Source organism: Medicago sativa, chromosome 6, assembly GCF_051527215.1.
Source record: "Medicago sativa cultivar Bolivia chromosome 6, Bolivia_mono, whole genome shotgun sequence".
Lineage (NCBI taxonomy): Eukaryota > Viridiplantae > Streptophyta > Magnoliopsida > Fabales > Fabaceae > Medicago > Medicago sativa.
In genome coordinates, this window is record NC_140754.1 from 38,252,897 (window position 1) to 38,319,237 (window position 66,341).

Here is a 66,341-nt window from a genome sequence, read left to right on the forward strand (position 1 = left end):
CCCCTGTTATGTGATTGTAACTGAACTTGTTTATTATTGATGAGTTTGCTTGTTTTATTGACTTTTTCCAGTTTTGTAACAAATGTTTGTTCAAGTGGTATTCCAAAAGTTCAAAAGGAGGAGTGACTTGTGATTCAAAGGCGAAGTGTACAACAGTTAAAGATAGGTAGTCACAACTCCTAGAAATCTAACACTGTAAGGTTCATGGGCAATTTTTATTTTTCCAATTTACTTATATAGAGTGTTACATGCATCTACATTTCTAGAACTTGCATTGTTTCTCTACTGTCGATTGATCTTTGTCATATACACACTGAGGCAAATGTGCTTGGTCATGTGAGCCTTTTGAAGCCTACCCTGATTTTAATTGTTATATTTTATCCTTTTTAAAGCCAAATTGAGCCGGTAGGTTTAGATCTTTTTGTTCGGTGACAAACTGCATTACAAGCTTAGAGACTTTTAGGATTTATCCCAAATTGTTATATCTAAGTTAGGCATTGTAGAATGTTTCTAAATAATAAGTTTGGGGTTGCTATTGGAATTTGCAACCAACTAAGTTTGGGGTGGGGGTACTAGAGAACAAAGAAAGAACATTATCATGAACAATATGTCAAATGAGAACATTATCATGAACAATATGCCAAATGGTGTATGGTGTATTCAAAAAAAAATGAAAAAGGGACAAAACATTAAAAATCCGAGTAACTTCAAACTCGATTGTCCCAATTGTTACAAGTATTCTCTAGTACCTTCACAAGAATTGTTGTTCCAAAAGGTGAATGATGGATTGATTTTGTGCTTTAACTTCTGTAGAAATGCCTAACTCTAAATTTTGTGTAGGCTACTTATCCAAATATTATCCCACCTTCACCTAAGCCCCGTTATAACCCTTTAAGACCTCAAAGTGTGTTGTGATATTGATTTTGATTGAAGTTTAGAAACTTTTCAAGCGTATGGTAATATGTAGATTTGCATGTCGACTGTGTGTGAACCCTATTCATTTTGTTGAGTGGAGTTGTGAATTGGTGGATGCGTACAAGTCAAACTAGCTCATCTTTAGCTAGTACGGAGTTGAACTTTTGGGTACTAGCGCTTGATCATGTAATTGTTATTTTACTGTCGATTGTCAATATTGCAAGTAGATTCCTTGAGGACAAGCAATGGTTCAAGTTTGGGGTTGTGATGACAGTCCGTCATTTCACATTTTTAGAGTCTTTTTATGATATTTTAGAGTTCACAAGAAAAGCATGAAAAGTTGAAGATTTTGAAGAAAGTAATTTTCTGAAGAATATTGGAGTTCATAGTTATTTTGAGCATGATAAAGTGCGAAAAACAGGAAAAATTGAAGATGCTGAAAAAACGCCAAAAACTTGTCACGATTTGGCAAAACGTGACACGATTTTACCAAACCAGAAAAACATGCTCTCGGCGTTGGTGCAAAACGTGTCATGATTGCAAAAACATGACACGATTTCTTCAGCTGTTTGTAAAAACGTGTCACGATTTACTTAAAACGTGACACGATTTTGGGTGAATTTCTGAGCCTATTTAAGCTGAAGTCTATTCTGAAGACAAGGGTTACGAATTGGAGGGAGCAAAGTGCGATTTTGAGACCTAAAGACGGCTAGGAGGGCGAATTCTTCAACCTTCTATCAGTTCATGTATGTTTTGATTCCATTATTGATTATGCTATTTGTAATCTCGATTATGAGTAGCTAAATCTCTTAGAGGTTAGGTCTGAGATGATTCTTCGTAACCCTAATTGAACCATGTTGTTGTGAAACTCTATTTATTGTGAATGACAATCTAGTTTTTATTCAATTCAATTATTCTTAATGCTTTTTATATATTGACACCATATAAACATGATTTCGTGAGAACGAATGACTACTGACCATAGCTTTCGACTTAGACCTAATTGAATTGTTCTAATAAACATGGTTAGTCTAGGAATGGATAATCGTTTGTTAGTGATATTAGGTTAACGTGCTTAAACCTTCAAAGATTATTAGACCACCTAAGGGATTAGTGGTTGTAGTTTGAGAAGAGGGTCCTAACTCAAGGGATTGATTAAGACTATTTTGTTAACTATAGTGGAACTAGAAAATCATTCATAAGAATAGGTGCAGTATACCAATTAGGGGAACATAGATGATTCGAAAGACCTGATCTCATCTCTCTCTCCTTATCTTTTCCAAAACTATCTTTATTTTCTGTTTATTTAATTTTATGCAATCAAAACTACTGCCTCAGGAACTAAAATAATTTACACATCCTAGATATTAACCTTACTGCTAAATTTAGATTAACACAGTCTCTGTGGATACAAACTTATAAATTTTATTACTTCAATAGTTTTAGTACACTTGCTAAATATATATCATGCCTCTTATGTCATTAATGTTGTGTTTGTTTGTCCCCTTTTGAATTGCAATCGTTTTTACTAAAAACACTTAGACAAAAACACACTCTACTCACTTCACAACCTACTCTTTCTGTTTGTGACTTACTCTCTACGAAAAATTTCATCTTCTTCAATCAAAAACCCTAGAACCCTAAATCTCTCTTCAACATCAATGGTATCTTCAAGTGCAGTACCAGAAACGACCATGCAAGAAGCACCTGCATATGAAATCAAGGGAAGAACCATGTCATTAGAAGAATGGGAACTTAACGTTCAAGTTGAGAACCCTGTGGACTTTACATCTCTTGCACATCATGGTTGCAACATTAGAAAATACTATGAGGCTCAGGACCTCATTAACTACTTCGACATGCTGAATGGTCCAACCTACATGAATCTGATAAGGCACTTCTGGGTTAGAGCACATGTCTACGATCATCAAGCTGCTAAGTTAGAAGAACAAGAGAAAGTCCTAATTGACCCTACTCTGGAAGGTAAAACAAGATAGGAAATGGGTTTGGAACCCTTCACTTGCACAGAAATTAGATCAAGCAACATGGGTATCCCTGTCTTTATCTCAGAAAGTGTGATTGCTTATACGATAAGGAGGGCATCTGAAGGAAGATTCATAAGTGGCTTGGACAACAACAAAACAAGTCCATGGAATGATGTGGTGAACAGGACAATGTTCAACAGAAAGAAGAAAGGAAAGCATTGTGAGTTGAGCATGGAACATAAGTTGCTCCTGAAGATCCAAAATGAAAATCTTCTACTAAAAGGTGGTGGTGGAGATCAACCTTCACTGGATCACAGAGTGTTTTTGCACTTCTTCATGACCAGTGAGAAGGCAAATGTGCTTAAGTACATCTTCAGGTACATGATTAAGACTCTAAGGGAAAGTCAAACAATCAAGAGAAGTTGGATTCCCTATGGAAGACTCATTTCAGAAATCCTTCATCAAGGAGGGATTTTGAGTGCACTAAGTGAAACAAAGATCTTCACTGATAAACAGCTTGGCACAGTGACAGGCAAGATAATCAATGGGAGCATTCTGAGGCACCTGAAGCTAATCAGTAAAAAGGATTACAAGAAACTGGACACAGATTTGAAGGAATCTGATGTTGTATCCAACCTGATGGAAGATTTTCCCCCTATCTGCATGCAAGATCCTCTGGATGTAAGAGTTCACTTCATCCTTAAGCACTTTGCGACAACTGGATAAACCATCAGGATGGAAGATGTTCCAGAAACTATGTATGGTGGTGCTTTTCATGTTGCTTCTAAGAAGAAAAGGAAGTTAACCAAGGACGAATATCTTTCAGAAGCTGATGATGATGTTGAGGAAGCTTCTGAACCTCAGAAGAAGAAAGCAAAGAAAGCCAAAGTTACTCCTAAAGTAAAAGCAACTGGTTCTGGTGTGCCATCCATTCAAGAAGAAATTCAGGACCTTGATGCTGAAGTTCTGAACAAGAGAACTAGAAGTGGTAAATTAGTTGGTTCTTCTCAATCACAACCTCAACCTTCTCTGTAAATTCCTAAGAAGAAAAGGAAGCATGTGGTCAGGAAACTGAAGGTATCTCCTTATGTGATGGAAGAAGAAGAAGAAGCTTAAGCTAGTTTGGTCACAAAAGAAGTAAGGAGGAAGAAAGCTGCAGATGCTGATGCCTTACAAAAAGCACAGGAAATTGCTAAGAAGATTGATGTTCATGCTGAAACTCTATTGAAGAAATCAACAGTTGAAGATGTTCATCAGTTGAAGATGCTCATCAGGTGATTGAGCTAACTGAAGATTTTCAACAACTGGTGGGGACTAGTTATCTGCTTAATGCAAGTGAAGAAGCTCAGCAGAAGGAAGATAGACGTTCAGAAGCTACTCCTTCAGAAGCTGCAAGAGGTAATATTGATTCTCTTAACTCTGCTAATACAATAGAAATAGAATCTAGCTCAACCTCAACCTCTTCAGACATAGATAATATTCCCTTGACTAGAGTCTATGAAAATCTACATAAAGCTCTATCCCCATCACCATCCACCAAACACTAGAAAAAGCCTGCAAATGAGAAATTTGTGCCTGTGTATCCACAAGTACTGCAAATTATAGGTGAGATGGCTTAAATGAGAATAGATGTTTGTTACCTACTGATCACCCTTTTCAACCATCTTTCATTCAGCCTCTTCAATCTATCCCTGTTGAACCAGCAGTACCTGGGTCTGTCAATCATGACTCTTCATCATCTCATCCCAAACCAACTACCCAAACTTCAGAACCATCTGTTTTGGATGAAATGGTTAATCACTTCTCAGGTGAATTACTAGGTTTTGAGCCGAATCTAGAAAGAGCCTTTGAAGTAGCTTCTGGTGAAGTTACTTTAGATTGCCCCCAACAACAAGCACCAAGCTTACAAATGGCCTCATCTGTCCCTGAACAATTTGTTCCTGAACAGCCTGTTCCTGAACAAGTCCTTCCTGATCAACATGAGTCTCAAACTTCTATTGAATGGATCACTGAACCTGACTTCATGATCTTAGAGTCTATTCTTGATCAACCTTCTGACACCAACATTCAATCTGCTGAACCTAACCTATCTTCTGAAAACTCTACAAATGACTAACCTTCATCTTCTAACCAAGCTATTCAAACTTGTACTCTTGCCAGAACTACAAATGTCCCTTCTCCACCCACCATGTTTCTAGATTTTATTATATTAGTAGATGTGTGTGAGAATATCTTTCAGGAGCTGAACAAGTTAGTTCAAGCAAGAAAGAACTTGGTTCATGAAGAAAGCTATGAAAAGCAGTGGAGGAGATTGTGAGAAAGAGTTGATTTTGTCTTGTCTGAACTTCAGAGATCATCTCTTGATGCTCAAGACATTGCTCAGAACAACCTCCAAGATTGGCCAAGAGGGGTTGTCAACAACTTACAAGAAGTAAGTGTCAGTAGAACACAAGTGAAAACTTCACTGTGTATAACAGGCAGGAATGTTTCTGATGTCATTCCTTCCTATGTTCATCCTAAAGAGCTGGATCTAACTTGGTTAAACCAGATAAACTTCAAGACAGCTTCTACAGGTTTGGAATTGGTGCAAAAGAACTCTGAATTGGAGAGAGAAAACAAGCAGTTGAAGAAAGAGCTTCTTGAACAGAAATTACTACTGCTTGAGTACAAAACATCCACAGAAGCTAAGCTGGAAGAAGCAAGAATAAGAGAAGAAAACTTGATCAAAAGCAATGAAGCTTTCAAAGAGGAAATGAAACAGCAAGCAGAGTCTACAAACAAGATGCTTAAAGAGATGATGGAAATGTTCCAAAAACAAGCCAAACCTTAGTTGCACACCTTAGCTTGTTTATTTTCTATGTCTGTATTTTTGCATGTTTCTGCTTTTGACCTATGTTTTTGCTTCTGAACTACTTTTATGCTTCTGAATCATATTTTGTGTAACGCCCTCCTTTTATTTAATTATTTTTATCCAGTTAGAATTTATTTATGTGATTTAATTATTTATAAGAGGTGTTAGTATTTTATTACGTGGCATATTTCTATTATTTATTAGAATATGAGAATTATTAGTGTAAGTAGAATTGGGGGTTAGAATAGAAAGGAGATTAAGTTGTTGGGCCCAAATAGATTTAGAAAGAATAGAAAGGTTATAAATAGAGGAAGCTAGGTTGAAAGAATAGTTGACAACGTACGTTCAAGTTTTGGAGAAAATAGGAGAAAATCCAAGAGAAGAAGAGAAGAAGAGAGAGCTGCGATTTCTGCAAAATTAAGGTAAGGGTGAGACTATCTTGCTTTAATATTAAGTTGTAAATCATTAGATTACATCTAACAAAGTTGGGGAGAGTTTGTGAGATTAAGAGGATTAGGGTTTGAGTGAAGAATTGAGGATTAATGGATGAAAATTGTTAGATTGATGTAGAAACAGTGAACAGTCCTTAGATAATCCGTAGAATGATTATTGGAATAGTTTTGAGGTTTAAAACATATGATTAGATGAGAAGTCGGTGAGTTTAAGAATTAGGGTTTATGAGCGATTTTGATGATTAGATGATGAAGAACCGTAGAATTGATGAGAGAATCATGAACAAACCTTAGATATCCTATAGGAATGTTATTATAGAAGTAGTTTGATGGTTAGAAACATGAGAATGGATGAAAAGTTGAGATTCTGAGAAAAAGTGATTTTAAGTGTTTTTGAGAAATAAGTGATTCTAGGATAAGCTGTTTTGGAGATTTAAAAATATGATTTTTCAGTAAAATATGATAGGATTTTTCGAATAGAACGCGTAGGCGAAAACGGAATCGGATTCGGAGTAACGGTTAGGTTTTTACGGACGAAACGGTGAAACCAAAAAAATGGGACTGCACAGAGCTGCGTCGCAAGTGGGCTACTGCCTTCCCACGCTTGGGCACAGTTTTCCACGCCTGAGCGCAGCAAGGCAGCCCCTCATGGGTGACTGCTTGTTGTGCTTTCGTTGCGTGCTATCAGAACTTCGTTTGTTGCGTTCTTGTGTCTTTTTCACCCATTTCTGTGTTGAATTAGCTCTCGGTATAAACATGAAAGTTGTAGATAATTGAGTTAGCTTTCTAATGGCTTTGGAGTGACTAGAAAATTATGTGTAGATTTTGAGTTTTGATGAAAATAGTCCAAGTGGGTCTTCAAAAAACTTTAAGAAAACTTAGTATAACTAATCCCAAGTTAGTCCAAAAACTTATGGTTGGTTTCCCAACTTCAACTTAAGTATTAGGGATTTAGTTGAGGTGTTTTATGAGTATTTGACTTATGTCTCATTGATCAAACTTGATTTGCTTTTGAAGAATGTTTTGGACTTTGATATGAATGTAATTGATTAATGTATATGTGGTTATTGTTGTTGATATGTTGGAATACATTATGTGAGTATTGTATGATACATAATATTATGATGTTTAATGATGTTAAGTTGATATGATTCATTTCTTATTGATGATATGATATTCTAGCACTGTTATATGCTGCAATTGTAGCTATTTGTTGCTGCTGAATCTTAGTGAAGATGTATAAGTCGGTCTAAGTTGTCATGATTTAAGAAGTTATCTATTTTAATGGAATTGTATAAGATGTTCACATTGTTGTCCAAGTTGTAGGAAGATTGTGTCGTTGCATAGTCAGTGATGGGGGTTTAATGCCCGACAGGTTCTTTATGACCTTAGCGATGGGGGCTTAATGCCCGACAGGTTCTTTATGACCTTAGCGATGGGGGCTTAATGCCCGACAGGTCCAAATACGACCTTAGCGAAGGGGGCTTAATGCCCTGGTGGTACCACATGCATATTGAAGTTGTCTAAGTTGTTGTTGAAGTTGTCTAAGTTGTTGTTGAAGATGTTGTTGCATTGTAGAGTCGTCATAACTTATATTTGATGATGATTTAATGATGATGTTTGTTTAAGAAGTTGATTACGAACTTAATTATGAAGTTGTTTTCGATAAATGATATGCTTGATAATGATACTTATGTGAAATACATGATGATGCTTATGATTATATTTGGTGTTAGATGTTGATGCTTATGATCATTATATGTGTTGATGTTTGTAATTAATATTTGATGATGTATGCTGATGTTTATGAATTAGTAATTGATGTTATATGATGATGTTTACGTCTATAATTAAGATGATATAAGATGAAGTGTATAACTAATGTAGGAGATTAATGATGCTAGTTAATGGAGTATAAGATATGTTAATGATGTTTAAGTAGTTGAATGTACTTTATATGATTTATATGTTTAATATTATTGTTTGAGAAATCTCACCCCTTTGCTTGAAATTGTTGCTCTTCGTATGGGTAACTTGCAGGTAATAAAGACTAGAAGTGTTCGTGAGTGGACTCCTCACTTGTGTCTAGGTGCTCAGATACGTAACGGGATGGGACTTACTTTCATATCTATTCCTTACGTGTCTTTTATGAACTTTTTATGAATAAGTATTGAACCAAATTATGAGATTTTCTGATAAGGCCTGCGTGCCAAAACTTTATTCATGTCGAACTATTTCCGCTGCGTATTTCCAGACTTTTATGATGTTGAACCTGGAAGGATATTTATTAATATCTATTTTATGACTTTAAAGTAGTATGTGACATTCCGTTTATGATTTAAATACTCTGATTTAATATGAAATTTTTATGTTGGGAAAACGGGGTGTTACATTTTGCGCTTTTGAACTCTGTGTTTAATAGAATATCTCATTGTTTTTCTCATCTCTTTCTTTTTGTCTTTTTTTTATACTTTTTGTTGATGACAAAAGGGGGAGTAGATGTATAGTATTTAGAAACTCTGAGCCCCATTAATTTAATTTTAATCAAGTTAAATTAATAGAACCTTCTTCTCATCTCTTAGTCTATTTAATGTGAGATAATTCTGAGTGTTATTACATTTTTAATGATGAATTTAATTAACATGAATAGAACTCAGTGGGAGCTTACAAACCTCACCTTAAAGTACTATTGGACTCAGGGGGAGCTTACAAACCTCATACCCTTAAAGTCAACTTGTTAATTAGGTTAACAACAATTGGACATTTTAAATACTAATGTTTGTCATCATCAAAAAGGGGGAGATTGTTGGAACAAAATGTGTTTAACACTACCCTTTAGAGTTTTGAAGATAACAAGGTATTAAAAATTGTCAATTGGATATGCTAATATTTATTCAAGTTTACAGGACCATATACAAAAATTTTGTGTCGACTTAAGGCTTAGGTACTGGAAGAACAAATGAGAGCAATGGAATCAACAAGAAGGAAGTTTTATTCATCTGAAGAAAAGTGCTCCTGAAGTCATAGTGCTCCTGAAGTGATGACGTCATCAGAAGCAAGTTCATCAGAAGCAATATCACCAGAAGCTGAAGTTCATTAGAAGATGAGAGACTTAAAGCTTGAAAGGCTCAAAGGATTTAATCACGCCTAGCATTGCAGAAGACTAGGAGAGTGTATCAACGGCTATTTTGAAAGGATTTGAAGGCATTGGATGCTTGTTCTTTGAAGAGCGTTGACAAAGTACAATTGTACGAAGTGTAAAACCACTACCTCCACTACTCTGTTTTGTCTCTGCTACAGGACAAGAAAAACAGCTATGCCTGCAACAATGTTCCTTCAGACTTGGAATGGATTTGAAGTTGATCCTTCATAGGACAATAACCAAATCAGGGAAAAGATCATTGGTGATTGATCAAAGCTTCAAACGACTCTTTTTTGATGTGTTGGAAATTTCACAACGTCTCTTTCACACCTCTATATAAAGGAGTGAAGACTTAGAGAATGGTAAGGACTCTACAACAATTTACAAGTGCCAAAACTTTGTCAAAATTGCTCTGCATCAAAAGTTCACTTAGAATTTCTTTTTCAAAGTTCATATCTTAGAAATTCTAGAGTCATAAGAGTCTGTATCTGATTTGTATTGTGAACACCACTGATTGTATATCAAGTGTTCACCCTCAAACAATTTTCTTTGTAATTCTGTTTGAGTAGAAGTCTCTTGCAGTTGTGCTTGAGCATAGGAAGTCTCTTGATTGTGTTCAGGAGCATAGGAAATCTCTTGTAGTTGTGCTTGAGTAGTTTGAAGTCTCTTGCTAGTTTTAGCAGTGAGCATTTGTAATCAGATATTACATTTTAGTGAACTCCACTTGGAAGTGCAAGGGGGAAATGACTACTTCCGGTTTGTGGAAGGAACTTGTATAATTTGCTTTGTGTCTTTCTTCTCTCTCTCTCTCTCTCTCTCTCTCTCTCTCTCTCTCTCTCTCTCTCTCTCTCTCTCTCTCTCTCTGTGTGTGTGTTTTTATCCACTGCATTTAGATCCTGAACATTACTTCAGAAGTGGAATTATATTTTCTTCTGATCAATAGTTTCAGCTTAGGAGAAAACGAAGAAAAAGCTAACACAATTCAACCCCCCTTCTTGTATTTTTCTCACCTTCACATGTGACACTTAAAGCACTTATACCTTGACTTTTTACCTCTCTTTGAGCTTCCCTAGTTACCTCTACCTTCACTGTTTTAATCCGCTCTCAAGTCCTTGGACTTGGTCAACTCCTTGGTTCTCAAAGCCACTTGAACTTCTTCCAAGGTGACAATGGCTTCTTTATCATAGAGCATGGTATCATTGAAGGATTCAAATGATCTTGGTAGAACACACAACAAGATTATAGCTTTATCTTCGTCCTTAAGATTCACCTCAATGAGCTCTAAATCATCAAGGATTTTGTTGAACTATGTTACGGTCTTTGATTGCACCATCTTAAATGAGTAGAATTGTTGCTTTAGAAAATGCCTATGAGATAAAGGCTTAGTCATATACAATGACTCCAAATTTGACCACATCCATCTGGCAGTAGGTTTCTTCGTGACATCACTCAAAACTTCATCCCCGAAGCACAAGACAATGGCACTCGTAGCTTTGTCCACCATCTTGGTATTCTCCGCTTATAACATGGTTGCAGGTAACGCATCTTCACCCTTCAAAGCTTTCTCACAATTTTTTTGTATCATAACCGCTTGCATCTTCACCTTCCATAACCCAAAATCGTTACTTTCGGTGAACTTCTCAATATCCCACTTTGAACCCATGGTACTCACTTAACCAATTCACTCATTTTCCCCATGGTGGGCGCCAATTGTTGTGAATTCGGACTCAAAAATCACCAATAAAATTATGATGTGTGGAGCAAAGGAAAACAGTAACCGCAAGCAACAACAATAACAAAACTGAGATCTAATCTAGTAATCAAAGTGAAAAACACAAAACCACAAGCAAAAGATAAAGAGAGAAGAGAAACAAACACACTAAGAAATGTTTACCCAGTTCCGTCGAACTTGACCTACTTTGGGGGAGAGATTGATGTCTCCAATCAACTATCAATAAGTCTTACAAATAGATACAAAAGGGTTACAAGAAATTAGCTTCAACAAGCTCACAAAGAACAAACCCTAATTTATACCATTTTCCAATCTCACCAAATAACAAGACACTAAATGGATTTCTAGTGTAGTTGGATGCAAGAATCTTCAAGAAGGAGGAAGGCATTCCGATGGTTGAAGAGGTTGGGTGGAAACTTGTAGAGCTACATGGTGTAGTGGGAAGCAAGGAAAATAGCAGCAATGGTGGTTGATGGTTAAATTGACATCATCACAAATTTGGAGTCAAGGTAGAGAATTGTCAGAGGTAACTTAAAACCAGGTTCTAGAGAAAACGTGCCACATTTGGATGTAACGTGCCACGACAAATATTCACCTATTCCTCTCTTGCCATCTTATGCCAATCTTCGCCTATTCCTCTCTTGCATCTCTTCTCCAACATAGGGTAATAAAAAATACATAACTCTTGCATGTTTCGGAGGTGCTGAAAATTTTCTGGCAATGAACTTAACTTTAGAAACCCATTGATGTATAATACTTGAAGAGAAGTCATGTTACCCAACCAGTCCGGCAAGGATGTTAGAGAAGGAAAATCCATCAGATACACATATTGCACTGAGGGGATGCCTTCTAAGCCTTCTAGTATGTTCTCATTACCCCCATGGACACCCAGTTCAAGAAGGGAAGTTAGACAGTTCATGATATGTGGAAAAACAAACTGTGGAGAGTAAATGATATCAAGTGTTTCAAGACAAGTTAGGTGTTTCATATCGTCATACAAGGATTTAAACTACAAAGTTCGAAGAGAACTCAAACCTTGCAACAAGTGCTCCGAAATTGACTCAATTTCACTACAACCGTCAATTTCAAGAGATTCTAAAGCACTAAGAGTGCCGACTTCAACAGATAATTCCGTGAGTCTGGAGAAGCTTGATATGCAAAGTAACTTAAGATTGTTACCAACAATTCCCCGGGAAGAAGAAGCAACATCTTCACTGCAATTGTGGTAAAAAAAAGGATTTCAATAATTCTTCATTTCCTCCACAAACAGAAAGTGACTCAACAGATGGAAAGGACTGCAATGCAAGTTTGGTGATACTTCTTATATCCAAATTCAATAGTTGTGGTAACATCCCTACTCCTTCAACTTCCAACACCTTATCTAAATTTGGTAAGTCACACAAAGTCAACTTTTTTAATGACGTAAAAGCCTTCTCATTCGCAGGATCATGCAATTCATCATCAATGTACTTTATATTTTTCATTCCAGATACAAAAAGTAGTTAAACATGGTAATTTACCAAATGGAGGAAGCTGCCTGCTGTTTTTACAGTCAAACATGATAATACTAACTTAGCATTATCACCCCATGACAAATATAAGTGATTTAAGTCCTTCTTGCCAATCAAATTAGCTTTTATTGCATCCTCTTCATTGGACATATTATGAAGACCTCTGATGTGTAGCTTGCCTCATAACTGTAAGTTGTGTAGCTCTGCTAAACCATACCCAATTTTCAGATAAGTGGTTAGTGTTTTCAGATAACTTAACTCCCCAATTCTAAAAGGAGTTGTTATCAATGATGGGCAACCTTTCATAATAAGATGTCAAAGGTCCTGCAATTTAGTCAATTATTTGGGAAAACTGGAGAAATAATTGCAATCTTCAAGTTTAAGTGTTTGCAATTTCGGCAGTCTACAAACAGACGCAGGCAAGGTTGTGATATTACTTTGATAAAGTTCCAAGTACCGCAAATGCATTAAACTCTTCAATGCAGAGAGACGACAAGACCTTGTACGTAAAGCTCAGACAGGAGTGATCAATGGCAACGCATATGAATCCATACCAATGTAGTGTGATTCAAAGTCAAGAAAGGTTCACAAGAATTTAATTTTTTTTAAGGGATTCAAATCTACTTTTGAAGGGAAGCAACTTATATGGTGAGCTCTAGTTGATAGATTAGTCAAGCCTGAAGCCACACATTCTTCTCCCATAATAGACTGAGCTAAATCATGGATTAAATCATGCATTTTGAATGTAATGTTACCTACAAAATCTGATTTGACTTCTTGAAAGAATGACCTTCGGTTTAATTCATTCCATACCTCATTACCAACATGCTCCATCTGTAAGTTTCCTCTAGATGTAACAAGTCCATTAGCCATCCAAAGTCGAATGTTATTTTCCTTCACCATTTCAAAATCCTTAGGAAAAACAACACAAAAAGTAAAACATGGCCTCAAGGACAATTTCAAATTAAAGTAGCTTAGTCTCAAAGCAGACATGATAGGGTTGTCCTCAGATAAATTCCAAATTTCACTTTCCTTTATAGAAAGCCATTGATGTTCCTCGCTTTTAAAGCCCAAAAGACTTCCCAATACTTTAGCAGCAAGAGGTGAACCCACACATGCTTTAAAAGAAACTCAATAATCTGCTCTTTATCTTTACCTCTTCCATATACCACAGCTTCAGCGATGACAGATGTAGTTTGCCGCCACTCCTCATCTTCTGGTTGGCGCTCCATGACCCCTACATGTAATCCGAACTTGATCCTGTCTTCAGCAATAATATCAATCTTTTTAGCAAACCTCTTTCATCCTCTTTGCAATGCCACGACGAGCCAAAATCTTCTTAGGATGGAAACGAGTGATCCACTTGTTGTCTCTGTGTGGTTTTGATGTTATTGAACATTCATCCAATATATCATCAAGAACATAAGCAGCATCAGCCAGTTTCTGCAACCAATCTTTCACAGCATGACTTGTTATTTGCTTCTTTTCAGCATCTTTGAGGACAACACGGATTGAAGTGAGATTTCCAGATAGCCTTTGGGTTAATTCTCCAACACCCAAAAAGGATGCAAGCTCCTCTCGAACAAAAGATCTGAGGTTCTCAATCAATATTCCAAGTAAAGTGTCAACCATTTTGCAGGTATGAGAACATAAATGAATCAATGTTTGGATTGGATATGAATGTTTTCTTTGCAGATGGCTATACTAATCAAATTTGGCTCCTCGAAACTATAGCAATTAGTACTCCCTCCGTTTCATAATGAGTTTCGCTTTAGCCATAATAATTTGTTTCAAAATGAATGCCACTTTCAGTTTTCAATGCAATAATAACTTTTTCTTTTCAATTGTACCCTCCAATTAATACTCTACACACTACTTCCAAAATATTACTTTTAAAACTAACCAATAGTTAATAAGGATAATTTGGTAAAATAACCATTCTCATTGTAATACTAATAACAAGTTGTGAAGGTGCCTGACAGTGAGTGAGGAAAAGAACAAAATTGGGAATCTATTCACATGAAACACCATGTGCGTTTATGTGTTCAATGGATAGAAAAATTGTTTAAATTGTTTATTTTCAAATGAATCCTTTAATTATTGGTAATTGCTCTCGTTATTTTCAAAGGTTAGCTCCTCTAAACCATGATAGTTAGTATAATATTATGATCACTGTAATAATGGGCGAGGCATTGTCACTTTAATTGTTAAATGTATCAAAATTGCAAACACGTGTCACTTTTCATTGGTAATTTTATAGACTAAATTTGATCGATGGAAAACACATTTCAATATTAAATTATTACCTAAAAACAAATTTGAATAGAAAACGACTAAGAAATGATACATGAGTTTGCAGTTTCGATACATTCAGACACCAATGTGACAACAAGTTACACTTTAAAAATCTAAATGGTGCTTTCCCATATAATAATAATTTAACATTTCAAATTGATAATGTGCACACTTTCCTCTCACATCAAACAATGGGTAATCATAATCATAGTGCTTGCTATAAATATGTGTTGTTCTTGAAGGTTTTCATGAAAAATGGGTCAAATGGTGATTTTTGTTGAAATGATATTTTGGTTCAAGTTTTATATGGATTTGAGTGTCTTTTCATATTTAGAAACGTTTAAACAAACTTTGGGACCAAATTTGAGCTTAGGGGATTCAAAATTGAGATTTTGGGGTGAAAAAAGGAGTTTTCCCGAGAGCTACCTGTCGTAACTCGCCATGGTGAGTGGATTTACTCGCCGGGGCGAGTTGCCCTCTGACAGCATGCCCTGTTTCGCGTTCTTGCATCTTTTTCACACATTTCTGTTTTGAATTGGCTTTTGGTGCACATATGAAAGTTTTAGATAATTTTGTTAGCTTTCCAGTGGCTTTGGTTTGACTTGAAAATGATTTTTAGATTTTGAGTTATGATGAAAACACTCCAAGTAGGTCTTGAAGAAATTTTAAGGAAACTTAGCATAACTATTTCCATGTCAACCCCAAACCTTATGTTTTGTTTCCGAACTCCAAAAATTGTGTACTATGAGTTCAATTAAGGTGTTTAAGAGTATTTAACCTATGTTGTGATGAATCTAACTTGGTTTTGTTTTGAAAATGAATTGGTTTTGCATTATGAGTAAAATGATACGAACTTTGCAAAACTTTGAGATTTGAGTGAGTTGGCCTATGAAACGTTGATGTATACACTACTGCACTCATATATGATTTGTGTATATACTTAGTTGAGGTTTCCCAACTTGTTTGTTTTGTTTGTCGGATAACTTGGAAAATGGTAAAGTGATACAAACTTGTCGTAACCTTGTGTTTTTGATGATTTTGTCGTAGTTGGCCGGTGAAACACACATGTATATTCAACTACACTCATATGTGATCTAAGTGTATACATGGTCGAGGCCCTAGAGTTTATTTACTTGGTTTGGTTCATTTGTCTCAATTATTTTAAAGTTGTAAAATGAGAGACGAACTTTGACGAAAATAATCTTTAAGACCAAATACTTGGAAAATCTTTTGTGGATAGTTTGATATGATTATATGAAGATATGTGAATGATTTCTAGGTGTTGAATATGATGGTTATCATAATGTGTTGTATTATCTCCATTAATTGAATTGTGAGAAATTGTATGAAGTTGTTGAACTATATGATATAGTTGATGTTGATTAATACATATATGTTAATTGATGGTGATATTGTTGGTGAATACATATATGTTGATTGATGGTGATATTGTTGGTGAATGCATATACGTTGATTGATGGTGATATTGTTGGTGAATTCATATATGTTAAACATAGTTGATGTTGAGTAATACATATATGTTAATTATGATGATGGTGATGTTGATGTTTGTTGATAATTATGATGATGATTATGTTGATGGTAATGTGGTGATGACTCTTATTTGAATTGTGACTTGTTGATTGTGTGGACGTAAATACTTGATAATGCAATTGTTGTTGGAGTTGATCAATGTAAATGGAGGTGATCTCTTACATTATGGTTGTTGAATACATATGAGGTGATTTTGCATTGTCGAGTCTTTGCTTGTATGTCCATGCATCATAGTCATATTGAGTCTTAGGATGTTTACATCCAGTGGTTTCAATGGTTTAGGATATTTATATCCAGTGGTGAGATTTGAATACTTTGTATTCAATGGATATGATGTTTTTCTTGCATCATGAGGTGACGACCGTTGTTGTTGGTGATAGTACCGCATGCATCTAGAAGAGTCTAAAACATTGCATGCATTTGAATGGTGGATGGATTGTGTCGTGATTGAAATAAGTGCATTGGTTAAATTTGTTGAATGTTGTAATTATGTGGATTGGTGTATATGTACATTGGTGAACCTTGACGATGGTTGTGAATGATTGAATTATATTCTAATTGCATGTCTTACTTGATCGTGCTTATACACTTGGTGATTCTGTTTGATGATAATTATTTTGGTGATAGTTGTAACACCCTGTTTTCCCAACGTAAAAATTTCATAACAATTATCAGAGTTTTTCATCACAAAACGGAATGTCACATTTCTTAAAAATCATAAATGAAATAAATTAATATTTATCCTTCAAAATTCAATCAACAATTAATTAATACTTTGGAGCGGAATTATTCATCATCTAAAATAGTTTTTGGCACCAAGGCCTCATCGTAAAGGTCTCATAAATAGTCTAAATATAATAATAAGTTCAATTTCAACAACTTCATTATAAATTCTCATAAGACAATACGTAAGGAATAGAAAACAATGTCAAAACTTCCATCCCGTTACGTATCAGAGCACCTAAAGACACACTTGTTAGGAGTCCACTCACGACCACGCCTAATCTTGATTACCTGCAAGTTACCCATACAAAGAGCAACATTTTCAAGCAGAAGGGGTGAGATTTCTCAAACAATAATATTAAGTATATAAATCATAAACTACATTTAACAACGTAAACATCATATAATTCAACAATTATAATTAAATAATTAGATATCATCAATTCATCTTAGCAATATATCATCACATAACAGTCATAATCATCGTCACATAACATCATCCAAATATTTCATCTTTAGATACTTCGTTAAAACATCACAACTTACAACTTGACTCGACAATGCATCTAGACTCGACTATGCAACTCTTATCGTCTTAACCATCTTGAATCAACTCAACTCGATTATGCAACTCTTATCATCTTAAATCATCTTGATATGCAAATGCATGTGGTACCATTTTAGGGCATAAGCCCTCATCGTCGTAGTTGAGCATATATATACTCCTAGGGCATGAGCCCTCATCGTCGTGGTTGAGCAAAAATTCCATCGTCGTGGTTGAGCAAAAGCTCCATCGTCGTGGTTGAGCAAAAGCTCCAAGGCATCAAGCCCCCAACATAATTGAGCAAAAGCTCCAGGGCATCAAGCCCTCAACATAATTGAGCAAAAGCTCCGGGGCATCAAGCCCTCAACATAATTGAGCAAAAGCGCCAGGGCATAAGCCCTCATCTTTAAATGAGTATGCATCGACTCAACATCTTACGTCTTAGAACTTCATGAACATTTATAACTCCTTGACTTAGACCGACACTTACATCTTAAATAAGACTCAACAGTATGTAAATAAATTCATATCATATCAGCATCACAACATAACATCAACAAATAATAATCAACAACATCTTAAACATCGCATCAACATAAGCATCATAATTAACACATATAGTGCATAAATAACAATATCACATCTTTATATAACACATCTTCAGATAATTCACAGATTTACACTTCATTAAATAATTCATTCAGCACACATGATCAAATAATTCACAATTACAACTAGTCAAATAATTCATCAAATTACACTTCGTTAACTAACTCATCAATTATACCTCATCAAATAATTCATCAAAATCATATAAATAATTATAACGACACACCCAATAATTGAACGAATAGGTATCTCCCTAGAAGTCACCCAAATCTTTTCTCTCGCCTAACTATTATGCTACAAGGCTTTGGTTTCTATCTCCGGGACATAAAAACAAAGAAAATGAAGGTTTTCCAATGATGGTGAAGGTGCCAAATACATATAATATCATGACTATCAATTTGGTCAAATTAAATCAATTAGTTTTCCGGAAAGAAATTAAAGTTGCCTGGAACTAATAATCTCTTAGTTCAAATTTAATCCATGCTGGAAAAGTTAAACACGTCTTTAGCAAGATAATTGAATTCAATCATGTTTATAATTGTTTCTTTAAAAAAAATGGAACATAATCTAATTGTTCCATGGCCTTATAGCTAGCGACATAACAAAACGAATTAGACCGATTCACCCTAATTGGCTCACACATATAAGAAGTTGTGATTCACGCTACTAATTTGTCCCACAAAACAGTATTGAGCATATATTCATCTAGGAGCACATCAGGTATTAAAATAAAAGTGGCAATCAAATATTGGTACTTAATTAGTCAAAAACATCAAAGTATATTTACACACAGACTACTACACGTTTGATGAAATCACGAGTACAAGATGTGTCAATTATCGCAATGAATATCTCTTAATATAAATAAACATCCAGCAATTATATATGTAGTAGCGATTCTAAAATTCATAGTCACGTAAGAGTATATACAGTTCATATATAAAACTAAAGGCTTATTTGATCCATTGGTCCCCTTATTAATTTCCATTTTTCATTTTGGTCCCATAATTAATAAAACGTACGTTTTGGTCCCTCATTTTTTCCTCCGTTTGCCAAATAAATCCTAACTGTTAAGTTTAACCTCAAATGTCTACGACAGACCAACATTATATATAGTCCACCATAGACCCTATTAATTTCTTTAATTTAAACCATTCAATTTATTTTTCAAAAAGAGGAGCGGTTGATCATGAAGGTCCATATTATATGCTACAGTATACCATCAATAGCTACTATTTTCCCCATTTCTTCATCTTCTTCCTTCATCAACGTATAATCTTCATCATCAATCTTTCCTTTCCTTCATCTTCTTCCTTCTATCTTTAAACCCAATAAAATAATAAAAACATTAAAACTCAAAAAACAAGATCATCTCTTCTTCTCCTAGACTAATCTAATCACCACACCACAATCATAACCAACAACAACAATTCTTTAACTAAAAAAATCCTTAAATCCATAAAAGAACATATGCTTTGTGAGTAAGCATTTTACGTTGTGGAGCAATTAATCATATTAAAACTTTTTTTACTGTTTCAGCCACACTTAAAAGGAACCAGTCACTTACAAAAGATGAAATTGATATTATTGGAATTCAAAGAAGAAGATAGAGGAAGAACACCTTACAGCAATTTCCAATTTATAAAATAAAAAAAAAAAAAAAAAATCCTTAAATCCATTAAAACTGAGCCTCGCAGCATAGATCAGCCGAGGAAGCAACTGCAGCTACAACAAACTTACTTGGGTCTTACAGCAAACTAGAGGTTGATTGTTCCTGAAACTAAATTAGAGGTTGATTGTTCCTGAAACTAAATAAAAATTTCTAAATATAAAACCCAGAGATTCAATGAATAAAAAATTATTTAGATCTAAACCACACAAAATTAATTCTGCTCTAAACCCCCCCAGAAATCCAAAAACATAAACTTCTCAAAATTATGAAAACAATTCCAATCTAAACGACAAAAGAAATTGGGGTTATCGAATTTTTTGTTCAGATGCAAATTCAAATCTAATTCAGATCCGAAATTGGGGTGATGGATTTGGGATGAGATCTTCGAAGGAGAGAGAAACGAAATGTTGAAACAAAACCGAGTTTGTGTTGTGTTTTGAGTTTGTTTTGTTACTGAGAGGATGTAACAGAACTGATCTGGATGGAGTTGAGGAAGGAAGAAGGAAGGAAGAACAAAATGATAGCGACATGTTTATTTTATAATTTTGTGATATAATTGATTCTGGATTTTTTTCTTTATTTTCTGGATTTTTTTTTTATGAATGTTGATGAAGATGAAGAAGAAGTTGGAGGGAAGAAGATGAAGAAATGAGAAAAAATTAAGTGTTGTTGATTCACGGAATATACAGTAGACATGCATAATCTAACGATCCTCTTTTAATAAAGAAGATCAAAAGGTTTAAATTAAAGAAGTGAAGGATTGTCAGTAACAAAACTTTTATTGTTTTGACAGAAAGGATATTTATTTGGCAAACGGAGGAAAAAGTGAGGGACCAAAACGTACCTTTTATTAATTGTGGGACCAAAATGAAAACTTGAAATTAATTAAAGGACCATTGGATCAAATAAGCCAAAACTAAATAATTCATTCTCATAAAATCTCTAATTTGAAAGAACTAGGTTTCATCAAAGTAAATAATACCTCATAAAAGAACATGAATCCATTAAAAGAACATGAAAAACAATGAAAAACAAAACTCTTCACTATCCATATGTTCATAAAACCCTTACGGTGAATATAGACTCCCCCCTTAAATCTATTCAACGTTTTTTTTTATCACCCTAATTCTCATAATCTTACAAAACTCATCCTAAAACACGTTAGATGCAATCTAATGATCTACAGATTTAATATTAGTGAAAGATAGTCTCACTCTTACCTTAACAATCGATGCAGACTCTTCTCTCTTCTCTTTGTCTTCTCTCATAGTTCTCCTCTTTTCCAAAAAGCGGTTAAACATAAAAACTCTTTCTAACCTAAGCTTCCTTATTTATAGTACTAAATACTCTTCCTAAATATGTTTAGGCCCAATAACTCTATCTTCTTTCTATTTTAACCCCCAAATCTACTTACTCTAATAATTCTCATATTCTAATAAATAATAGAATAAAGCCATTTAATAAAATACCAACACCTCACATATTTAAAATAAATCACATAAATAGATTCTAACTTAATAAAAATAATTAAATATCAAAGTGGGCGTAACAATAGTGATGAGGTGAGAAATATATATGTGTATATATATGATGTGGTGATTCCTTTGATAATGATGATAAGCCTATGTCGATGACTTGAATAGAGATTGAATATGCTTGATATGCTATGTTAGTAATGGGATAGATGGAGGTGCATGGAATGAGGGGAATAATAATCATGTGATGTTAGTATTCTAGGAGGGATGGGTATGTATTTGTGTTATGCATGAAATCCTTGAATGCTTATGTTTGTTTATGTTGATTATGATTAATATGAAGCTAACCCCAGTGGTCTGTGGTGGACCGCCTACCTATTTGTATGAATGGGTAGACGGCGAGCAAGATTAGTTTTGCTGCTTGCTTGGTGAGTGCTTGAGGATAGCGGAGCTACCTCGTCTATCTGTTTTTGGAGTCTTAGCTTAGGGCTCTGATTAGGATGTCGTCTTGTCTTTTATTTTGACGTTGGTTTATGTTGTTGAGATTTTACCCTTATGTCGGGATTTTGAGATTTTATGTATTGATATATTTGAAGTTTATAACATGTATACTTGGAGATGTTTGATATGTATATCCGCTGCGTAGTTGCTTGAATTTTTATGCATGTTATATTTTTGGAGAACTTTTGTAGACGTGACATCTATTTCTTGAATAATTGCATTATTCGCGTGTTTTATCGCTTTAATAGAAATAGGGCGTTACATAGATTATCTTTGAACGATTCAAAAGATTTTGGTAGAGCACACGACAAGAGTATAACTTTATCTTCATCCTCAAGTTACACCTCAATATTCTCCAAATCATTAAGGATTTTGTTGAACTCCGTAAGTTGCTCCATGATGGCCTTTGACTCTACCATCTTGAATGAGTAGAGTTGTTGCTTTAGTAATTGTCGATGAGCCAAAGACTTTGTCATGTACAAATACTCTAACTTTGACCACATTGATACCGCGGTTGGTTCCTTTGCTACTTCTCTCAAAACTTTATTCCTGAGGCACAAGACAATGGCACTCCTGGCCTTGTCCACCATCTCGGTCTTCTCCGCTCGTGACATGGTGACCGGTAACGAACCTTCACCCCTCAAAGCTTTCTCATACTTCTGTTTATTAACCCGCTTCCATCTTTACCTTCCATAACCCAAAATTGTTATCTCCGGTAAACTTCTCAATATCCCACTTTGAACTTGTGGTACTTGATTATCCTTTGACCCCTGCCCCATGGTGGGCGCCAATTGTTGTGAATTCGATGAGAAAACACACCAATAACAAACTTGATGTGTGGAGCAAGTGATAATCAGGCAACCAAAACAAAGTGTATGGAATTAAACACAAGCCAAAAGTGGAAAACAACGAGAAAGAAAGGAAGAGAGAACACAAAAGAATTTGTTGACCCAGTTCGGTCCAAATTGACCTAGTCTGGGGGAGAGAGAAGCCCTCCGTTTCACTATAATGATGAGTAACCTTACAAAAGAGATATCAATGGGTTACAAGAATAAGTCTCCCGCCTAATTCTGCCCAAAGCCTCAATCTCTTCCCATAACCAAAAGACTCAATCCTAATAGTGTTTCTCAAGGTGAATCAACCCTCAAACCCTAGTGTTTGTTCCAAAGAGACAAACTCTATACAAACCCTAGTTTTGTTGTTGCCTTTCTAAACCGTTGTTTCAGCCCCTTTATCTCAAGATTTACATTGATACAATGTCTATATTTATAGTAAAAACATCCCTCATAAATTGGAACCAAATTAGACCCATAAAAATACGTTTTATTTTTATTCTTTTGCGCGAAATCGTACTTCGATTTTGCCAGATTGTGCTCCGAATTTTTACGAATGGGAAGTGTCAATTCTGGTCCAAAAATCGTACTCCGATTTTTCAAATCATGCTCCGATTTTGACGTTCAACAAACTTCAATTTCTCCAATTTTGAATCACTTTCACAATATAGGATTTAAGTCACTTATATTACTTAGCATTACAATACATTGCCCATTGACCAGGGGGTAGATTTACTCTGTTTTTGTGAGCAGGGAAGCCACAGAGACAATTGCTCATAATTGGATGGAGTGCATTTGCGAACAAAAAAAAAACCAGTTCTCTTTTCCAAGACCAGTTGGGTATCTCCCTCGCCCTTATAAGGTTAGCTCAATGTAATTTTCTCATTTTATTAACATCGGGTCTGTTATAGTTTGTGTCTTTTGATACTTGTCAGGCACCTCACTCACGTAGAGAAAGTAATTACTCTATCAATAGTGAAACAAGTGAGGGCAGGGAAGAAGAGGAAAGAAAGATGACAGATACATGTGACGGTTAGGGCAGAAGAGGAAAGAAAGATGATAGGTACATCTACTACAGCTGTACTGTTAGTTACTTAATGTTAACTGATTCGAGAATTTATATTTTTATATAGAATAATTTCTAAAATTCTGTTAGTTATTGCCTTTCATACCTAGTTCTAGATAAAAAGTAGTCAATAAGAATGTGAACTTTTTTTTTTATTTTTTTTTATGAATCAAAAGCGAAGGAAGGCATCAGGAGATAGTTAGACGTCCCAAGTAGGTTGGCACCCCAAGGATATCCCCATCCTCTGCCACCTTGTTCAAATATTTTATTTAAAAAAGGGAAAACTGTACAAGAGGGGGGACAAAACCAAAATCCTCGGAGAATGTCAACTTATGAAAACAGCGTAGAAAATATATATTGTAGCAGCAGTCTGTGCTAGCTAGAGCTAAGAGTATAATCCATCGTCTGAATTAACTTCACCCTGTTTTTAATGTTGTTACATCTAATTAAAAAGTGGATCTCTATAGGCACCTCGCTTTTGGTTCATTAAGGGTCCCTTCAAAGCTTATGATCCCTCACCTCATGTTGAATAATTCTTTTTTGGGATTCTTCATTCATAGGTCAATAGCAAAGGCAATTATTGGTTGTATTAGTGCATTTCTCAGTGTTATGACAAACCAGCCCATGTAAAATGGCTTTATAATTTAACATCCATACTTTATAATTTCTCAGAAAAAGGCTTATCAGTGGGATCTATATCTCATTTTTAGTTGAATATTAATGCTACTCTATTGCAAGGGAAATTTTGCTCCGACTATAGTTATGCTGGAATCTTTTGTTTATCATCCAAGTCTCAAGGTTTGCATAATTTGGGTCTTCAACGTGCTTATTTTTTGAATGATCAACATGTTGTCCAGTTGTCTTCGTTTCTTGGTGATTTGATGTCCATAAACCTTAGTGGTTGTGAAAACATCACAAAATCATCTTTGTTTGTATTTGCTAGGAGTTGTCCTTTACTTTGTGAGATTATAATGGAAGGAATTGGGAGTGAGATTGTAGAGAATTCAGATTCTTCGATGGATTTTGGTGTATACCCTCAATATTCAGTTGCTTGATTTGAATTCTTGTCAATGCGTCTCAGATGGTATTTGTCAAGTTTTAAGGAGATGTTGTAAGATTAGATATTTGAACTTATACTTCTGTAAAGAAGTGAAGCTACTTGGAATCAACTTTGTAGTTCCCAATTTGGAGGTGTTAAACTTGTCTCATACAAAGGTTGACGATCAAACACTCTACGTGATTTCAAAGAATTGTTGTGGGCTTTTGCAACTATTAGTTGAACTTTGTGAAAATGTCACAAAGGAGGGAGTGAAACATGTCGTAGAAAACTTCACAAAACTCAAAGAGCATGGATATCTTCTTTACTAGTATTCTGAAAACGTTGTGCTGCAAGTTTGAACTCCGTAAGTTGTTTTTTTAAATGTCAACTTACAAATGTGCATCTACTAATTAGACTGTGTTATATATTTATACAGCGTACAATGTAATGCAAACCTTTGTGTGCAGTGTTCTTAAATGGCAGCATCATGGCAGAATGGCTGATTTTTAGAAACAGAAATAGGAAGTTCGTGAAGGAACGCCGGTGCCTGCAATGGTTGCGCCATAGGCTGCAATGACTTGTTTTTAAGGAGGAATTTGACCTTCTTCCATCATTAACACCTGGGGTGTTATATCCCATTTTAAATTGTTTTCTTTTTCTTTGCTTTGCCTTGAATTTTATAACTAGGATAACTCATCAGCGGCATGAGTTTACATTTTACTCTGTTCTTATTTTTCTTGAGTTTTACATATTTCATATAAACTTTTGATATCCGACTTTATGTTATTTTCTTTTGGAGAAAACTTACAATCATTGGCCTACATATACTTTTGGTTCATGATTTTGCCATGCTTTTCTGAGTGATTTACCATTTCTTTGTATCTAAAAGTATCTTTTATGCCAGCTTGGGATAAATCCTTACATTTTAGTTTTAAATTGATATGATACTTAACACCTTAATTAATCAAATTACTATTCGTGATCGACTCATGAGAAACATTGAGAAGGTTTAAAGAAATTAAAAAGAAAGATTGAATGAGAGTGGAATCGAATTGCGTTGGTTTCTGTTTGGGATGAACCTAGGAATTTTGTTTCAATTTGTTATGACTTGTGTTATTAGATCAGTTTTAGAGTTAAACTAGAGAGGAAATCGAACTGTTGTGAATGTCTTGTGTGAAAATTTAGTTGCAGTTACAACTGAAATGTAAGGATTTTGAGAAAGATGTTCATCGTCCCAACCAGTCTTGATAAATCTTACCATCATTTAAACCAAGTAGTACTAGCACTGCAATGAACTAAGTAGTCCAAAACCATAGGTTTTATACACCATTTGGTTTTTTACATTTGCATTTGTTGTCATATGCCACGAATTTTTATAACTTTTGTTATTATTTTTGTGTAGTCTGAACTTCTTAACTAATTTATATAAAGAATGAGATGGCAAACATCTGCTGGATCTGTGAATCTCTACCATTAGAATAATAGGTTTGCTGGTTTTAAAATTGTGATGCCTTGAATGTATAAATAAGTTATGTGATGTATCATGCCATGTAAATTTGTTGCTGATCTTTCTTATTTTACTCTTGGCTTATTCATGTAGAGGAAATATGCCGATTGACATTCCTACACTGAAAATCATGTCCTGGAATTAAATTATCCGTTCAAAGTACACAATCAAATCTATTAATATTCACCTCTGTCGAACCTTTGATACTGCAGCAAAACGAGTTATGTTTCTGTGCCAAGCGGAGCAGCATAGCGGTTCGTGCTTCTCTGCTTTTATGGAGTATTTGGAAGAATCGAAACAATTTGGTATAGAATAATGGTGGCAAAAAACCTTTACATATCGGACAGCAAGCTTTTAACTTGTGGCAGCAGTGGTTTATTAGAGGTGGTGAAGATTGCATCCAATAGAGGTTTTGATCGAGTTGTGTTTGAAAGTGACTCTCAAATCCTAGTGAATGCTATTTACTTGAATGTCGTCCCAATTAAATTTTGAGGTCAAGTTTGTTAGGAGACAAGCGAATATAGCTGCTCATACCTTGCGAGGGCGGCCATTTATTGGCCTAGTCACAGTAGTTTTGAGTTCATTCCTCCTTGTATCGAGAACATTTTGTTTAATGAAATGAATTAAGTTTGTTTTGGTAAAAAAAAAAACCTTCACCTCTGTCATAATATGACTATCTAAAAACACGCCTCAATAAAAGTCACACACTAGAATTTCATAACTCTATTTTCACAAATTTCTATTCTAAGAAAATTCTTCTCCAAATGACACTTGGCAGAATTTCACACCTCTAGTTTTACGATTATTGTCAGACGTCTGTGTAATCTTAATCAAGGTCTTTACCAGTTATGAGACGTTTACATGAACAATCCACTAGGCTTCGAGATAAAATGGAATATTAAACATGGTTTGTAAACTTTAAAAATCCCTAGGACTTAGTTTGATGGATTCGCTAAGGCTAGTAAATATCATGGTATTCACAAGACAAGCTGATCCTACATATGTATCGCTTGTAATATTTGTATATCTTTGTAGTAAATGGATTTAACGCTGTCAATGTTTACACGCACTCATATAATGAGGTCGTTATTGACTGTCCGTTCAAGATCGCACGGCTCAGAAAAAGTAGAATTAATTTATATTTTATAATCCAATAATACCGATCTTAACTTAAGTTCGGCCGATTTTGATCGGACGGCCACAAACATGTGACTACGTGAATGTGACAGCTCATCAACTATAGTCAATCCATGTCCCTCTTTGTAAAGAACAATTTGGATGTAGATTGGAGAAAAGATCTTTCCCCCATATGTAAGTAATTGTTTGATCGAACTAGGTAAACAAATATCGGTGTAGTGTCCCTCTACTTTCTACTCGCTTTATCTTTGTTATTTGGTTCGATTGTGGTTTTGCTTTACACTTGGTTGCTAGATTAGATCTAGATTTCTTATTGTTTCTCGAAAATGTTTTGGTTATTTGTTGACACTAATACTTGCTCTACAAATATAAATTAATTGATGTGATTTTGAGTCAACGAGTTCACAACACATCGTGCCAATTTAGTCAACAAAATAAATAAATGCACATACGTGTTTACTTTTTTTTGGGGACTAATTTGGTCCGATGGAAATTGCGAGGGACCAAATTGGATCTTCACCTCTTTCTTGTTTCAATGATATTAATTTATGGCAAAATGTTCAGTCATTTATAGCTACCTCGTTATCCTTATTACTCACATTTCCCTATTCTTTAGACACCAGAACATGTTCGCTCTGGGATTCTACACCTCTATTTTTCTGGGGTCATTATCACAGTAGAAGAGAATGGCAATCTTGTGATACTAGATACACACAAAAAGGTTGTTTGATCCATATATGTTTCTTTCTCAAATGTAACATCCAACATCCTAGTAATACAGCAATTCACACATCCTAGCGATCCATATAACGTACTCTCTAAAAATGTGTTTTTATAAGTATATAAGTTGAGATACTTAGTGCAGAATCATTGACAACAAACCTGCTTGCGTACGCGTTGTGCAAAATATCTTTGCTAGTAGAAATTGAAAAATTCATCGAATAACAACGATTTTAGCGATGAAACTCAAAAGAAAGTTGTATCATAGAGATTGAATACAAACATTTACAAGGCTGCAGAATTAAAATATTTCATAGACACAGTTTCACTATGTTTCGAGAGCTTGGATCTCTCCCATTCAAATAACCACTCATATTTTATATTTTTTAAGATTCAGTTTTTTATTGGAAGAAATCAAAGGATGTATTTTGTTGTTCTAGATAAAGCAACAACGCATCGGTTGATAAATATTATTGTAGCAATGATAGTTAGCTGCCGCTGTAAAGAGTGAACAACATTTTTCAACTGTCGGTAAAAAATATATTTTCAGGCATGGGAGATCAATCTTTAAGTGAGAATAGCAACTTTCGAGTTTGTATTTCCAGCAAATTACACCAAATTTTAATGAATGTTTTTAAGATTACTTATTAATAAATTCAACAAACTTTAATGATCTAATGGGTTGAGAGTGTAATATTTGAATTAAATTCATCTTTATTTTCCCTCTTAATTTTATAGGAATATACTAGTAGGTTCCAAGTAGAATGAAACCAAGAGTCCAATAGAAAATTTTAATGTGCTTATATAAATCATAATACAATGTTCAAGTGGGGTTAGCTATATGGATAAAACAATGTTCTATCATATGTCAAATGATTCATATCCCTATCCAACTCAATCATAATACAACTCCAAATCAATTCAAGTTCAATATCTGCAAAAGAAAATCCCAATTAATTTAGCATGATTCTAATAAACAATAAAATAAATTATTTTTTTATGAAATTTTTTTTCTAAGATCCCATATAAAAGATACATCTTTTGAAATAATATTTTATTGTTATGAAATTAAACTTCAATTTATGAATGTATCATATAATATCCCATATATGTAGGACACACTCTGAATAGATAGTTGAAGTTTCAAATTCGTAAGAAAATAACTGAACCATACATCAATTTGGCCATGTCATGTGGAAAAACTAACTGTGGACAGAAAATGATTTGAAGTGTCTCAAGACAAGTTAGGTGTCTCATTCCATCAGACAGGGATTTAAATCTAGCGCATGCATCAACAGACAAAGTTCGAAGAGAACTCAATCCTTGCAACAAGTGCTCTGATAATGACTCCATTTCATCACAATGTTTAATTGTAAGAGATTCTAAAGCACTAAGTCTACTGAGTTCAACAGGTAATTCTCCGAGTTTGGCAAATTTCGACATAGAAAGTGACTTAAGATTGTTACCAGAAATTCCTCGTGAAGAGGAAGCTACATCTTCACTGCAATTGTTGTAACAAAAGGACTTCAATAATTCTTCATTTCCTCCACTAACAGAGAGTGACTCCATAGATGGAAGGGACTGCAATGCAAGTTTAGGGACATCTGTTATATCTAACTTCAAAAGTTGTGGTAGCATCTCCGCTCCTTCGACTTCCATCACCCTCTCTAAATTTGGTAAGTCGCACAAAGTCAACTTTTTCAATGACGTAAAAGCCTTCTCAGTCGCAGGTTCATATAAGTCATCATCAATGTACTTAAGTCTTTCATTCCAGATACATAAAGATAAGTTAAACGAGTCCATCTTTGCTCCATTTAGATATGCTCCATTTACCCCATTTACCTTCATGGATGTGTGACATGTGGAAAACACAATATCAAAGGTTGAGATTAAAAGATTAAAGAAAGACATTTATGTACTGAAAAAAAAAAACCTACGCGCTTCCGATTCTTTCTCTCTCTCTCTCTCTCTAAAGCAATACGACGTTCCTCCTTCTTGCTTCTGGTCGGCACTCCATAGCAGATGTATTGATTCAACACCACCTCATATTGCTTGATTCATTTGTAAAACTTATTCAATTATTAAATCAAGTGATGGTAAATTTTTCAATACTACCTCGTATTGCTTGAATAACCACTTGATTCAACACTACCTCCTTCTTGATTTATTTACCATCACTTGATTTATTTGTAAAATTCGACACTACCTCTCCATGGTCTCTCCCTCTCCTTTTCTTTTCTAATTCAATTTTCAATTTTAAGACCTCTGTTGATATCAATCTGGATTGTTTTGTTTTTTCCTGTTGATATTTGTTAATACCTCTGTTGAGAAGGAGAAAGAGAGGCAGCGGCCATGTTGTTTTCATTTTGGATTGTTTTGTTTTCAATTAATTAGAACATATTGGTATCACAAGCTTGTTTTTTCCTCTACGGAGATGGCGGCGCCAGTGAGAAGGAGAAGGAGAGGCAGCGGCCATGTTGTTTCAGAAGAAGAAGAAGAAGAAGCCTGGTGAGGGGAAGGGGACGTGAAGGAGAAAGTGAACAGTATAGGCCAGGGATTTTGTTTTATTACCTATCTTTCCCTTTTTAATTGCAACCATTGGATATTCTTTTAACACGTGTCACACATCCGTGAAGGTAAATGGGTTAAATGGAGCATATCTAAATGGAGCAAAGATGGACTCAAGTTAAACATGGTAATTTACCAAATGGAGGAAGCTGCCTGCAGTTTTTACAGTCATAGAGAATAATATGAACTAAACCTTTTAGAATAGAAGTATTCTCATCCAAGGCGGAAATTGTGTTCCTGTATAACCCTGAACCCCAAAACTCTTATGACCTGAACGAGGCTCAAGTGCTTCTAGTACTCTCTCAGCATCAACACTACTAACCGGTGAATTAGTATAATCACCCCATGACAAACACTACTAGAAAACTGTCGTTTAGAGACCAATTCAGAGACCGAAATAAATTGGTCACAGTAGAGACCGATATAACAACCAATTATTTTAAACAAGTAACCAAAATGAAGTTGGTCTCTAAATCGGTGGCAAAATATAATTTTTTTTTTTGAAGGACGGTGGCAAAATATAATTAGCGACTAATTTAAAAACTGAATTTTAGCCTATCGAAATATAAGCCTCTTTACTCTCTTTTTATTTCTCAATATTTAAAAGATAAATTATTTATGATATTCAGCCACTGAATTATCAGTCACAAAAAAGAATTTAAATTTTTAGTTTTTTATTTATTATTTATGATTATTATACCAATACATAAGTTGTAACTTACTAACATTCATTTGAGCATTCATTTGAGCGGGTGTGCAGAAAAAATTCCCCGCTTTCACGATTTCACCAAAAATGAAACCCAAAAATTCCCCCCATGAATTTCCCTCTTCTTCTTTTCATCAAAAATTAAACCCTAAATTTCCCCCTTTCATCTTTTTCCCTCTTTTAACTTGAAGCCAAAAGAATATTAACCCTAAACCCAAAAACAAAATTTCCCCCTTTTCATTGAAATCAAAACTCATCATGAATGAAATTGAACCCTAATAGTGAAGTTCTAGCTGTTCCTATTCTTGTTTTAATCTCACCATGTTGTTGTTCTCATCTCACCTTGTTTTTGTTACTGTACTCGCTGTGTTGTTGATGTTCTCGCCGTGTTGTTGTTGTTTCAAATCGAATCCAACTTGTTCTTCTTCTCATCTCACCAGGTTTGTTCATCTTCTTCTCATGTTAGTTTACTTTCATTCAATCACATGATTTCATATTCTTGTCCTGTTTCTGTTCATTTATTTATATTCTCTATTTTGAAATTGTTGTTCCTGTTCATGTTTTGAATCACTCGATTCAAACAGTACCCACTAAATTGTTTAGTGAAAAAACCACTTAAAAGGAACATGACAGTTTTCTAATGGAGGAAAAACTACTTGATTCTAACCATCGATATTGGTAACCATACCACCCACTAGGAGTCATTAGTTAATTGGAAAATCTCAAAACTCACATTGTAAAGTGATATTGGTAACCATACGTATCAGTTTCATAAAAATGATTAGACACAATATATTTTATTACAAAATAATATGGGTTGTTTTTTATTCCCATCCTCTGATTCAAACTCTACCAACTCACAAATGGGTTGTTTTTTATACTCTTATTATGGGTCGTATTTTATCTAATTCCTTTTAACGTTTTTAATCTTGTTTTTCTTGTGTTTCAATTTCTTTGAATCCAAAATCGAACACAGCAGTGAAGAAAGGCAAATGACGCGACGAAGAATCATTAGCGACTTTGTTGTTTTCCAGTCTCGACGGTCCGGTGATCTACACTCTTGGGTGTCTTCAGGTTTGTTCATTTTTTATTAGAACCTATATGGGTGCGTTTTGATTCTCTAAATATGATTTTCTTGAATTTTATGTGTATAGTTAAGTTGGTTGTTTCAAAATGGACACTATTTTTGCTGCATTATGGTCTTTTTTTCACGGAGTAGCTGATGTCCTTTGTTGTTGTGTATGACTGTTATGTTGTGAGGGGTCTGTTCTTTATTTTAGTGTCATTTGCTGTTGTATTTGATTGGTATGGTGTGAGGGATCTGTTTTTGGTTTTAATGTCCTTTTTTAATGTCATTTGCTATTGTATTTGATTGGTATGGTGTGAGGGGTCTATTATGGTGTGAGGGTCTGATGTTGGTTTTAATGTCTGTTTTTCACGGAGTAGCTGATGTCCTTTGTTGTTGTGTTTGATTGTTGATGACTGTTTTTTTTAGACAAAAAGTGCCGGCATCCCACCTAATCATGTGGAATTGTTTCGACGCACACACCAGCATAGAAAAGATAAGACGTGGGTTGATAAAAGATCAGAACATGTGGATGTCAACTCTCAACTTTAGTTTCTTTAGTGCTTATTATGTTGGTTTTATTATGTTTCTAGTTAGGTTGACATATCAATTAATCTTATCTTTTTGTTAACAGAGAGAATTTACACGGAAGTGGGATGCTTTGACACAAGAAGCATCTTCGCAAGGAATGCCTCCACCAAATCAGCTAGAGGTGTTGTCTGATGTTGCAGGAGTAAAGAATGGACAAATATATGGTCTTGGAATGGATTCCTCTATGCTAGCAGGACGTCCACATTATTTGGTTCAGATCTGGATTATGTTCTTAGATTTTCATTTCTGACATTTTCAACAAGGTTAACATGCAATTTTGTAAAAAGTTTTTTAGATTTTGAATCGTAAGTGTATTGAATTTTTGAAATCGAATAATTTTGATACCGAGATTTGTAATTTCACAACGTTTTTAGCTTAAGTATGTCTTAATTTATTTATTTTATTTATTATATAAATGATTAATTTTCATTTCTAACAAGTTTATGAGCTTAATTAACATCGGTATTTGCGTAAAGTTTCATTATATGTTTTTTAGGTTTCGTATTGGATCATTTTGAATTTTTGAAAGGGAATGACTTCATTTAGGGATTTCTTTACTGAGATCGCTAATTTCAAAATTTTGTTTGATTAATTAAGTATTAATAGTAGAGGAGGGATTATTTATTAGTGTTGTGTAATTTGGCAGATTGAGATAGAGGAATTGAAGAATCAAAAGGGGAATGATTCTTCAGCTTCTAATGATGGAGTTGAGAAGCTTAAGAAAGATTATCTTCAGAAGTTGAATTTACTTGAAGATCAGGTAAACATTAGTTTGCATTATATTGGTAGAGTGAAAGTAAATGTTATAGTAAGACCGTGATGTGTGTTTTTTTTCTTGTGCTGTTGTAGGTATCTGAATTGAAGAAGAAACTGGGATCTCAATCCCAATTTTCAACTCATAGGAAAAAAGCTGATGAATCAACAAAGCAGTTGTAGTATGAGATTCAGAGTTTGAAAGCTCAGAAGTTGAAATTGCTTGCATGAATGTACTTTTTTGTTTGTATTAGTACAACTTTATTTCTTGCCAATTCTTCTTTAGTATTTTTTATCAACTTGTGTCTACTTATAGGTTCAACTGCAATGTAAGATCAAGTTAGAGTCTATGCGATTCAGATTATGCAAGGCTTAACTTGAAAAAGAAAAGAAGTTCTGCAGGTTTGTTTTCAACATTCTCTTACCTCTGTTATTCAATGATTGAAACTAGGATTGAGAAAAATCTTACTAAAGGTGTAACAGTGCTCAAGTATCTTATTGGTAATATTTGAGTCTAGTTGTTGTACTTGTATCTAGTATATATCCTGATAGAGCCAAACCGCAAGCGCACGGCCTATCGAAGTAATAGTAGTAAGTAGAGTATCGTTCCGCTAGGGAGTTGTGAATTCAATTAGCTTTTAGAGAATGATTAGAAGAGAAGAAAGATTATGAAATAGGGGGTTAATTGCTGAAGATAAATAACAATAATAATAAAAGAGCCTTGGGATTATTGGTTTATCATAATAACAAACCCTTCACTAGACAAGACTCAAACATCTAATTTCATGGTTTACACCTTAATTTCTAAAGACCGGTTTCCCTTAGCCCCTCACCTTTCCGATGAAAGTCCGGTGAGAGTTTACTTCTAGTAACCAAGCCTATTTCGCTGACATGATTACTAGAAGATGCATAGAGGATTGAAACTACTCTTTGTCTCAATAATTGCAAAGACTATTTCACTGTTTTGCAATTATTGTCTAGGTTCACTTGTTCCAACATCAAGACTCCGCTCTCGCTTTATGAATTGATGTTTGGGATGATGGATTAACGATTATCAAACCCTCCGCTTTCGCTTCCACAGTTTGATAATTGTTAATCCACGTTAAGACGGTGAATCTAGATTAGAAATTAGGGTTACATAGAAATTAGGGTTTAAGCTTGGTTTGTTTAGGATTATGTCATTAGACTTACCAACAATCCCAAGACAAAGAAGTGTCTACTCACTAACGTTCATTGTAGACATAGGGGAAGAAGAGAGAAAGCAATAAAGTAAAAGAACAATAATATAAAAGTGAACTTTTATTCCAAGAACAAAAGATGAATGTTTATGATGGAGTGCTACTCTATTTATAGCTTTACAATTGACTTAGAAACTAAGCTACTATAAGGGCAAAACAGTAAAGCTGCAACGGAGTAACTTGGGCTTGAAGAAAAGCAGCAAAAGTGGTCCTGGAGGGTGGCACGGCCGTGCCACATGTTGGCACGGGCCGTGCCAAGCTTCTGACTTGGTAGAGACATATTTTTGTCTCGTATCTTCGTATTCTTGTACTGTATTTGCTCCAGTCCTCTTTCTTTTGCTCCAGGACACCTTCCACCATATATTCGTTCCTAAAATATAATAAAAGACAATTTAAAGTAAAATATTCTAAAAGGAAATAAAATGCAATAAAATCAAATCAAATCTTAAATAAAACTAAACTAAATAAAGCAATAAAATAGACTATCTATGACTCATCAAACTCCCCCACACTTGAATCTTTGCTTGTCCTCAAGCAAAAGGCAACAGACATAGCAGCAACAAAAGATTTGATTATGGCAATATTAAGAACAAATGTCTCAAAAGAAAGGCTTTGCTTCAAGTACACTAATTACAACTTCAAACACTTCTTATGAACCTATTCTACCCAACATCAAGTCTCAAGTGAGTGTGTGTGTGCAGTCCAACCCTTTTCTTGCTCCTGTATAAGACAGATATTATGAGGAATAGGTTCTATCCTTAATGCTAAAGTAACCGAGAAAATTCCTTTCTTTATTTCATAAAAGAGTGATGGGAATTTGAGTTAAAAATTAAATTAGATATAACAATTAAGCACAAGGGGCTGCAGATGCTTAGGGGCTATCTATCCTCATAGGAAGTCTTCTCGGATGTAATTGTCCTTTCCCCCTAGATTCAAAATCACCCTAGGCAGTGCTGCAAAATTATTATTTGTTTCATCTCCGCGTAGGAAGTCTTTTTGGATGTAATTGTCCTTTCCCCCTAGCATTGATGAATTTGTTTCACTTTAAGTTCAAATCAGGGAGTCACCACCACAATTAGGAAGTTAGGGATTATCCTTTCCCCCACATGTTGGTGCCATTCTCCCGCCCCATTTTAACATTAACAAATTAAGAAGAATATAACGATTAAGAACAATTTGATTAATTTTCCCACACAAACTTATACTACTTTTACTCTGAAGACTTTAAAGGGTCTAAGTTAACACTAAAGATAGAACATGCTCCTTAAAATACCTATTCATACACTTGCTCAAAGATTGCAACTGGGTGCTTTTCTCATTGGAGATTTTCACAATAAAACAAGATGTGGGTATAGCAAGAACATAAGAAACACAAGAAACTACTTTCATGTACAAGAAACAACCTTTAAAGAAGAGACAAAACAAAAAATTTTATGCCATATTTTACATTAAAAACAAGCTACTAATCATGCCTCTTGCTATAAAAACAAAACAAAAGAATAAAGTTCAAGGGAGTTTGGGAACACTACGACTCTAGACACTTTATTAGGCCCCCCCACACTTAGGAGAAGCATTGTCCTCAATGATTCAAAAAGAAAAAATAAAAGAAGAAGAAGAAGAGGAAGGAGAAGAAGAAGAAGAAGGAGTAGAAGTAGAAGAAGAGGAGGAAGAAGAAAGAGTAAAGGAAGAGGAAAGCTCACAATTTTATTGAAGTTCATAAAGTAGACCTTTGGAGGTGAAGGTGTTGTATCATGTTTCAGAGCATTTGATTGTTTTCTTCATTTATTCGATTGCTCCTTTGGACATTGGTTCTTTCAACACCTTGTCTTTGTTGCTCGGTGCTTTATTCTTTGAACTTTGGTTTGCATCCATGCCCGCCGTTCATCATTATAGCTTCCACCGGCTTCTTGTTCATGGTGCAAGTTTGCACCTACCTCTTCTTCATTACCATCATCATCACGATCATTATGTACCTGTGGGTTAGTACCAACATAAAGCAAATTTTCCGCCACCTCCGGTTTAGTTATATCCGGATTAGGTAGAATAATCAAACAATAAGCTCTAATAATTCTCCATTCATATTGGTAATTGTGAGTAGGTTCATGGGTTCTGAGGACAAAGTAGTGATAGTATATAAGTCTAGACAAAAGTTTCCCTCTATCCTCTTGATCCCTTGATTCACACTCACCCCAAGCTTCCTAGCAAGAAAAGTGATGATTCCACCTACCATTATATCACTCTTATCATCCTGTTTCTTTTTAACAATTGAAACAAGTTAATCAAGCAAATAATAGCAAATGTTATATGATGGTTATAAAGCATAGCCCACAACAGCTCATTAATCCTCATCATTCCTACCTCTTTATTATGCATCCATGCCCATCTTTTGTTTTCATTAAACTCACCGGCTTCATGGCCATGATATTCTTCCTTTTGGTGCAAGTTAGCACCTTCTCCCACATCATAGTGCAAGTTAGCATCGTCTCCTTCATCATCATCTTGCTCACTAAGAACCTGCACATCATCAACATACAACAAATTTGCTTCCACCTCGGTGGTAGTCCGAGATGGGTTAGGAAGTAAAAACATAATAGGCACATTAAGCTTTGAGTTGGTGATGGAGTGGTGGATGAGGTTTGATGAAATTTATAGCAATGAGGGTGTCCATGTGAAGTCTATTGTTTCCCTCAATTTGTTTTGATCCCCTCATCCTCACCAATGCAAAAATGCCTAGCTATGTATGGAATGATGCCACCCACTATTATATCTCCTTTACCGGTCGGTCTAGTACCGACAAAGTCTAGGTTATTAATCAGATAAAAGCAAGTGTTGACCGGGTGGTTGTAGAGCATTGCCCATAACATGAACTGCTCATCGGTTCTAGTGTTCCCAAAAGGCAGCTGGTTGGTAGTTATCCGGTTTTAGGCTAGGGTCCCAAGAATCATGAATATACCCCTCGTTTGCAAAACCTAAGGTATCACAAAAGTGGTGTAGAGACATATCATAATTAACATTCATTAACCAGAAAGAAACTCTATGCTTAGGGTTATCAAAATCCAACTTATTTTTAGTAAAAATAATTGAGTTGAGAAATTCATAAGTGAAATTTTCATAAACCCGCATAGGTTTCAACAAATCAGTCCAACCTAGCCTTCCTATAAGCCTATAAACATCAGCACTAAGCTCTAGCATATTCAAAGTATGAGAATCGGGATATCGAGAAGGATGCAAGGGTTTAGAGATTAGAATTTTATACCTGTCCCGTTGCTTGTTGTCTCGAAATTGGATTCCATGATTCTTTGCTTGTGCTTGCTTCTTTGAGGGAGGACCTCCGAAAGAGCTTGCTGGTTTCTTACCACTTCTTCTTGAAGCCATATGACCTTTGGTGTGGATTGGTTTTGAAGGTTTAGGGTTTGGGAAGATATTTGGTGGAAAGGATTGGTTTAGGGTTGGAGTTTATGTTTTAGTAAGGTTGATGGGTTTGGTTATGGAAATTAGGTTTAATGGAGAATAAGGTTTTGGTGAATTATAGGTTTGGGTGGATGAAAGTTGTTCTTGATGGGAGGGTTTGGTTTAGGATGAAGTTTTGGTGAAATAATTGAGTGGATTGGTGAAGATTTGATGGAGATATGAAGGTTTGAGGTTTGAAGGTTATGGAGGTTTAGAGAGAGATTTAAGAGATGAAAGAGGTTTGTGTTAGAGGATGAATGGAGAAGAAGAAAAATTGGGTTTATAGAAGGCTAGAGGTCGGGCACGGCCGTGCCACCCTTGGCACGGGCCGTGCCAACTTTCTGTGGGTCTTGGCCAATTTTTCTTCAAAAACACTGGCACGGCCGTGCCAACCTTAGCACGGGCCGTGCCAACCTTCTGGTCAGGGGGCTTCAAAATTTTCAGTTTTTCTTGAATCATACTTGGACAATTACCTACAAAACAACTTAAAACAAAGAAAAACAAACAAAACAAAAGCAATTAAATGCGTGGGTTGCCTCCCACGAAGCGCTCGTTTAAAGTCATTAGCTTGACGATCAAAAGGTTTCTCTATCCGATACCTAATCTCTCACTAAGGGACAATGGCATCAAACTAATATTCTCCCCCAAATCACATGTTGTTCTTTCTCTAGTCTTGGATCCTATGTCACATGGTATGGAAAAACTCTCGGGATCCTTAAGTTTAGATGACAATTTGCTTTGAATGATTGCAATAGATTTCCTAAACTGCTCATCTAACTTGGACTCATCAAACCCTTGTGGGAAATGAATTTTTGGCTCATATGGTGGTGATATGTGAGGCTTTCCACTTTCTACTACAACTTTCTCACTTTGTGGCTTTTCACTCTCTACCTCAACCTCAATTTTCCTGGTTTCCACAACGGGGTCTTCTAATTGCTTACCATCCCTAGGTGTAATAGCATTTATTGGGCTTTTGGGGTTGGTTTCAGTTTGACTCGGGAAGACTTCGGAGGGTTGTGGGGAAGAGGTTACTTGTTGGGCTACTTGAGGGATTTGAGCCTCAAGCATTTTGTTGTGAGTAAAAAGAGAATCCACTCTATTGAGAGAGTCATTCAAGATTCCAGCTTTGACTTTAAACTCTTGGTTATGCCTGATGTTATCTAATTCAAAATTTTCTATCAAAAGTTCCAAGTCGGATTTTTGAGAGACTCTTTGGTTGTTTGCAAAACCGGGTGGTGATATTTGTTGTCCAAAAAGATTTTGAGGGGTTTGAGAAAAAATTTGATCATTCCTAAACCCATAGTTTACCTGCTCGGGACTTCTAACAATACTACCTAGTTGACATTCAACACCAGTGTGACCAAAAATTTCATAAGCTTTACAAGGTGGTGAAAGGGGAGAAAAGGTCCATTGATAAAGGTTTTGAGCCATGCCTGAAATCAAAACAGTTAGAGATAAAATAGAAAAAGAGAAAGAGAGAGAGAGAGAGAGAGAGAGAGAGAGAGAGAGAGAGATATTTTTATTTTTTATACATATATATATATATATATATTTTTGAAACAAATATAAAACAAAAATAGAATAGAATGAAATAAAGATTTTTTTTTTTTTGAAATAAATATAAAACGAAATAGAATAAAATAGAATAAAATAAAGATTTTTTTTTTTTTTGTCTAATCACTATTAAAAAGTTAATCAAATTACAACAACTCCCCGGCAACGGCGCCAAAAACTTGATAGAGCCAAACCGCAAGCGCACGGCCTATCGAAGTAATAGTAGTAAGTAGAGTATCGTTCCGCTAGGGAGTTGTGAATTCAATTAGCTTTTAGAGAATGATTAGAAGAGAAGAAAGATTATGAAATAGGGGGTTAATTGCTGAAGATAAATAACAATAATAATAAAAGAGCCTTGGGATTATTGGTTTATCATAATAACAAACCCTTCACTAGACAAGACTCAAACATCTAATTCTATGGTTTACACCTTAATTTCTAAAGACCGGTTTCCCTTAGCCCCTCACCTTTCCGATGAAAGTCCGGTGAGAGTTTACTTCTAGTAACCAAGCCTATTTTGCTGACATGATTACTAGAAGATGCATAGAGGATTGAAACTACTCTGTCTCAATAATTGCAAAGACTATTTCACTGTTTTGCAATTATTGTCTAGGTTCACTTGTTCCAACATCAAGACTCCGCTCTCGCTTTATGAATTGATGTTTGGGATGATGGATTAACGATTATCAAACCCTCCGCTTTCGCTTCCACAGTTTGATAATTGTTAATCCACGTTAAGACGGTGAATCTAGATTAGAAATTAGGGTTACATAGAAATTAGGGTTTAAGCTTGGTTTGTTTAGGATTATGTCATTAGACTTACCAACAATCCCAAGACAAAGAAGTGTCTACTCACTAACGTTCATTGTAGACATAGGGGAAGAAGAGAGAAAGCAATAAAGTAAAAGAACAATAATATAAAAGTGAACTTTTATTCCAAGAACAAAAGATGAATGTTTATGATGGAGTGCTACTCTATTTATAGCTTTACAATTAACTTAGAAACTAAGCTACTATAAGGGCAAAACAGTAAAGCTGCAACGGAGTAACTTGGGCTTGAAGAAAAGCAGCAAAAGTGGTCCTGGAGGGTGGCACGGCCGTGCCACATGTTGGCACGGGCCGTGCCAAGCTTCTGACTTGGTAGAGACATATTTTTGTCTCGTATCTTCGTATTCTTGTACTGTATTTGCTCCAGTCCTCTTTCTTTTGCTCCAAGACACCTTCCACCATATATTCGTTCCTAAAATATAATAAAAGACAATTTAAAGTAAAATATTCTAAAAGGAAATAAAATGCAATAAAATCAAATCAAATCTTAAATAAAACTAAACTAAATAAAGCAATAAAATAGACTATCTATGACTCATCATATCCCTCTGGTATACTCATTATCTATCTTATACTTCTAACAGGTAGCAGCCCCAATAAGTAAGAATGGAGAGGATATTTACATTAACAACTGTTTTGTGCTCTCGGTAGAATTGAAGGATTAGCAATGGGGATATAGGTGTGGCTGCAGGTATGAGACTGCAATTGATATTATTAGATCTAATATTGTCAGATTTACGAGGCTGCAATTTTCATTGAGTTTTATAAGATAACAAGCTAACAAGATCTTCTCTTTTTTAATATCTTTTTGGTGTATAGAATGATAAATTTTCAATTTTGTTCTAATTTAATTTCAAATCTTTTCTATCTTTGTTAATTGTCATTAGAACTTTTAATTTTTTTTCTTTCATCTCTTCTCCTGTTGTACATTTTATCATCTGTGATAACATTGTTACTATCTTTTGAAATTACTTTCCTTCACTATTCAAATTTGATGTTGTTTGTACCCTGTAGTGCTATTGCAAACCATTGATTGAGTTCATGTGCTAATCTACATCTTCTATACATATTCTCCATAGTTTGTATGTTATTCACTACTTTAGAGACACGTTTTTCTATACGGAGTTACTATAAATTAGCCTATGTACCCAAACTTTTTGTTTAATCTTTTAGCATATACACTAGCCTATACACAAATTGTAAAGTGTAAACCATGCCTTTTTTAGTATACCTTATACTTTGATTTATCTTTGATGTTATATGGAAAAACTTTGGTAGTGTTATAGCTTGATCTTCACTTAATTTTGATGAAGCAATGTAGTGGCTATAGCTTGATGTTTAGGTAATTTTGTCTTCTCTTTGATCATTGTACACATGAAATGTGTGAACATATCGATAAGATTGTTGATGTTAAAATATTATGCTTAAATTAGATTGTTGATATCAGTATTTTTGTCTTCTCTTTGATCATTGTACACATGAAATGAGGTTGAAGATGAGGTTGATGGGGACTTAGATTTGGAAGTGCAATGTGTTCCTGGATAGATAATTTGATGTGTTTTGATAATACACAAATCTCTTTAGATTAGTATTTTGTTAAGCCTACCACTTGCAATTTTTTTTGTTTAGTATTATGTATTTTGTTAAGACTACCAAGTGCAAAAGCTGTTCTGTATTTTGTTAATACACAAATCTCTTTTGGTTAGTAATATGTATTTTGTATGTGCAAAGGCTTTTGTGAATACACAAATCTCCTCTATTTGTTAGTATTATGTATTTTGACTAGTTTATGTATGTTCCATTGAATGGAATGTTATTTCTTTCATCATGTGACATTGAATTATTTTCATCTTTTGTATGGAATTTGATAAAAATGCGAGTTAAAAAATTACAATATTAAAATTAAAATATTGTAATTCTTGCGGTCACAAAACAGTGACCAGGTACAGTATGCAATTAATTTAAAAAAATCCATAGAGACCGAAATAGCGACTAAAACTTATAGCATTGTAAAATAAAACCCGTCTCGAATTCAGTCTCTAAAATCGGTGGCTAATTAAGTGGCAAACTCGGTCACAAATAAAGAGAAATGATATTTGTACAACCATTTTGTGGCAACTTTTAGACAACTTTCTCTCTCATACTCACATTATATTCTTACTCTCTTTCTTCCTTTTTCTCTCTCCATTGTTTTTGACCAATGAAAAGAGAGAAAAGGAAGGTTGTCAAATAGATTGTACCAAATGGTTGTTCAATTATCATTGCTCCAAATAAGTCGCTAAATCAGCTGATTTCTGCGAAGAAAAGGGTGTCTAAATCGGTGTCTAGATTCGGTCTCTGATTTCGTCTCAAAATTCGGTGACAAAATCAGTTTCTACATGTAGTCACAAAGGCAGTCACGAAAAATCAGTCGCTAGACCGGTGACTAAGGATCAGCGACCAGCGTTTTAGCCACTCTAATTTTTGGTCGCTGATTCAGTCACCAAATCTATCAGAGACCGATTTTGTTGATGTAGCGACCGAATATTCGGTCTCTAAAAGGCAGTTTTCTTGTAGTGAAATATAAGCGATTTAAGTCTTTCTTGCCAATCAAATTAGCTTTTCTTGCATCCTCTTCATTCGACACTTTCTGAAGGCCTTTGATATGTAGTTTGCCCCCTAATTGTAAGTTATGTAGCTCTGCTAAACCATGCCCAATTTTCGAACCAACAATGAAAATGGTCAATTTTTTCAGACAAGTTAACTCCCCAATTCTATTAGGAGTTGATTTCAATGATGGGCAATTTTTAATCATGAGATGTCGAAGGTCCTTCAATTTTGTCAATTGTTTGGGAAAACTAGAGAATTCATAGCAATCTTCAAGCTTTAGTGTTTGCAATTTCTGCAGTCTACAAACAGACGTGGGCAAGGTTGTGATATCACTTTTGTAAAGTTCCAAGTACCGCAAATGCATTAAACTCTTCAATGCAGAGAGATGACAAGACCTTGTACGTAAAGATCGGAGAGGAGTGATCAATGGCAACACATATGAATCCACGAAGAGTGATGATTCAAAGTCAAGAAAGGTTCGCAATGATTCAACTTTTTTTAAGAGATTCAAATTTACTTTTGAAGGGAAGCAACTTATATGGTGAGCTCTAGTTGACAGATTAGTCAAGCCTGAAGCCTCAGAAGCCACACATTCTTCTTCTATAACAGATTGAGCTAAATCATGGACCAAATCATGCATTTTGAATGTAATGTTACCTACAAAATCTGATTTGACTTCTTGAAAGAATGACCTTTGGTATAATTCATTCCATACCTCATTACCAACATGCTCCATCTGTAAGTTTCCTCTAGATGTAACAAGTCCATTAGCCATCCAAAGATGAATGAGATTTTCCTTCACCATTTCAAAATCCTTAGGGAAAACAGCACAAAAAGTAAAACATGGCCTCAAGGACAATTTCAAATTAAAGTAGCTTAGTCTCAAACCAGACATGATAGGATTATCCTCAGATAAATTCCAAAGCTCACTTTCCTTGACAGAAAGCCATTGGTGTTCCTCACTTTTAAAGCACAAAAGGCTTCCCAATACTTTGGCAGCAAGAGGTGAACCCACACATTTTCTGACTATCTCCTTGCCTATTGTTGCAAGCTCTGCACGCTCTTCCCCATCAGGTCCAAAAGCATGTAGTTTAAATAATGACCAAATGTCGTCATCATATAAACCTACCAAATGGTGAGCAGGGCGAGTTCCCATGATAGATGCAACAATCTTAAGTCGTGTTATGACTAAAATAGATGAACCTTTCATTGTATTTCCACTCTTCAAATAATGCTTCAACTTTTCCCATTTTACTTGTTCTTGGTTCCACACGTCATCCAGTACAAGTAAATACTTTTTGCTTTGCAAAACTTCTTGAACTTTTTTTTGCATTAATTCTAAAGTCAAGAGATTATGATTTTGTCCAGTGGCAGATTCTATGATAGAGTGTAGGATTTTCATCATGCTGAAATCATCTGAAACACAAACCCATATTTTCAAATCAAAATGGGTGGTTAGTCTTTCATCGTTGTACACCAATTGAGCAAGTGTTGTTTTTTCCATATCCACCTAGGCCAACAATGGAATAGACAGAGAGATCTTCACTGTTGCTAGCATGCCTTAGAAGATACTCAACAATTTGTTCTTTATCTTTGTCTCTTCCAAATACTTCCGGTTCAGTAATGACAGAGGTAGTTTGGCGCCACTCTTCATCTTCTGGTTGCCTCTCCATGACCCCCGCATGTAATCCGAATTTGATCCTGTCTTCAGCAATAACATCAATCTTTTTAGCAATGTCTTTCATCCTCTTCCCAATATCTCGACGAGCCAAAATATTCTTGGGATGAAAACGAGTGATCCACTTGTTGTCTCCATGTGATTTTGATGTTATTGAACATTCGTCCAATATATCATCAAGAACATGAGCAGCATCAGCCAGCTTCTGCAGCCAGTCTTTCACAGCATGACTTGTTATTTGCTTCTCTTCGGCATCTTTGAGGACAGCACGGATTGCAGTGAGATTTCCGGATAGCCTTTGGGTCAATTCCTCAACACCCAAAAAGGATGCAAGCTCCTCTTCAACAAAAAGGCCCGAGGTTTTGAATTATGATTCCAAGTAAAGCGTAAGCCATTTGCAGGTATGAGAACAGAAATTAATCAAATTTTGGATTGGAAGATGGTTATGCTAAATTATTTGTTTTCAAAGATATCTCTTAATTAAAATGGTTATAGTTCTCGTTTAACTTTTCAAAGTTGGCTCCTCTAAATAATAATAATTAGTACTATCATATTCATATTATTGTAAATTTATAAACAAAATTGGGAAAAAACAACATCAGATATACAATAATTCTTTTCATATGTAACAACATCAGTTTAGTTTAGAAAAATTGTTGAAATTCAAGTTTCAAAGATTATCTTTTAAATTAATGGTTATAATAATTCTTGAGTAACGTTTCAAAGTTGGCTCCTCTAAACAATTATAATTTGTACTGTCATGATATTGTCATACTAATAAACATATTACAAGTTGTTAATGTACATGAGAGTAAGGAAAAAAACAAAATCAGATATACAATAAAAGGCTTCAAATGAGACATCAAGATTATATTTAGTCTCTCCTTGTTCATTAAATTTTGAATAATCATTTCATACAATGTATAGTGAATTTCTTTGGTTCAACTTATGGTGTTGAGTCCACCTCTTTCAGTTTAGAAAAATTGTAAAAATTGTTAGAAAAATGATATTTGAACAATAACAACTTTTAGTTCCTCTAAATAACTTTTGGTATTATAATATTATTATTCTAAATGAAAAAAACAAGTTGTGAAGATACATAACAAGACACTAGTGAAGAAAAAACAAAGTTTGGAAATCATATCATATGAAACATCCTGTCCGTTCATTTGATCAGTAAGTAGAAGAAGTCTTCAATTACATATATTTACTGCCCGTTTGGATTGACTTATTTTTTGAGGTTTTGAAAAACAAATTATGCAATTGAATAAGCTTTTATGTTAACTCATAAGTTCTCACTAACAAAAATCATATCTTCATAAACTGTTTTTTCTTAAACTACTTTGACAAAGATATGAATAATACATAAAAATTTATGTTTACAAAAGCTGTTTTTCATGAGCTCAAAACTATGTCAATCCAAACGGGCCCTTAGTATAAGGGCTTGCTAACTTATATCAACCAAAAAACATTAAGGTCTAAATAAACACAAATGTATACAAATAAACTTCATTAGGCCTTTTCACGTAATAAACAAAAAACCAAATTGCGAATCTTTTCATATGATAACATCTTTTCATATCAGTTTAGAAAAATTGTTCACATTCAAGTTTCAAATAGATATATATATATATATATATATATATATATATATATATATATATATATATATATATATTATCTATTAAATTAATTGTTATATTAATTCTTGAGTAACGTTTCAAAGTTGGCCAAAAAAAAAAATAAAAAAATAACACGTGGCCCCTCACTTAGGGTGCCACGTCAGCGTAGACCAAGTCAAAATTGGCCTTGGGGGCCAAAACTGCCACAGGTGCAAAACTTAGGGGGCGGTTTTGTATTTTTTTCTTAGGGGGCCAAAATCGCCACTTTGGGAAAGTTAGGGGGCTAAAACTGCAATTAAGCCTTTATTATTCTGTCACGACCCAAAAACACTAATCGTGACCCGCGCACGAACTAGAACATTCTAGCCCAGCAAGCCTATTGATCCAACTGGACAAACTATAAAATAAAAACAATTCCAATTCGGATTTCTCTTCAAAAAAACCATTTCACTGAAATTTTGGCAGAGTTTCCTCAGTAATTTCAACATTTCCAAGATTTTAATCTTATTTATCAACCTGTAATCTCATCCAGAGTTTCACAATGACATTTTTACATAATTGTATATCTCAAATAAACCATTCCTAGACTCCAAATAGCTGCAGAGACTTCAACCGTTCAATTTATTCACATAGGAAACCTGCCAAAAGAGTGACATTGATAGATCTTTAACCCTGCTAGAAGCTTTCTACACAATTGACTTTGAATCTGAAAAAAAAATAGAAAATAAAAGAGTAAGTCACATGGACTTAGTGAGAGACAACAACCACCACCAACTAGAAGGAAAACACACAAGGGCACGATTATTTACTTTATCTAATCTATTGTCAATTTACAAAAATAGTAACCGTATAAAATTATATTAATCCACAATCGTTTATACGCATGAAATTTACACATGTATAAATATTTTCAATCAAGTAAGAATAATTCAAAGAAAATTCAACATCATAAAGAGGTGAAAATAAGGTTACAAGCCTTTAAAAAAAACATTGATGAAAATCTTAATGGAAGCTTTTAAAGAAATTATAGAAAACTCCGTTTAGTGAAAATAATCAACTTCAAATATAAATAAAATCACATTCAATTTAATAATACCAAAATAATCAACTTTATAGAAAGTATTGAAATCCAACTTTAAAGAAAATAATAATCAAATGGGTGAATCGAGAACTAGCTAATGGATGTGTTGTAGCTGCCAAGAACGATCCCTTTATTTATTTATTTATTTATTTACCTACTTGACCATATTAAAAGCACAATTTACTATCTTTGAAACAATTTCCAGAGTGGAACCAACTATTGCAGAACCAAAAATACTCTAATGGAAAGTGGATTATGTATATGATCCATGATCTAATCTACGACTCTGCATAGTGCCCAATAATTTATCTACTGGATCCATCCTTTTATGATATTACTATTTGTTGTCCCTAATGACCGAAATATAACTTCAACACAACGATTATAACAATTACTGTATGGTCATTCAACTTGTTTCTTGCAAGAATCCTGTTTACTGCATCCCTTAAGGTTTTGTTGCCTAATCTAAAGTATCAAATTTGAAACTTCCCCAAAGTAGTACAATTAAATCCAAACACAAATCCACTTAAATATTCTCCTAATTCTCTAATGAACCGCTTGACACACACCTCTTCTATGATAGGGTGAGGATCATGTCTCGAATCTCTGTAAAACAAGTTTTGTACTCTAAATTGTCATAACCTCAATTTGTTCTGATCTTTCATACTCGTGTGTTAATTCATCCCAAACACTTTCTATAAGTAAACTAGCCATAAACAATCAAGAGATCTCAATTCATTGTAACAGAGGTGATCCTACTAATTTTCCACGTGTAAGTGTATCAAATGAGTCATATACTACAACCTCCAAATTACATGAAGTAAACTCCCAAGTCCTTATGTTTGAGCACCCTAATGCCCTTCATAACCTCTCGACACTATCAATGAATTGCAGTGGATCCTCACACACACTAGACTTATAAATGTAAGGTTTAAGTCCATGTAGGTGAATTTGACGCTTGCTCCTCAACAAACTTCTTATTAACCGTTAAAATTTGCTTGTCTTAAGTTAACCTATTGCTTTCCAACATAAACCCCAACAAGTTAGTATAATACCTTTAGCAATATTCTTTTTCCTATTGACACTTCAACACTAGCTACTCCTATAACTAAGCCATGTTTGTCGACATGAACGCAAATTCTCCATCATTTGATTTACGTCGACCACGAGTACGTTCCGAAACACGACTTCTTTAACTAAGGTTTTAAGTTTGAGCAATAAACCCAAAAGGAATTAATTTCCCTTCTAGTGGAGATCTTGGTAATGGGTAACACCCTCACTAAATGAAGGAAAATTGACCGAACATAGGACAAGATGACAAAAGAGTGAGACCAATCAAAGACCAAAAGAAATGACAGGATTGGACAACAAGTGACACTACCATAGAATGCTAATAGATTTTTGCAAGTAAATGGTGCCGCGGTTCACAATTTACTAGTAAGAATCTATTTTCAATCTATGTCTGCAGCTATTAGGACCTACAACCGAGCTCTGATACCAACTTTGTCACGACCCAAAAACACTAATCGTGACCGGCGCACGAACTAGAACATTCTAGCCCGGCAAGCCTATTGATCCAACTGGACAAACTATAAAATAAAAACAATTCCAATTCGGATTTCACTTCAAAAAAACATTTCACTGAAATTTTGGCAGTATCCTCAGTAGTTTCAACATTTCCAAGATTTTAATCTTATTTATCAACCTGTAATCTCATCCAGAGTTTCACAATGACATTTTTACATAATTGTATATCTCAAATAAACCATTCCTAGACTCCAAATAGCTGCATATACTTCAACCATTCAATTTATTCACATAGGAAACCTACCAAAAGAGTGACATTGATAGATCTTTAACCCTGCTAGAAGCTTTCTGCACAATTGACTTTGAATCTGAAAAAAAAAATAGAAAATAAAAGAGTAAGTCACAGGGACTTAGTGAGAGACAACAACCACCACCAACTAGAAGGGAAACACACAAGGGCACGATTATTTACTTTATCTAATCTATTGTCAATTTACAAAAATAGTAACCGTATAAAATTATACTAATCCACAATCGTTTATACGCATGAAATTTACACATGTATAAATATTTTCAATCAAGTAAGAATAATTCAAAGAAAATCCAACATCATAAAAAGGTGAAAATAAGATTACAAGCCTTTAAAAAAAACATTGATGAAAATCTTAATGGAAGCTTTTAAAGAAATTATAGAAAACTCCGTTTAGTGAAAATAATCAACTTCAAATATAACATAAAATCACATTCAGTTTAATAATACCAAAATAATCAACTTTATAAAAAGTATTGAAATCCAACTTTAATGAAAATAACCAAATGGGTGAATCGAGAACTAGCTCCATCTCGTTGATAGCCCTTTCCTCCTAATGGTGGCCTTCCAATGGGGCGGCTCCATCTAACGGATATCTCTTTTCTCTCGACTCAAAACAAAGTGTAAACATTTTCAATTAGGGAGTTTACATCTCATTGATAGCCCTCTCCTCCTAATGGCGGCCTTTCCATTGGGGCGGCTCCATCTAATGGAGTAACTACCTAATCGAAATCACATACTACGTGCACCTAGGTCGTCGCAATGATAATTATGTTTCTCAAAACAAAATTCTCAAAATGTCACTAAAACCATGTTTCACAACATATTGAAACTTATGTCAAACTGTGTACCATCAAAACTCAATCGAATATCTATTACTTATAATCATAAGTAAAACAAAATCCAATCCAAATCAAGTACATGTTAGTAACAAAATCTTCGAAAAACACGATTGTCAAAACTATTCCTAACAACATATGAAAACTAGTGCCGAGATACATGAAATCAAATTTCAATTCACAAATCCACTACTTTATAAATCATAGGTCAATCCAAAACCCAAATCCAAATGGAATGTATAATGAATAGTATCGAAATAAATTTCAAAACAAAAACATATTTCTCAAAAACAATTTTTGTCAACATCTCAAAACATATGCCGTAGTGTATGCAACCAAATCTCAACTTCAAATTATTTTCTCAATAAATCATAGATAAGTTCAAATAGAGACCATATTAATATTCATGACCTTAAACATAATTTCAACGACAACAAAAATGTTTAAAGGGTGTGTTCCCCATTTTTTATAAATACTTTAACTATAAAATAACCAAAATATCAATAATCACGATAATTAAAACAAGTGATAATCGTCATCAACTCACAATTACGACCAATCAACTATGTTTGCTCTCTAACCACTCCCGAAGAAGCATGTGAAGCGTCCGGCGTCATATCTGAACATCAATAATAACTTCTCATGAATTAGAAACTCATTCTACTACTTCTCTAACAATAGTTAACCATAAAATCTCCTATCATCTACTCTAATCTCAAAAATTAATTTCTAACAACTAATCATGTTTAAATATGCACTAATTGAGTTGTAAATTGATAAATATACCTCCAAGAAGTCTCAATGAGCAACTTTCACAATATGGGTATTCCTCTTCTTTCCCAAAGCCCATACCCTAACCCCAAAATTCCACCAAATAGAACTTGCTTAGATGCATAATATTTCTTATGGGGATTGATTTGTGGAAGTAATTTGATGATTTGAAGGAGAAAAAAATGGGAAATGTGAGGATAGAGAAGAGGGACGAGAGTGATGTAGAATGGGAAGAAAAAAAATGAGTATAAAGAAATGTGTGTAGAAGCTTCCCCCTGTGTTCCATTTTATTATTATTTAATTATGTTAAATTTGAATGCAAAGGTCCACCATTTGAATACAGCTTTTTAACCAAAATATTTTTAGCTAGATGAAGCATCAAGCATATTCTACATGCCATACAGACAAAAAGAAAATAATAATAAATATTATGCTTTCAAATTTAATCTTATCAGCAATGCTCTAAAAGGTTCTGTCAACAAAAAAATAATAGTAATACAACATAGTTTATATTTCAGTAATACAACATAGTTTATATTTCAGCTATAACCCTCTCACGTGAAGAGGTTACCTTAACAAAAGCCAACATGAACAAAATTCACTTAGTTTGTGTAAGTGATGAATTCAAAGTCACATGCACACTCCACAAATCCTTATACACGAAGATACTCAAATTTTGTCGATTGCGATCAAAAAGAAATAGCGATTTGTTCCAAATCCACTATGCAACAGTGCAATAACATAAGTATAGTTGCAATTTTACAGTAGTTTGTACCAAATAGCTTATGGCGAAAGAATATCGGTTTGTTCAATTCCACTATGCAATCAAAGTAATCAAAGTTTGGATTGGAGATGACTTTGTCTAGGAAGATGGTTATGCTAAATTATTTGTTTTCAAGGATATCTCTTAATTAAAATGGTTATAGACTTATAGTAAATTTGTAATACTAAAAAACATATTACAAGTTGTGAAGGTACATGACAGTAAGGAAAAAAAACAAAATCAGACATACAATAAAAGGCTTCAAATGAGGCATCAAGATTATATTTAATCTCAACTTGTTCATTAAATTTTGAATTTGCAGTAATCTTTATCTCTATCATAATGATTTCAGTCTAATAAAAGAACCATGGCTTGCTAGAATGGTATCAGAATCGGATAATGAAACCAAGAGAGGATACTTTATTATTTTGAGATAAACATATCCCTTTGTTAAGAAATAAAAAGAGCATCATAGTTAAAAAAAAAAAAAAAAAAAAACATACATACATTTGCAAACACAATAATATACTAGAATTGAACTATAGACTACTTAAACCTCAAAGTTGTAGCTGTCGCATAATTTTTCATTAATACTGTTAGGATCCAATATGAGAGGGTGTTTTAAGTAATTAGTATGTAGTTAATTAGGTTTAAGATACCGATTATAGGGTTAAATACTAGAATTTATGAGTCACCTTAACCATGCATACTACAGAGAATACTGGAAAGAGGAAAGAAAGTGAAAATAATCGCACTGAAATCAAGAGCATTGAAGAAAGGATAGATGCATACATAGTTCAATTATCACAAAACTATATGATAAAGTCGATACAGGTCTTGTGAATAAAGGCATTACACAGAATTTCAAGGAGAACAAACAGAATACTTAGAAATATAGAAAAATTGGCAATGGAAATCAGTGCCACAAAGGACGCAGTGTTGTAACATCACAAAATAAGTCGATATACTTCCAAAATAATTCATCACATAAGACTTGAGACTGATATCAGACATTAAATAATGTTATTGTCCTTAACAAACAGAGGTTTCGATTTTGCGAGCAATATACATGTTGGTTCATTTTTTGATGTTAAGCTCTATTATCATTCATTCACATCTCCTCCTGCTAAGAGAGTTCCAGTATTTTAAAATGAGACAACCTTTGATTCTCATTGAATATATAACGATAGTTTACAAATTTCAATAGCAGTGTTATGATTTAGTTAACATTTTCAAAGTTTGCTTAATCAAATTAAAATTTCTAGTAAGTAACTTTTTGTTAGTAGAGTTTCATTCAATCGTAATTTCATATTGAACTTTTTTTATGCATTGTGCTTAGTTAATATTCAAATATGAAGATAAATAGGCAGAGTTTTTTGTTAAACACAATGGAAGTGGCAAGAGTGTTTCATTTTACCAGCTATATACTGTAATTAATAGGGACATAGAAGTAACTGATAAAATAAATATATGTCTTGTTTTTATCACATCAACTTCCTTCTCACCTATACCAAACATACCGTATATGAAGTAGCAAATGGAGAGGATCTCGACTCATAATATACTGGACAAAAAAGAAAAGAAAAATAGCCTGTTAAAAGTGAGTACGATAAGTAAATGCAACGTTAAGCACAAACTCCAGCTGAAGGAGCGGCGGTGCAAAATGCAATCCAACCGCCCACCACCGAAACATGCTTCCGTAGCTCTTTGATTACTCTCTGCAAGGATAGATAACTTCTCAGTCAACTCGAACGCCAAGGTCGCACCCTTGAGTGTTCAAGATTTCGGAATTATGTGATAGAAAAGATAAAAAAAGAAAACTACAATAAATAAATGGAAACTTACATGGTATCAAGAGCTTAGGTTTTCTTTTAGCTCTTCCTCTTGTTTTTTCCTGAGTATTCCAATTTTTTTCTCTCCGTTGATCACCATCATTATTTGTCGGTAATTCCGTATTTGTTTAAGCCACCACAATATACCTTTTTCGGTGATTTTGTTTCCACCAGTGTCAATTTCGTAAGGCACTTATCCCTTGTTATCTCACCACACCAACCAATTACCATATCAACCTATTCCAAATTCACCACCAAATAAAGGCCACACTTCATCAATTAATTTTTCTCTCCCTCAAATAGTACACCCGTGACCCATTTTATGTTATAATACAATGAAAAATTCCAAGATTGCAGTTACAAACAAAACTACCGAATTTTGTAGGAATCAATCTCGTCCCGGCTCTAATGGGTCTGTCACAAACATCGAGACTCTTTTCAGATAACTTTTTCCTTCTGGTAATACTCCCGCCACTCTTTCCACTACACCAGGTAATTCTAAATGGTATTTTGATTCGGCATGTTGCAACCACATGACATCTGTGTCTCATTTATTTTCTTCCCTATCTAAAAATGATATTAACCCTTCTATCCACACTGCTGATGGATGCATGTAAGCCACACAGGTCATATCTCTCTCTCTCTCTCTCTCTCTCTCTCTCTCTCTCTCTCTCTAATTTAAGCCTACCTAACACATATCTTATTCCTAAACTAAATTTTAATCTTATTTCTATTGGTCAATTATGTGACCTTGGATATGAAATTACTTTCTCTTCCTCTGGATGTCGTGTGCAGGATACGCGGACAGGACAACTCATAGGGAGTGGGCGTAAGATCGGAAGGCTATATGAGCTAACTGAACTGCATATTCCTATTGAGTCCAACATTTGTGCCGCTACCACAGATTCTTCCATTCAACTTTGGCATCGTCGTCTTGCTCACAGTTCTATTGGTAAATTGCGTCCTCTAGTGTCTCAAGGTTATTTAGGATCTGTCACTAATGAGTCTTTTGATTGTACTGCTTGTCAAACTGCTAAACAACCAGCCTTATCTTTCAATAAAAGTACTTCCATTTCAGCTTCACCATTTGATCTAGTGCATTCTGATATTTGGGGCCCTGCTCCCACACCTACCATGGGAGGTTCTCAGTATTTTGTTCTATTTATTGATGATTATTCTCGCTTTACATGGATATATATGATGAAAAATAGGCATGAGCTTCCTCAAATTTACATTAATTTTGCCAAAATGATTCAAACACAATTTTCTAAAGTCATTAAAGTTTTCCGACGAGATAATGCCATGGAATATCGTGATTCTAAATTGTTGTCTTTTCTTAGTGAGCAGGGTACATTGTCTGAATTTTCTTTTCCATACACATCTCAACAAAATGGTCGCGCTGAGAGAAAGCATCGTCACATTCTTGACTCACTCCGTGCCATGCTTATCTCAGCCTCTTGTCCAGAACGTGCTTGGGATGAAGCTGCTCTTACTGCGGTCCATATAATCAATCGTCTCCCTTCCTCTGTCATTGGTAATGTCTCTCCATTTGAGCGTCTTAATTCCACTACACCAGATTATAAATCACTTAAGGTGTTTGGTTGTGCTTGTTTTGTCCTACTTCAGTCCCACGAGTATACTAAACCTGAACCTCGTGCTCGTCTGTGTTGTTTTCTTGGTTATAGCACTGAACACAAAGGTTATCGATGTTGGGATCCAATATCCCAGCGTATTCGCATCTCTCGTCATGTTGTCTTTTGGGAACATATAATGTTCTCTTCCTTATCAAAGTTTAAGTCGATCCCATCTACTTCCACTCCTCTCTTTACTAATCCTGATGTCGATCTTTTTCCTAGTGACACACATGCAGGTTCTGAGACATATGCAGGTTCTTCTGATGAGCTTCAGACCCCTTCTGATGTTCAATCCACTTCTGATGACGTTGTTCCAACCGTTGATCATGCACCTCCCACCGTGGAGCTTCCTTCTAGGGTAAGAAATCCACCTCCTTATCTTCGTGATTACCATTGTTATTTAACTATGCTTCACCATCATGAACCAGAATCCTATAAGGAAGCCTCCACAGATCCTCGTTGGCAACAAGCTATGCAGGAAGAATTACTGGCATTGGAGAAAACCCACACATGGGACCTTGTTGATCCTCCTTCTGATAAGACTCTTGTACTATGCAAATGGGTGTACAAAATAAAGACTCTCTCTGATGGATCAATCGAGCGTTACAAAGCTCGTCTTGTAGCAAAAGGGTTCACTCAAGAGTATGGAATTGATTATGAAGAAACTTTTGCGCCTGTTGCCCGCATCAACTCTGTTCGAACTCTTCTTGCAATTGCTGCCACTCGCAAATGGAAACTCACTCAAATGGATGTTAAAAATGACTTTCTCAATGGCGAGTTAGAAGAAGAGGTTTACATGCGTCCTCTTCCAGGATATACATGTCAGGAAAACAAGGTATGCCGACTTCGCAAGGCTCTTTATGGTCTCAAACAGGCCCCTAGAGCATGGTTTGCTAAATTTCACAGGACTATGACTCAGCTGAATTTCTCTTCCAGTGCTCATGACTCTGCTCTTTTTACTCGAAAAACTGAAAAAGGCACCGTTGTCTTACTTCTTTATGTCGATGACATGATTATCACTGGTGATGACTCCATTGGAATTGAAGAACTCAAGCAATTCTTATGTCAACATTTTGAGATGAAGGATCTTGGGCCATTAAGTTACTTTTTGGGGCTTGAAGTATTATCTTCGAGTGATGGCTTGTTTCTCTTACAGGCTAAGTATGCTTCTGATCTTGTCTCTCGAGCAGGTCTCACTGATTGTAAAATCGAACATACTCCTCTAGAACCAAATGTTCGATTTACTCCTCAAGATGGTAATTTACTTAATGATGCTACTCTTTATCGGCAGCTCGTAGGTAGTCTAATATACCTCACTGTTACTCGGCCTGATATTTCATATGTTGTTCATCTTGTTAGTCAATTCATGACTTCTCCACGCACCACACATTATGCATCCGTCCTTCGGATTATTCGATATCTCAAGGGTACTTTATTTTATGGTCTTCATTACTCAACTACATCCCCAATAATTCTTAGAGCCTACTCTGATGCTGATTGGGCCGGTGATCCTAGTGATCGTCGTTCCACCACTGGTTTTTGTATTTTTCTTGGAGATTCTCTTATATCATGGCGTAGTAAGAAACAAACATTGGTGGCTCGCTCTAGCACTGAAGCTGAATATCATGCTCTTGCTGATACTACTTCTGAGATATTGTGGCTTCGTTGGCTTCTTGCTGATTTAGAGACATCACAGTCTTCACCAACTGATTTATATTGTGATAATCGTAGTGCCATTCAAATTGCCTACAATGATGTTTTTTGTAACAGCCCGATTTTCGTTAGATTTATTTTATTATTTATTTATGTGTGTTATATGTGTTCTTATGTGATTATTTGCCTCTGTGTGTATTTTTGGTTGGGATTCGTAGAATTCGGAGTTGGAAGGGTATTTTAGTCATTTTGGACTTAAGGGTATTTTGGTCATTTTGAGGGTAGAGATAAATTAGTAATTTTGATGGCGGATTATTTTTAGTGCTTAGTGAGAGTTGTTATTTTACTAGGTTACTAGAGAGTGTAGTAATTATTTTATTTACCGGTAAGTGTTCGATAGAGTTATATTTTACCGTTAAGTGAGTAGTAACATTTTTGAGGTTAGAATAGAAATGGGTTAGGCCCATTAAGGTTGGTGAGATAAGCCCAATTAAGTTAGCCTATATAAACTAATGTTAGTAGAGAGATAGGGTTTTACCACATTTTTCATTTTAGAAGAGATAGAGATAGAGATAGAGAAGAGAAAATGGTTTGAGGAGGAAGAACAAGAGGAAGGCTAGAGCTAGAAGAGGGATTCATCATCTAGGAGCTAAATTGAAGCTTGTGTTAGAGATTCTTGGTGCTAGAGGTAAGAGGGTTAGAATTCAACCATAATTCATAACTTTTTCTTTCTTACCCATTTTTGTGAAATTGATGAATTGAATATAATTGTTGTAAAATTCGTGCATGATTGTTGTTGTTATGTTTGAGAACATGATTTACATGATAATTGTATGTTAGTATGTGAATTAACATGTTTAAATGCATAGTTGTTGGTGCTTTGTGTTCTTGAGCAAGTTTGATGAGAATTGAAGTTGTAGTGTTGAATTGTGCATGAATTTATGTTCAAATGTTGTTGTTGTTATCTTGACATATGTTGTTGTTGGATTGATGCAATGGGTATCATTGAAATGGTGAATTGGTGATGAATATGTTGTTGTTGTTGAAAGTTGTGGAAATTGATGAATTGGTGAATTTTGATGAGATTAAGTTGAATTGTAGTGTCAACGATTTTTAATGAATGAAACAAGTTGATTATGATGAGTTATGGTATAATGATTTTCTGTTTTTGGTTGTTGTTTGGTAATGAGAAATGGTTTGGGAGAAATCGGGATTTTCATATGAAATTGAGCGTTAACCGTTTTGAAAAATGAGTGTGATGTGAGGTTATGGAAAATGATTTTTGGGATGGTTGAAACTTGAATTTTTCTATACATTATGATAGAGCTAAGTGTTAGGAGAATATAGGCGAAAACGGAATTGAATTTGGGTTAACGGTCGAGATTTTACGAACGAAATGGGGAAACCAGAAAACCGAGACTGCACAGAACCGCAGCTCAGGACACTGGCTGCTGCCCATTTGCGCCTGGGCGCAGGTAGCCAGCGCCTGAGAGCAGCTTGGCAGCCCCTCAGGGGTGACTGCCTTGTTGTGTTGTGCTGGGGTGCTTTGGGGCCAATTCCGGACTTCCAAAACCGATTCCTTTGATGTTTTCTCTATTTTCTAGATCTTCTAAACCTTTGGAAACATCAAAAGAATTGGATTGAACTTGACTCCTTGGATTTAATCAAGCTTATTGTTGATTGTTCAAGGAATGTTCAAGAACGCTGATTTTCTAAAAACTTGTTTTCTCAAGAGAATGAAGTAGGGTTAAGTATGTATGATGTTTATATGACTTCTAAAAATGGCTGTGAATGGTTTCATCAAGTTTGGACTTGTTTTGCTTGAAAATGGAAATTTTTGTGAAAAGTGATAAAGTGAGACGAACTTTGGGTTTTTCATGATTTCGTCACATTTGGCCGATGAAATGCTTATGCAACCTCTACTGCACGTATATGTGACTTGTGAGAGTACATGGCATAGGCAATTGAACTTGTTTACTTGGTTTTGGCTTATATGCTCATTTATTTTTAATGTTGTAACTTTGCGAGACGAACTTGATTGAGAATGAGTTTTGATGGCCAATTGCTTATGAATCCTTTATGGATAGATTAATATGATTATGATATGATGTATGAATGGCTTTTGAGTGATGAATATGATGTTTGTGATCATATGTTGTATTTGTTCCTTTATTTGAATTGTAAGGAATTATGTGGAAATGTAGCAACTATATGTTCATTTATGTGGAGATGATTAATGATGTATATATGTGACAATTGTATGTTGATTGAATTGTGGATGTTGTGGTGATTGAATATATATGTCAAGTGGTGGTGAATTGTTGTCGATGCATATATACTAATTGAATGGTGATGAACATGTTTATGTTATGTTATTTGTTGAACATGTTAAATGTTGATTGTTGGTGGTGAATTCATACATGCTAATATTGATGATGATCTTGTTGGTGAACGCAAGTATGCAAACTGACGGTGATGGTGAGGTGATTATTGTTTGTGTGAACATATGCATTGAGTCGAGTCATATGTTCATGCATTCATGACTGATGGTGGTGGATTTTATATCCAATTGAGGTGATTACGATGTTTTTGTTGCATTGAAGGTGACGACCTTGAGGTGATTTGGTACCACATGCATCTATAAGAGTCTAGAGCATCATATGCATTTGTTTAGTTGATGAGTCGTGTCATAATTGAATATATGACTTGGTGAATTTGTGGATTGGTGAAATTTGGTGAATGTTGTGATTGTGTGGATTGGTGTATATGTACATTGGTGGATTTTGTTGATGGTTGTGAATAATTGAATTATATGCTCTAATTGCATGTCTTATTCGTTTGTGCTTATACACTTGGTGAATCTATTGATGATAATTAATTTGATAATAATGATGAAGTGAGAGTTGTATATGTATATGCATATGATGTGGTGATTTCCTTGATGATGATGATTACTTGCTTATAACTTTGAAATGTTGAATTGTACCTTTGAATTAAGCATGCTAAGTGGAGAATAAGGTGAGTAATCCTTTCTTTGATTGATAATTGATGAACTTATGTCGATGATTTGTTTAGAGATTGGATATGCTTGTTATGCCATGTTAATAATGTGATGGCTTGAAATGTAAGTGATGGGGGATAATAATCATGTGATGCTAGTATTCTAGGAGGGATGGTTTTGTATATGTGATATGTATGATTCGTTGAATGCTATGTTTTCATATGGATTATGATGATGTAATGCTAACCCTCAGTGGTTAATTACCACCTACCTTTTCGTATGGACGGGTAGATGGAGTGCAGGACGCTTAGATTGTGTGCTTGATGTTGCCGAGGAGCGGGGTTCCTCTTTTTATGTACAGGTGTCTAGATTAGGGCTCTGATCTAGGATAGTGCTTGCATGTTGATTTTTGTTTTGACTATGTAGTTTGGAGTTGAGATATTGTTGTATTTGAGATATGGATGATATATTTTTATTATATTGAGATTGAGAGTTGTTTATGTATTATATGTATATGTTCCGCTGCTATGTTATGTAACATGATATTTATGCATGTATGTTTTGATTTGAAGACGTAACATCTATTTCTAGAATATATTCGTTTGTTCGCGCGTTTTACTGCTTATTAGAAGTAGGGTGTTACATTTTTCATGAGCGAACCAAACATATTGAGATTGATTGTCACTTCATTCGTCAACATCTTCTCCATGGTGAACTTCATCTTATCTCCATTGGCACGCTTGACCAGCCGGCTGATTTGTTCACAAAACCTCATTCTCCAGGACGTTTCTGCTCTTTAGTGTCCAAACTCAAGTTGATTGAAGCTCCACCCACTTGAGTTTGAGGGGGGATGTTAAGATATATTATGAATCGTCATTTATTGTAATAATATTGTAATTATGTTAGGAGTAATTAGTATTTATGTGTAATTATTTTTTATGTTTATTTGTCTCCAATCCTATAATATAAATAGGACAACCTACTTGTACTTGAGACATACAATTAAATACAAACGTTCTTGTATATCTTTCTGAGTTTCTACAATTTTGCCATGTTTTCTGAGTGATTTACCATTTCTTTGTATCTAAAAGTATCTTTTATGCCAGCTTGGGATAAATCCTTACATTTTAGTTTTAAATTGATATGATACTTAACACCTTAATTAATCAAATTGCTATTCGTGATCGACTCATGAGAAACATTGAGAAGGTTTAAAGAAATTAAAAAGAAAGATTGAATGAGAGTGGAATCGAATTGTGTTGGTTTCTGTTTGGGATGAACCTAGGAATTTTGTTTCAATTTGTTATGACTTGTGTTATTAGATCAGTTTTAGAGTTAAACTAGAGAGGAAATCGAACTGTTGTGAATGTCTTGTGTGAAAATTTAGTTGCAGTTACAACTGAAATGTAAGGATTTTGAGAAAGATGTTCATCGTCCCAACCAATCTTGATAAATCTTACCATCATTTAAACCAAGTAGTACTAGCACTGCAATGAACTAAGTAGTCCAAAACCATAGGTTTTATACACCATTTGGTTTTTTACATTTGCATTTGTTGTCATATGCCACGAATTTTTATAACTTTTGTTATTATTTTTGTGTAGTCTGAACTTCTTAACTAATTTATATAAAGAATAAGATGGAAAACATCTGCTGGATCTGTGAATCTCTACCATTAGAATAATAGGTTTGCTGGTTTTAAAATTGTGATGCCTTGAATGTATAAAGAAGTTATATGATGTACCGTGCCATGTAAATTTGTTGCTGATCTCTCTTATTTTACTCTTTGCTTATTCATGTAGAGGAAATATGCCGATTGACATTCCAACACTGAAAATCATGTCCTGGAATTAAATTATCCGTTCAAAGTACACAATCAAATCTATTAATATTCACCTCTGTCGAACCTTTGATACTGCAGCAAAACGAGTTATGTTTCTGTGCCAAGAGGAGCAGCATAGCAGTTCGTGCTTCTCTGCTTTTATGGAGTATGATAGGACATTAGGTGGACCAAATCCTAATGAAGAGGAGGTCTTAGTGACCGTGAATGATGAGAGGCCCAAGATTTGGAGGGTGTATGAGAGAAAGAGGAAGGGAGAGAGTTAGAAGATATTCTCTAAATAAATCTTAGTAAAGATATTATATTAGAATTATATTAGAAATATATAATAAGTATATTATTCAAATAAATCTTAGTAAAGATATTATTTGATAATATGTCCTCGGTAGTATTCTATATAAGTCAATATGTAGAGGGAGTTCTAGGCAAGCAATCAGATTATTTGTTAGTACCCTTTTAGGGCCGGCAGCAAGAGACTTTGTTGAGGAGCTTTGCTCTGGAACTTGTAACCCTTTTCCTTATTCCATCTACTTAATAATATTCACCACTATTCTCTAGTTTCTATTGATTTCTTCTGTGTTATTGGCTCTACTCTATCAATTGGTCCGACCTACCGTTGTTGATGCCACCCAAAATGACTAATCGTGTCGACGCGGTGGAAGAACGTTTGGGGCACTTGGAATTGAGTTTTGATTCATTCCGTGAGACACTGATCACAGAGATTCGTAACGAGATTCGCAACACAGTGCAGAAGGAGACACCACAGTCAAGCCCAACAACCGGTTCTTCGTCCCTTGATGAATTTCGTCTCTCTGCAAAGAAGGTAGAACTGCCTTCCTTTAATGGTGATGATCCAGTTGCATGGATCACCCGTGCTGAGACCTATTTTGAAGTTCAACGCATTTCTGAGGATGTTCGCATTCAACTCACCAAGTTGAGTATGGAAGGTCCAACAATTCATTGGTTTAATTTGTGGATGGATTCTACGGAATCTTTGACATGGGAAGATTTGAAGGATGCTATGATGATGCGATTTGGTGCAGGGCGTTTGGATAATCCCTTTGAAGAACTTAAGGAGCTCAAACAAACGAGTTCGGTGGAGGAATACGTTGCTGAGTTTGAATTGTATTCATCGTAGTGCGGCCGGTTGCCGGAGCAACAATTTCTAGGTTATTTTGTGGGAGGTTTGCGTCACGACATTCGTTCTCGTGTTCGTACCTTCAAACCACGGAATCGATACATAGCTATGCAGCTAGCACGTGATGTGGAGGCTGAATTCGCTGTTTTGACTCAGCCGGGTCAAGCATACGGGTCACGCTACAAACCGAGCCAAACCCAACATTGGCCTCGTCCTAACAAGCCATTTTGGGCCCAACGCGATGGGGAGTCCATTACCGACAGGGACCCGACTCATTCTGGATCTACTGCGACATCAGGTACCAGTCGCTTCCAACCGGGAGGGAAGCCTACGCAACCCCCTTCCTCTGCTGTGAGTTCAACCGGGAGTACCAACGACGGCCTTCGCAAGGATAATCGTAGCCGTGGAGTGAGGCATATTCCCTTTTCTGAGGTACAAGATCGGCGTTCAAAGGGGCTGTGTTTCCGTTGCAATGAAAGGTGGAACCCTCTTCACCAATGCGCGCGAAACAACTCTGGTTGATCATACTTGCGGATGACGAAGGTGTTAATGAAGACGGAGAGGTTGTGGTGCTCGAAGCTATTAATGATGAAGAAAGGGAGATTGAAGATCTAGAATGTAAGGCGATTGGATTGTTCGCGCTAACCGATACTAGTGACGTGGGTGTTCGAACGATGAAGCTGGAGGGTTTTGTGCAAGGTGCTTCTGTTCTGGTCCTTATAGACAATGGGGCAACTCATAATTTCATTTCTCCCACCGTTGTCGAAGCCTTGGGTTTTCCCATTACTATTACCAAACCAATGGGGGTCCGTTTAGGTGATGGTCATCGTATCATGACTTTCGGAAAATGTGAAGGTGTGAAACTGGAAATAGGAAATGTTCACGTCACCGTGGAAGCTTATGTTTTGGGGCTGGGGGGGGTGTTGATCTACTCCTCGGTGTAGTGTGGTTGGAAACTTTAGGGAAGGTGACAATGGATTGGAAGGAGATGTCGATGGTTTTTAATCATTGTGGTCAAAACGTCCAACTGAAGGGGCAGCATAACACCGCTACAACAGTCACCCTACAGAGTTTTGTGGCGAAAAAAATGTGACTTATAGAGGGTTGTTGTTGTTCTACATCAGTGGATGTTGGTGGAAAGGAGTCCCGTCCACCAAAACAGAACAAAGAACTGCAGCAGCTACTATCTCGCCATTCAGCAGTATTCAAAGAGATAAAAGGTCTTCCTCCAATCAGGAGTAATGCCCATGTCATTGTGTTGCAACACGGTGCAGGTCCAGTAAGTGCCGACCTTATCGATACCCTCATTATCAGAAAGATGAGATAGAAAAACAAATAAAGAGTCTTATGCAACAAGGGGTAATCCGCAACAGTACTAGTGCTTTCTCTAGTCCTGTGATATTGGTAAAAAAGAAAGACAATTCCTGGCGGATGTGTGTTGACTATAGATCACTTAACAAGGTGACAGTGCAAGACAAGTATCCTATACCGGTGGTGGATGAGCTGTATGGTGCAGGGTATTTTTCTAAGTTGGATCTCAAATCTGGGTACCACCAGATTCAGATGAAGAGGAAGACATTCATAAGACAGCGTTTCGTACTCATGAGGGCCACTATGAGTACTTGCTTATGCCATTTGGCCTCACCAATGCTCCAGCAACCTTCCAATCAGAGATGAATGAAATTTTTAAGCCGTTTCTGCGCAAATTTGTCTTAGTATTTTTTGACGACATCTTGGTGTACAGTATGGATTGGACTACTCATTTGGAACACCTTGAAGCTGTCTTGCAGGTGCTGCAACAACATTGTTTTGTGGCAAATCAACAGAAATGTGCTTTTGGTCAGAGACAGGTGGAGTATTTGGGTCATGTGATTTCAAAACAAGGAGTGGAAGTCGACCCTAATAAAGTGAGTAGCGTTATTAATTGGCCTTTACCCAAAAATGTCAAAGGCGTGCGTGGATTCTTAGGATTAACTGGTTATTATAGAACGTTCATCGCTAATTATGGCAAAATTGCCAAACCCCTCACGGAGCTGACGAAGAAAGATGGTTTTGTGTGGAATGTAGCAGCTGCGGGTGCGTTTGAGCAACTCAAGGTTGCTGTCACTTCTGCACCTGTTTTTGGCTTTGCCGAATTTTGAAGTTCCCTTTGAGATTGAGTGTGATGCCTCTGGTAAGGGAGTGGGGGCTGTTTTAATGCAGTTAAAGCACCCTATAGCCTATTTTAGCAAGGCCTTTTCAGGTTCTAAACTAAATAAATCTGCCTATGATAAGGAGCTCATGGCATTGGTGCTTGCAATCCAACATTGGAGACATTATTTGTTGGGAAGGAAATTTATAGTGTATTCAGATCAAAAGAGCTTGAGACACTTGATCAACCAACAGATCACTACGGTCACTCAACAAGAATGGATTGCAAAATTATTGGGGTTTGACGTTGAAGTGGTGTATAAGGTGGGGGTGGAAAATAAGGTGGCGGATGCTTTGTCCCGTCAACATGAAGACTTGGAACTGAAAACTGTGATATCTTATCCCATTTGGCAGCAAGGAAAAGACTTACAGGCTCAAGTTATGCAAGATCCAGCCTTGAAAGGGATCATTGCAGCATTAAAAATTGATCCTACCTCCAAACCAGGGTACGAATTGAAAGGAGGGATCTTATTTTACAATGGCAGATTGGTGATACCTGCAGGATCTCCCATTATTGACACTCTCTTGAGTGATTTCCATTCTTCTCCAACTGGAGGGCATTCCGGTTATCTTCGTACATATCGACGAATGACAGGGACACTTTATTGGCATGGAATGATGAAAAGGGTGCAAGAGTTTGTGAAAATGTGTGATACTTCTCAGAGAAACAAATATGCCGCAACTACTCCTAATGGATTACTTCAACCTCTTCCCGTTCCTGAAGTAGTATGGCGCGAAATCTCCATGGATTTTATTGTGGGCTTACCTAAGAGTAATGGGTATGAAGCAATCGTAGTGGTGGTGGATCGACTTTCTAAGTATAGCCATTTTATTACATTGAAGCATCTTTTTACTG

At 35.3% G+C, this 66,341-nt stretch overlaps 1 protein-coding gene, 3 long non-coding RNA genes and 3 pseudogenes across 4 annotated transcripts; 3 read left to right on the forward strand and 4 right to left on the reverse strand.

The window, feature by feature from the left end:
* Positions 1-2,576: 2,576 nt before the first annotated feature.
* Positions 2,577-3,626, forward strand: LOC146914983 (uncharacterized). The gene is made up of 2 exons (XM_085721190.1): positions 2,577-2,898; positions 2,986-3,626. The coding sequence occupies exons 1-2, from the start codon at positions 2,577-2,579 to the stop codon at positions 3,624-3,626; spliced, it is 963 nt and encodes a 320-aa protein (XP_085577316.1).
* An 8,046-nt stretch (positions 3,627-11,672) lies between these two features.
* Positions 11,673-13,701, reverse strand: LOC146914984 (putative disease resistance protein RGA4; annotated as a pseudogene).
* A 2-nt stretch (positions 13,702-13,703) lies between these two features.
* LOC146914985 (disease resistance protein RGA2-like) lies at positions 13,704-14,238 on the reverse strand (annotated as a pseudogene).
* Positions 14,239-23,547: 9,309 nt separating this feature from the next.
* Positions 23,548-25,257, forward strand: LOC146914986 (uncharacterized). The gene is made up of 3 exons (XR_015013210.1): positions 23,548-23,656; positions 23,730-24,420; positions 24,454-25,257. It is a non-coding gene; the product is annotated as an uncharacterized LOC146914986 (long non-coding RNA).
* A 6,073-nt stretch (positions 25,258-31,330) lies between these two features.
* LOC146914987 (uncharacterized) lies at positions 31,331-33,610 on the forward strand. The gene is made up of 3 exons (XR_015014451.1): positions 31,331-31,977; positions 32,517-32,611; positions 33,033-33,610. It is a non-coding gene; the product is annotated as an uncharacterized LOC146914987 (long non-coding RNA).
* A 9,898-nt stretch (positions 33,611-43,508) lies between these two features.
* Positions 43,509-46,069, reverse strand: LOC146914988 (disease resistance protein RGA2 pseudogene; annotated as a pseudogene).
* Positions 46,070-47,338: 1,269 nt separating this feature from the next.
* On the reverse strand, positions 47,339-54,632 carry LOC146914989 (uncharacterized). The gene is made up of 5 exons (XR_015014457.1): positions 54,043-54,632; positions 51,450-53,915; positions 51,211-51,282; positions 49,819-49,882; positions 47,339-47,612 (listed from the first exon to the last, which is right to left on the reverse strand). It is a non-coding gene; the product is annotated as an uncharacterized LOC146914989 (long non-coding RNA).
* Positions 54,633-66,341: the final 11,709 nt, after the last annotated feature.

Bases quoted from the DNA above. Each gene is read 5' to 3' on its own strand.
- LOC146914983 (XM_085721190.1), top strand. From the start codon at position 2,577: ATGGTATCTTCAAGTGCAGTACCAGAAACGACCATGCAAGAAGCACCT. The intron at 2,899-2,985 runs GTAAAACAAGAT...TCTTTATCTCAG, and splicing joins AATTGACCCTACTCTGGAAG to AAAGTGTGATTGCTTATACG.